Source organism: Entelurus aequoreus, linkage group LG11, assembly GCF_033978785.1.
Source record: "Entelurus aequoreus isolate RoL-2023_Sb linkage group LG11, RoL_Eaeq_v1.1, whole genome shotgun sequence".
NCBI lineage: Eukaryota > Metazoa > Chordata > Actinopteri > Syngnathiformes > Syngnathidae > Entelurus > Entelurus aequoreus.
The window spans coordinates 30,275,004-30,347,092 of record NC_084741.1 but is presented as its reverse complement, the minus strand read 5'-3'; the positions used below and the strand labels follow the sequence as shown (position 1 = coordinate 30,347,092).

At 41.6% G+C, this 72,089-nt stretch overlaps 1 protein-coding gene across 1 annotated transcript; it reads right to left on the bottom strand.

The window, feature by feature from the left end:
* Positions 1-28,534: 28,534 nt before the first annotated feature.
* On the bottom strand, positions 28,535-68,446 carry LOC133660622 (metalloreductase STEAP4-like). The gene is made up of 9 exons (XM_062064189.1): positions 68,234-68,446; positions 68,044-68,151; positions 60,873-60,943; positions 49,894-49,978; positions 40,648-40,926; positions 38,702-38,796; positions 38,474-38,627; positions 38,232-38,402; positions 28,535-28,801 (listed from the first exon to the last, which is right to left on the bottom strand). Exons 1-9 carry the CDS (start codon positions 68,444-68,446, stop codon positions 28,535-28,537), a joined length of 1,443 nt encoding a protein of 480 aa, XP_061920173.1.
* Positions 68,447-72,089: the final 3,643 nt, after the last annotated feature.

The following is a 72,089-nucleotide window of genomic DNA, read 5'->3' as shown; positions in this document are numbered from 1 at the left end:
AGTTTCATATGCGCATTCACCGAACCCTTCTTTAGTGAAAAATAAAAACTTTTTTTTTTTCAAATTCAAGACAAAGTTATATGTTTTTGGTAACACTTTAGTATGGGGAACATATTCTAAGTAACAAAGACTTAATTTAGAGTTATTTGGTTAGGGTTAGGGTCAGCGTTAGAGGGTTAGGGTTATAATAAGGCCATGCCGAATAAGGCATTAATAAGTACTTAATAATGACTAGTTAAGAGCCAATATGTTACTAATTTGCATGTTAATAAGCAACTAATTAATGGTGAATATGTTCCCCATACTAAAGTATTACCATGTTTTTTTACTGGTGCACAAAATGAACCGTGCATGAACATCACCTTGTTCAAACAACAAAACCAACACAGTGCATAAACTCACAACAAATTACACACCTGCAAACCAGTCAGCTGTTGCCGTATCCGTAATACGCCGATAGGGAGAAGTTTGGATTTACATGATGAGTCGGGTGTGTTTCACCTCCGCCGAACCCCTGAGGCCGACTGACCGAACCCCTAGGGTTCGATCGAACCCAGGTTAAGAACCACTGTGCTATAGTGATGTGGGATACCACTGATTTTCTTTCCAATCCGATACCAAGATAAATTCAAGCTGATATCAGAGATACCAATCCAATACTTTGTGTAAATATACCTAATGTGTCTGGTAAAAATGAAAAACAAATGTATTTCAAGTGTTGCTGCTCTTTGGTAATTACCTTCAAACGATTAAAAAAAAAAAAAAACATCACAGGGGAAAAAAAATAATTATTCTGCACTGAATGTTATCTTATTAAAAGTCCAACTCTGTATATAGTGTCTCCAAATAGCCTACAATAAAAATATACATAAACTTGTTTTATAATACAGAGTGACTTATTTTACCATATTTTTGGGCACATAAAATCCTTTAATTTTCTCAAAAATCGACAGTGCGCCTAACGGAATAATTCTGGTTGTTCGATTTTATTTGGTACATGGTGTAATGATAAGTGTGACCAGTAGATGGTAGTCACACATAAGAGATACGTGTAGACTGCAATATGACGCCAGTAAACAACACCAAAACTTTAAATGTTTAATTGAAAATAAAGAACATTACACACGGCACTCAAAAATCTGTCAAAACGTTTTAGGATGACTTTGAAGCTGCACAACTTGATGGATTGTCGGCCATTACGGCTACCGTAGTCAGAGATAAACATATTACTATGGTGTGTGTAGGACCGCAAAATGGCACCCATTAGCAGACATATTATTTGGCGGTTTCACAATATTGTGCAAAACCAACTTTTCTGACTGTCTGGTACCTGCTGATGTATAATTGAGATCTGCATAAGTCCTGAAAATTCGCGCACGTCCGCCACTGTAGTCCGTGTCGATACCGTAGTCGATAAGCTTCTTCTTTTTCATTATCTTCTTGTTATGGGACATTTATCCTCCGCTGTTGCCATTTCTAATATAAAGTAGCGGAAGGTTCTAACTTATATCTCGCTATTAAAGTGCTAAAAACCACCAGTGTAGTGGGTTTACATAAATCACCCACGGAATTTTAGTTATTGGAGCGTTCCGGTCGGACGGTTTTTCACGGGACACATTTCCAGCGTTGTTGCACTAGTGGGGACGGCGTGGCGAAGTTGGTAGAGTGGCCATGCCAGCAATTGGAGGGTTGCTGGTTACTGGGGTTCAATCCCCACCTTCTACCATCCTAGTCACGTCCGTTGTGTCCTTGGGCAAGACACTTCACCCTTGCTCCTGATGGCTGCTGGTTAGCGCCTTGCATGCCAGCTCCCGCCATCAGTGTGTGAATGTGTGTGTGAATGGGTGAATGTGGAAATACTGTCAAAGCGCTTTGAGTACCTTGAAGGTAGAAAAGCGCTATACAAGTATAACCCATTTATCATTTATCATTTAGTGAACCACATATGAGAAAATGCTGCTCCGTTATTGATTTAAGTAAAGTCTGAATGTCATTAAAACAGTTAGCTCCATCGTTTGACACTTCTTCCACCCCCGTCCTTGCACGCTACACCGCTACAACAAAGATGACCGGGAGAAGACGCTGTCGAAGGTGAGCCACGTAAATAAGACCGCCCACAAAACGGCGCATCCTTAAGTGACTGTCAGAAAGCGTCTTGAAGATGATCTGTAAAACATAATCTATGCAACATTTTGACCAAAGAACCACCATTACATGTTATGTAGACCACAAGGAAGTGTTTTACAATTAGAAAACAAATTATAACATGATGGGCAGCACGGTGAAAGAGGGGTTAGTGCATCTGCCTCACAATACGAAGGTCCCGGGTTTGATCCTGGGCTCGGGATCTTTCTGTGTGGAGTTTGCATATTCTCCTCGAGACTGCGTGGGTTCCGTCCGGGTACTCCGGCTTCCTCCCACCTCCAAAGCATGCCCCTTTGAAAAAGTTTTCAGTCAAAACTATGTTTGCCATGGATTGATAATGGACTTAGAAGTTTAATGACAGAAAGAGACATGGCTAAAAAAGCCTCCGTCAACTCAGGTTTAATTGATGACAGGCATAAGTACTGTTCCTTAAGAAACCAGGTCACAAAGTTAAACAAACTGAAAAAAAGGGATCATTACAAACACAGGTTATATCAGGGGTCTCAAACTCAATTTACCTGGGGGCCACTGGATGCAGAAACTGGGTGAGGCTGGGCCGCAAGAAAAGATTTCTTAAAAAAAATCTAACATGCACTTTTTAATAAATTCACCTCCTTTGAATGGCTTTCCCGCCCTAGCAACCATCTCACTCACCATGTAGCTAGCTTTGACTGCTGCATCGCTCTTTTCGCTTGCTTTCTTGACGAAATCTTGTTGCCTCAGTAGACTGGTTTTAAAATTTGCAACCCGGTTCACTCCCCTAGTATTTTGCATACTCCTCAGCATGTCTAGTTGTATAATGACGTTTCAAATTGTATTCCTTGTGCAACGCAACTTTCTCTGTATCAACTACAGAAAAGAGCTATAAGGATTATTCATAAAGTAGATTACTTAAAACACACTAACATATTATTTATTAATTCTGGTTTATTGAAACTACAGGAGCTAGTAAAGTTACAGACATTATGTGTCATGTTTAAGGCTAAAAGTAAAACATTACCAGCAAATTTACAAAAAATGTTTGTCATCACTTCTGAGAATGAAGAGCATAGAAGAAAAGGTCATTTCAAACATCAGTATTCAAGGACAACTTTAAAACAAATGTGTATATCAGTGGTGGGGGTTAAACTATGGAATTCTCTTTACAAGAGATAAAAGATTGTAAAAATATATTCCAATTGAAAAAATATATAAGGACAGAACAATGAGATCATATGGACAGCCATAACTGTTTACATTTTGCTTTATATTTATTATTTTACTTATTTTTTGCCTAGTTTTGTATTTGTTTTGTATCATCCTGTGAGGTGTATACTACTTATTTTGTTTTTTTTGTTCTTTTTGTACATCATGAAGTTTTGCACTTCTTGTGTTTTTTTGTTTGTTTTCGTTATATTTGGATGTAATTGTTTGTTTATATGATATCATTAAGTAAGACTACGTACTATGTTGAAGGGGGCAGAAAAATATAAGATTTTTCTTCATCCTGCTCCTTCTCAGGCATTGGTGTGTAAATGTATAATTTAAAAATTGAGGTATAATTGTCTATCGATCAAAGATGCACATCAATGAAGGAGATAAATAAAAATGAAATGAAATGAAATAAGACACGTCGGGGTGCCCCTGTGAAAGAAATATTGCATCAAAAATCGTCTCTGTCTGGAGCCAACGGGAGGAGGGTGGGGGGTGGAGTTTACAGTTACGGTAGCACAATTAGCCCCGAACGGGTTAACATCACCACGTCTGTATCAGCGCTGGGGTCCAGTGCACCACACTTTTGTATTGTCGCTCGCTCCTTCGGCGGAGTGCTCGTCTTCCCCGCCCGGACTGTTTACAACGGGGGCGGGAGCGAGCAGGCGGGCGAGGGAGGGAGGCAGGGAGGGAGGAAGGAAGAGCGTGTGTCATAGAAAAGCGGCAAAATGTTTCTCTGCTTGCATTACGCAAGTGACATCAATGCATACTTGCCAACCTTGAGACCTCCGAATTCGGGAGATGGGGGGGGGTTGAGTTGGGCGGGGTTAGGGGTAGCGGGGGTGTTTTTGTAGCCCGGAAGAGTTAGGGCTGCAAAGGATTCTGGGTATTTGTTCTGTTGTGTTTATGTTGTGTTTAGGTGCGGATGTTCTCCCGAAATGTGTTTGTCATTCTTGTTTGGTGTGGGTTCACAGTGTGGCGCATATTTGTAACAGTGTTAAAATATAAATAAAATAAAATATGACCACCCTCAGTGTGAAATGTATGGCTGTTCCTCAAGTATGTCTTGCAATAACCTGCGTGTGTCTCTAGAAGCCTCATACAACATGTGTCTGGGCTGGCACGCTGTTAGTATGGAGAAAAAGATGATGCGGTGACAGATTCTAGAGGACACTGATGACAGTGCCATCACGGCACGCCCTCGATATTGTCGAGAGCCTCATACCACAACGTGATTGGTAGATTTCTTCAGCTCCGCACACAACGCTGTCAAGCGCCATTCATTTAAAACTCGCGGGCCGCACTAACATTAAACTTTCATATTAAGGTGGGGGCCGCAAAATAACGTCTCCCGGGCCACAATTGGCCCGCGGGCCGCGTGTTTGAGACCCCTGGGTTATATGATGTGAGATATGATAGCAAAAACTTATGGAATGTTTTGAATGAAATCATGGGTAGAAAGAACAATGTCTGTACACCTTTTGTGGAATCAAATGGGTTGGTACTCACTAAGCCATGTGACATTGCAAATCATTTTAATAACTATTATGTTGACAAGGTATCTAAATTAAGGCATGGTATGCATATATCCAATAACAACAAATCAGCTGACCTCATTAGGAATATTATAATGGATAATAAGGACTGTGAATTCAATTTTCATCAGGTTGAAGTCAGTGAGGTTGAGAGGTTACTACACTCTCTTCCGGACAACAAAGTAGCTGGTGTAGACAACCTGGATAGTAAATGACTGAAAATGACTGCTGGTTTCATATCAGTGCCTGTTTGTCATATGTTTAATAAATGTTTACAAGTGGGCCTGTGTCCAAAGATATGGAAGGTGGCTAATGTTAGTCCTCTACATAAGGATACCAAATTGGCTTTCAATGAGGGCAATTATAGACCAATAAGCATCCTACCTGGGTTATGTAAAATACTGGAGAAATGTGTGTATGGACAAATTCAAGCTTACTTTCAATCAAATGGGCTAGCAACTGATTCTCAACAAGCATATAGAACGGGCCACTCCACGTTCACTGCTCTTATACAAATGACGGACGATTGGCTTAATGCTATAGATAATTCTATGTTGGTTGGAGCTGTGCTGTTAGATTTTAGTGCTGCATTTGACGTGATTGACCACTCTCTTTTAATTGAGAAACTTAAATGTTATGGTTTTAATACTTTGGCTTTAATGTGGATACAGAGTTATTTGTCCTCAAGATCACAACAGGTGTATCTTAATGGCAGCTTGTCTAATAGTAGAAGTTTGGATTGTGGTGTTCCACAGGGAAGTTGCCTAGGACCTTCTATATTCACCAATGATTGTACCTTGGGCTACAGGGCGTGCACGATTGGTTCTTTATGTTGATGATGCAAACTTATATCATGCTGCACAATCATGCAGTGTACTCAATGTAGTATTGAGTGAGGAACTAAAAGCTGTGCATGACTGGACAGTATGTAACAGACTTGTCCTTAACATCTCAAAAACAAAAACTATTATATTGGGGACTAGGCAAGGGTTATCTTGTGACCCAAAGTTGGATCTGAGGCTAGGTATTTCAACAGTTCAACAGGTCAGAAGTGCCAAGCTCCTTGGAGTGATGCTGGACTGCACTCTATCCTGATCAAATCATATCAGTGATATAGTTACAAAGAAGGGAAGGGCTGTTGGTATTTCCAGGAAATGTGCTGCTTTTGTGATTGTTAAGAGTTTAGTCTTGTGTCATCTTGACTATTGTTCTACAGTCTGGGCGTCTGCTGTAAGTGGTGAGATCCGTAAGCTCCAGATTGTCCAGAATAGGGCAGCAAGGCTGGTTCTTGGTTGTTCACTAAGAACCAATGTGAACCAAATGCATGCTTCTCTTTCCTGGCTAACAGTGCAGAACAGGTTGTCAGCTAATACTCTTATATTGTTCAAATCAGTAACCGGTAGTAAAACTCCTGCTTTTCTCATGGCCCAAATAGTTCACAGTAGCACTATACATCATAATACCAGGGCGTCCAGTCAGGGGCATTTTGTACTCCCTCGTGCCAGGAAGAACGCTTTGCGGAAATCTTTTATTTATAGATCTTTATCGCTCTGGAATAACCTGCCTCTAATTCTCACCGGCATTGAAAGTAAACAGGTTTTTAAAAAGAAAGTATGATTTTATTTGAATCTTTAAATTAGTTTGCTCGTTGATGATTTGTTTGGTTTTATATTGTGTAGTTATATTTATATGGTAATTATTATTCTGTGAATGTAAATTGTTTGCTTGTTTTCTTATTGATGCTTTTATTTTTCATTTTTTTCTGTATTATGTAGTTATAATTATATGCTTTTACTTGTAATTGTATTGAATTGTGGACCCCAGGAAGACTAGTGGGTTGTTGAGGCAACCAGCTAATGGGGATCATTAATAAAAATCAAATATAAATCAAAGACATGCACCTGGGAATAGGTTGATTGGCAACACTAAATTGGCCCTAGTGTGTGAATGTGAGTGTGAATGTTGTCTGTCTATCCATGCTGGCCCTGCAATGAGGTGGCGACTTGTCCAGGATGTACCCCGCCTTCCGCCTGAATGCAGCTGAGATAGATAGGCTCCAGCACCCCCGCGACCCCGAACGGGACAAGCGGTAGAAAATGAATGGATGGATGGATTATAATCCATTTTCTACCGCTTATTCCCTTTGGGGTCGCGGGGGGCGCTGGAGCCTATCTCAGCTACAATCGGGCGGAAGGCGGGGTACACCCTGGACACGTCGCCACCTCATCGCAGGGCCAACACAGATAGACAGACAACATTCACACTCACATTCACACACTAGGGTCAATTTAGTGTTGCCAATCAACTTATCCCCAGGTGCATGTCTTTGGAGGTGGGAGGAAGCCGGAGTACTCGGAGGGAACCCACGCAGTCACGGGGAGAACATGCAAACTCCACACAGAAAGATCCCGAGGCCGGGATTGAACTCACGACTACTCAGGACCTTCGTATTGTGAGGCAGACGCCCCTTTAATGCGTTTTATTATCCGGTGCGCCTTTTATATGTAAAAAAGACCTTTAATAGACCCACTCATTGGCAGTGTGCCTTCTAATCCGGTGCGCCCTATGGTCCAGAAAATACCGTAGTGGTTTTTTTGCTTGCACATTACGTACTTAGGAGGAAGAAAAAGTAGTTTATGTTTCATTTAGACAAGATCTTATGTTTTCAAGTTACTTTACGCTACGTTGCTGTTGGTGATTTACATTATCTCAAATAACTAAAGTATAAAAAATATTGATATTTTGATTTGAGAATCGATATTATAGCATAGGATCTGGTATCGATATTTTAGAATCGATTCAAAAATTACTAGTAAGCACATTGTAGAGGCAGGGATTTGTTTCTCACTTGTCACCTGGGATAGTGGGTGTGGCTACGTGTGTGGGTGTGTGGGCGGAGTGTGTGTGGGGCTGTTTGCTGAATATATAACACCTGCACCTCTCTGTGAATTGTTTGGCTTGTATGGAGAGAGTGTGAACCTGGGTGCCGTTACTTCTGTTGACCGCAAAGGGAACATAAGGGGATTGCAAAAGGACAGCAAAAGGACCATAAAGGGACCACAAACCATCTGAATGTAATGTATTATATTTTTACTCAAAGGGAAAATAAATCACCCTCAAAACAGCAGTAATTACTTCATGTTGCATCTTTGGACCCAGCGTGTCAGACAAGAGCCCTGCTTTCCACTCTCAATGACTAATTACTTTCTGATAGTCACACTACACACATGTTGCAGGAAGACGAGCCGGCAGGGGAGGTATATAGGCCTACCGCCTCAACATGCGTTGCCTTAATTATAAGGCTTATGTGAAAAGGAAAAGCGGTAGAAAATGGATGTCTGGATGGATGTAGAAGGCTTTTAATTTTTTGCGGCTCCAGACAGATTAGTTTTTTTGGTCCAATTTGGCTCTTTCAACATTTTGGGCGGCCGACCCCCGGTATATACACAGTAGATTACATTTTGTTCAGCCAACTATACTCCAAAAGAAATACGCTGCAGAACAAGCGCGGCTCCATGTTGTTTTGTATTGGCAAAGTCATTCCCACCGCAAACTCAGCTGTATGACGTGTCGGCCCTTTCACTCAGCCTATCAAAGCCGGCTGCCCTATGAATTGTGCCTAACAACAAGTGGTCCATTTTCTTATCAGTGCCTGACACATTTTTTGTATTATTTTCGCTGCATCACATCTTGTGAGTAAGAAGCGATAGGGGGATTGAACATGTGGCTGTCACCAGGTGCATCATGCCTGCTTCTACATGAGATTTGTCATCACAGCACAGAAAAATGGAGAATATCTGTGGTGTCTGTCCCCCCGCTAAAAAAAGGGTATGTGGTGCAATGAGGGCAGATTAAGAGGTTTTATACAAATAAATCAATGGAAGTAATGAGCAGAGTTACACATGCATTTTAACAGCATTTTCTATGAATACAGATGACCCCCCCCCAAGGTTTAGCTGCAGGTTCATTCTCTGCATTTTCTCACTATTGATCCACGTTTAGTTTGCATAATGTCTGCAACTCCTTTTGTGTCTGAGCTTTCTGTTTTTCACATGGCCTGCAATCAAAGTGTTTTTATCCACTTCCCTGCAATCACACTCTTTTCTTTCTTTCTTTCTTTCTTTCTTTTAGTTTATTTCGAATATGAACACATTTACATCATAATACATCACACACTTTCATATCATTTCATTTACATCATGCCCGAAAAGGAGTAGGAAGAAGCAAAGCTTATTTAATCCTACCCCTTTCCCACTTCAAAGCGTTTACAATTATATAAAATCATTTACTGACCTTTTTATATAATAAATCAAGTCTGCATTCACAATCAGACTTGATTGTGAATGCTTTTGGTGTTGGCATTCCCACTGTGGAATGCATTTCCAATTAAAAAGTAATGGAATTGTATTAAAGCGGCTTTCTTATTATCGTGACTCTTTCGCATCCTGTACGTGAACAACAACTCCCTAATAAGGGTCCTAATCTCCATCTGATCCGTCATCAAGTTTCATCTACCGGCAGAGCATGTTCTTCTTTTTATACTTTTACGTCATCAGCATTCCATCAGGGGTGAGAGAAGTGGATGGAATCCTCCGTCGCAGGAGGACATTAACTGACTGGACATTTACAAATACATTTTTTAGTCGCACCGAGAAGGACTGTGCAAGTTTTTAGGAAATAACCTAAAGAGCAGGAGTGGTAGATGTGTTTGCATTAAGCTGTTTCATGCATGAATGTTAGCATCCCGGCGAGGAATGAACTGTCGAAATTGGATATTAGGAAGACGAACGTTTGGGAAACCTGGACTAGAGCAAATATATTTCAATTTGAGAAAACTAATAATATATTATAATTCAAATTGAGAGAGAACATTTCACATAAAAAAAAATTCCCCATCAAATACTGAAAGACAAGACTGAAATTGTAGGGCATGTAAATATAACAACTTCCATCCATCCATTTTTTACCGCATGTCCCTTTCAGGGTCGCGGGGGATGCTGGAGCTGCATTCGGGCGGAAGGCAGGGTACACCCTGGACAAGTCGCCACCTCATCACAGGGCCAACACAGATAGACAGACAACATTCCCACTCACATTCACACACTAGGGACCATTTAGTGTTGCCAATCAACCTATCCCCAGGTGCATGTCTTTGGAGGTGGGAGGAAACCGGAGTACCCGGAGGGAACCCACGCAGTCACGGGGAGAACATGCAAACTCCACACAGAAAGACCCCGAGCCCGGGATTGAACCCAGGACCTTCGTATTGTGAGGCACATGCACTAACCCCTGTACCACCATGCTGACCATAACAACAACTTAATGGTACTTATAATAATATCAACACATTTTATACTTTTTAGTAATAATACATTTTATTAACGCTTTTCAAAAAATGAATGTGCTTCACAGGGTAAAAAACAAATATGAGTGTATAAAATAGCAAAAGTAACAATACAAACTGAAACTAAAAAGCCCCCACAAAATAAAAAAATATTAAAATATATAATCATAATATTATTAACAATGGTAATTATAATAATAATTATTATAATAATAATACATTTATTATCCATTTGTTTTCTCAAACTGATGCATTTTATTTATTTATGTATTTAGCAGGGACAGTGTACATTAATGAACATTTCTGTAAATTACCAGATTTCGCCACAAGGCTAATAATTTTCATTCTTGGTCCCAGAACAGATGTTATATTGTCACCCTAAAAGAAGCACTCAGCTCCCTTTGCCCTCCCCTAAAACAATGAACGCACAATTCTAATGAAAACTATTCACATGCACGTAGATACACAGCAGACCAACAGTTACAATCAGCTCCTTACATACACACACATTTGAGCTCATACGCTTAAACAACAGACAGCATCGATGATAGCAGACATCAATGTGAACAGTGCTGTTTATCGATCAGCCATTTAAAATAATTTTAAAATTATTGAGAGATGTTGACTCTCTAATGCTGGTGGGGTTGGAGTTCCACTGATGTGCTGCTGTAATAAAGACGGAGGATTGGCCTCAGGTGCTCGTTCTGAGAGGGACAACACAGTCCAACTTAACTGCTCCTCAGGTGACCCGGCCTGTAGCTGATCTGATGTTGATAAACTGTTTGAGTGGTGGTGAAGAAAGCCCATTGAGGATTTTAAACAGAAGACAGAGATTTGATCATATTGTCCCAATTTAGAAGTTTGTGTCTGCTTAACACTTTACAGTAGTGATAATCAATGGATTTTCTGACCAGTATATTTATTGTCACATTTGGGTCGCATGGTAATGCGCGGATCGTTTTCCCAGGATGCCGATGGAACTCCGGAGTTAGTGTGCAGGTAAGACAATGCTTTATTGTCCATAAATCAGTCAGGAATATAAAAAAACAGAACAGCGTGCCGATTGCACGGGAAGCTATGGCAAAGCTAACGGAAAGGCTTAGTATAGAAAACACGGGCAAAGAAGCAAGAAATCATCAAACTTAATTGTTGCGTGAAGCAAACAAGACAGCAAGACTGAATGTGGCGAAAAGCAGGAAAAAGTAGCTCTCTGATTAGTGCCCGGGAGCAGGTGAGCGTTCCAAACACTAATCAGAGGCAGGTGAAACTAATCAGCACCCATGGAAACCAAGAACACACAAACCCAGGGGTGCTGAAACAAAACTAAGGGAGTCTTTAACTGAACAAAACATGATCCGGGCAACGGATCATGACAATTTATATTGCCCTCAAAGTCTTTTGGCACCTCCTAGAAGAGGAAAACTACTATAGAGAAAATATTTTTAATACCACCATACCTGACATATTGTTAGTAACCTGTTCCAAAAGGTCGAATGAAGACTGAATCGAAACCAGTTTGAAAACGGAAGCGGTTGTTCGCATAAAAATATCGAATAACTCATAAATATGTTTCAGATATCTAAACAAAAGTACATTTAATAGAGAATAATTATACTTTTACCTGCAGGAACCCAGGAGCAAAGAGGAGAAGGCAGATCAGAGTACAATACGTTTTAACCCAGAGCTCGGGAGGTGGTACAAAAACAATGGGACAGGAGGGAGTAGCGTGTCAATGAATGTTCTCATTCATCCAGGTCATTGTCATCTCAGGGCATTCAATCGATCACAACTGGACTGTTTGGTTTGTTTTAGTAGACCTTTGCCTTAGACTTAGGTTCTGGCCAATCAATGACAACGAACTGATGAAGCCTACTCGGTTCTGCTGCGAAACGTCTTCCAAGACTAACCAAACAGTCCAGTTGCAATCGATTGAATGCTCTGAGAGGAGGGAGTAGCCTTTGCCATGAAAAAAAAAAAGTAAAAACCAAGTACAAAACAAAGGTGCCTAAAGGAAGGCAAGAAAGAGGCTCAGCACAAAAAGTCATTTTGTAATACTCTGTAGAAAATATACAGAAAATACTTAAGGCTGGCAGAACTAGACAAGGAGAAGGCATTTGGCTAGACAGAAAGGTAACACCATTCAAAGATCCAACACCACCAGGTGGACGCAATCAGCTTAAGAAGCCTGGTGATGATTGTTTACAGGTATGAAGGATGAGAGGGGATGGGCAACGGCCTCAAAAGTCCAGCACGAGCCTGATGAGACGGCTTATTGCGGGCACAGACGGAGCAAGCAGACACAAATTCTCTAGCATCCCTTCTCATGGAAGGCCACAAAAACGCTGAAAACAGTCTGATTTACTCCCGGATGGCAAGCCGGCTTAGAGCTCTGCGCCCAGCACAGCAGTTTTGAACTAAGTTCAGGTGTAATAAACAGCCGACTTGCAGGACAGGTGGTGGGTGCCGGGGAACGTTTAAGTGCTTCTTTCACTTTCTTCTCCACACTCCACGGAAGACCTCTCATCAATCAATCAATGTTCATTTATATAGCCCTAAATCACAAGTGTCTCAAAGGGCTGCACAAGCCACAACGACATCCACGGTACAGAGCCCACATAAGGGCAAGGAAAAACTCACAACCCCAATGGGACGTCGATGTGAATGACTATGAGAAACCTTGGAGAGGACCGCATATGTGGGTGACCCCCGCCCTGTAGGGGAGACCGGATGCAATGGACGTCGAGTGGGTCTGACATAACGTTGTGAAAATAACGTGAACATGGAACAACAGTTTCTGTGGGGGCGTCGTCCACCGCCTGGGAGTGCAATCTAGACAGGGTATCAGACTTGCCTTTCTGGGATCCTGGGCGATATGTCAGAGAGACACCATGCTCGTTTGGGGTTCATCCTTTGGGCAGCGCGCAGGTAAGTGGTCAGTTGGTCAGGTTGTAGTCAGTGTAGATGGTAAATAGCAAGTGCCTCCATTCCTGCAGAGCCAACACAATGGCCAGTAGATCCCGATTTCTGCTGGTGTCAGGCGATGGGTGCAGCTCGCCCACACTGGAGTCTGAAGCGTCAACCTCGACAATAAAAGGTAGAAGCAGTATCAGGATGAGCCAAAACAGGAGCAGAAGTAAATAATTGAGTGTAGAAAAAACAAAAACGGAATCGTAGTCGATGTGGTATAGTCAAAGGCAACACAACCCGACTATAATCGCGGATGAACCAACGATATAAATTAGCAAGGCCAATAAATCGCTGCAGAAGCTAGGAGTGGGCTTGTCGACCACTGCTTACATTTTAGCTGGATCGGGTCTAAGCTGTCCTTGATCACTACAAACCCCCAAAAAGGCACAAACGCAACATGAAACGTACACTTTTCTGCCTTTACGAATCATTTATTCTCCAACAGCCGCTGAAGGACAAGGGGGACTTGCTGAATATGTTCCTTCAGCGTAGATACAGGTTCGACCCATCCTTATTTTCAATGAGTAAAAATCCTGCAGGTAATGGAGAAGAAGAAGGGCGGATTAAGCCCGTAACGAGGGATGTAGAAATATATTGGTCAAGTGATTCACGCTCAGGGAGGCAGATGTTATACAGGCGTGACGCTGGCAATGCAGCACCCTGGAGGAGGTCAATACTACAGTCATATGGTCTGTGTGGCAGAAGGGACGTGGCACGGTCTTTACTAAAGACCTCACGGAGATCATAATACACAGAGGGAACAATAGAGTGGAGTTGCGGGTGGCGACAGTGGCAGGCCCCCTGGAAAGGATGGCGGTGTCTGCAGACCCACTGGAGAGAATGGCAGCGTCTGCAGGATAGAACGAAACGGTGTCTGCATTGTGGACGAACTCACTGGAGTAGAAGGTAGTACTGGTAGCGACGTCGTTGAGGTCTTCCCAGCAGGGAGACATGGTAGTATAGTGGACGACCTCACCGAAGCACAAAAACTTTCTGGTAGCGAAGTTGCTGATGAGGTTATCCAATCAGGGAGGCATGGTAGCGGCGTCGTGGATGACCTCACTGGAGCAGGAAGTTGCTGTGGCTCGCCAGCTCCACAGCTACTCTAGCCCCCCCTCAAGGGACGGATGCCAGACATCCCCCATCCCCTAAGAGGCCAACATATGACAGGGATGGGTGGGAGGGAGCTTGAGGAAAAGCTGGATAACGCTTCAATTTGGCCATCAGAGCCAAAATCTTGTCAAGCCGCTGGGCCATAGAAATCTCTGTGGGGTCACTCAGTGGCTGGATCATTTCTGTCAGAATATGGTGAGCGCTGTTTGTAGCGTGACCCCAAGGATGTGGAAATAGCAGACGGCGTGCAGGTAAAAGTATATTTATTGGCAACAGGAAGCAGACAAGTAGAATGATCCAGCACAGAAGGAGGGACCCAGGTGCAACTAAATAGAACTAATTAATGAGAATCAGGTGTGCTGGCAGGACATGGACCAGAAAATAAAGGTGATTCAAAACACAGACACAGCACCGATCTGTGCTTTGAATGGAATGAGTCCATTCGAGCCTCTTGGCGAGCAGCCAAATGATTGATTGCGGATCCCACCTCTGCATACTGCGTCTCTTGATGGTGGAGACATGCTGCCTGTTTCTGGAGAATGTCTTTAAGAGGGTCAGTTTCAGAAGGGTCCATCTTCCAGGAATTATCTTGTTGGTTGGATCTCTCTGTTATGCTGTGTCTAAGCGGGAACTCAAGTGCAAAGAGGAAAATGCAGTGCGGAGTACAATAACTTTTAATCCAGAGCTTGGGAGGTGGTACAAAAAACAATGGCACAGGAGGGAGCAGCCTGTGCCATGAAAAAAATAGTAAAAACAAACTACAACACAAAGGTACCCAGAGGAAGGTAAGGAAGAGGCTGAGCACAAAAAAATCATTTTCTAATACTCACTAGAAAATATGCAGGGACTACTTTAAGCTGGCAGAAGTAGACAAGGAGCAGGCATGTGGCTTGACAGCGAGGAAACACCAGAGAAAGATCCAACACCACCAGGTGGGCGCAATCACCTTAATAAGCCTGGTGGTGCGCTCAGCTCCTCTTACCCTCCCATAGTGCCATGGCAACTGAGAAGAGAAAGAAAACAAATGGAGAGCGTGCACAAAACAAGGAAAAGCAGGGGTGCAATGACAAAAATGCAACACGACTCTTGTTACCAGCAACAATTAGAGATGCTACATCAGTAGAATAATTTAAGTCCCACCTTAAACTCATCTGTATACTCTAGCATTTAAATAGAGTCTGTTTTAGACCAATTAACCTGCTGATTCCCTTTTTCCGCCTTCTTCTCCTGCATGGAGAGGTTACCAGGTGGCCACGGGCAATTTCTGGAGAGGTACCAGTCTGGCGGAGGCGCTACCTGTTCTAAGTCGTGACCCGGGGTGAACCACTTCTCTGACATGGATGAAGACCTGCTACGGCTCTCCGGTTGCCACCAATGTAATGGACCCTAACATAATCATAAATACTGCAATAACTGTACCCACTTGTCAGCTATTGCAACCGGACACCCAGGAGGGGTCCCCACATCTGTGGCACCTTCCCAAGGTTTATTCTTTTTCACATTTTTGGGCTTTTTTTCCTTGCCTGGATGTTGGTTCAGATCAGGAGACGTTGTTGTGATTTGTGCAGCCATTTGAGGCACTTGTGATTAATGGCTATATTAATATGTGTTGATTGATTGATTGATTGTAGGCGAAGACAGTGATAGAAGACAGTGATAAGCGTAGAGGGACGAGGGAAGAGGAGAGGTTCAGTCCTACTCTGCTACAAGTTCTTTCCGGAATTCAATGGTGTTTCTCATCGTCGATATCAACGCACTAGCACAACTTAGTTTGCTTCCAGAATGGTTTATTTTTCAGGAGTTATTTGATTAAAAAAACCCCCACTAAGACTGAGTAACCAACACGTGTCATTCTTTTTTGGGCACTCAATTCACTCAATCCAGGGCAGAATTTTGACCAAAGATTTAGGTAAAACCCAAATCATACAAAAACCGAGGTCTGACTTTAAAACATAATATATTACTGATTCTACCTTATGTATTTATCTTGTTTAGTTTGTAGGGTAGTATCTTATAGCTGGCTAAGTGTGTTTACATATTTTAATTCCATCACATTGCTTACTTTCAACTGACGTAAATTGTAGACTGCCTCAAACTGAATAATGTTTTTGTGTCTGCTTTTAAGTATTACCGTATTTTTCGGACTATAAGGCACACTTAAAATCCTTTCATTTTCTCAAAAATCAACAGTGCACCTTGTAACTTCATGCGCTTAATGTACGGAATAATTCTGGTTGTGCTTACCGACCTCGAAGCAATTTTATTTGGTACATAGTGTAATGATACGTGTGACCAATAGATGGTAGTCACACATATGAGATACGTGTAGACTGCAATATGACACCAGTAAACAACACCAAAACTTTAAATGTTCCATTGAAAATAAAGAACATTACACACGGCACTCAAAAATCTGTCAAAATGTTTTAGGATGACTTTGAAACTGCACAACTTGATGGATTGTTGGCCCATTACGGCTACCGTAGTCAGAGATTAAAGTATTACTCTATGGTGTGTGTAAAAGGACCGCAAAATGGCACCCATTAGTAGACATATTATCTGGTGTTTTGTTTCACAATATTATGCAAAAACAACTTTTCTTACATTCTGGTACCTGCTGATGTGTATTTGAGATATGTATAAATCTTGAAAATGTGCGTAAGTTCGCCATTGTAGTCCGTGCCGATACCGTAGTCGATAAGCTTCTTCTTCTTCACTATCTTCTTGTTATGGGACATTCACCCTCTGCTGTTGCCATTTCTAATATAAAGTAGCAAAAAGTTCTAACTTATATTTCGCCATAGAAGCGCTAAAAACTACCAGTGTAGTGGGTTTACATAAATCACCTACATAACTTTAGTTATTAGAGAGTTCCGTTCGGATGTTTTTTCACGGGACACATTTTCGGCGTTGTTGCACGACTGAGCCACGGATGAGAAGATGCTGCTCCGTTGTTGATTTAAGTAAAGTCATTAAAACAGAAAGCTCCATCTTTTGACACTTCTTCAACTCCCGTCGTTGCACGCTACACCGCTACAACAAAGATGACGGGGAGAAGACGCTGTCGAAGGTGAGCCACGTAAATAAGACCGCACACAAAACGGCGCATCCTGAAGCGACTGTCAGAAAGCGATTTGAAGATGGTCTGTAAAACATAATCTATGCAACATTTTGACCAAAGAACCACCATTACATGTTATGTAGACCACAAGGAAGTGTTTTAAATTTAGAAAAAAATCATAATATGACCCCTTTTTTGTGCCTTTTGTATGAAAAAATACCTGAACAGACCCACTTATCAGCAGTGCGCTTTATAATCCGGTACGCCCTATGGTCCAGAGAATACAGTAGATGCTGTCATTGCAACAGCAGCCTCAGATCAATGTCCTACATACTGTATGTTGGTACGTTGCTGTCGGACAAAATTAACATCTGAGAAAACTCCCTACATGTTGTTGCTTCTGCTGTTTTATTAAATATCCAATTGTACATTACACAGATGAGTCCTTGGTAAATTCTTAATTTCATGATACACAGTTTTACCCACAATGCAGCAGTTTATTTATGTTTCCTAGCCAGCCCCCAGATAATCTTGTTAAGGTTATCAGAGTTGTCTAGGTGTGTGAAAATTCAACACGAGTGGAAATTACAATATGTAAGCCAGCTTGTTTCACACGTTCTCTGTGCATTATTAGATTCATCGCTTCCCAAGGCAATATTTGAATCTCCTTCATCATCTCAGCACACAAAAATACGCACAGACGCACGCACGAGACCAAAAGAAGAGATTGTTCGGTAAAAGGAGGATAATACAAGAGTGAGATTACAGATTGTGTGAGCAGATAATGTTATTAGATGCTGTATAACAAAGTTTTTTTGCATAAATGTTGTGCCTGCAGGCGGACCAAGATCTGATATAGACAGCTGCTCCGTCCTCCTCACTTCCCTCATCGACTTGTGGCTTATCTGATTAACGTCTCTCTCCTGTTGTTACACACCTGTCATGAAGCACCTGTCCACCAGATGCCAATCCTGAGCTACCCATCCTTAACTAATTAACTTCTGGCCCAATTGTTTGGCTCTCAGCAGTTTTTGGTCCTTGAAAACACATCTTGGATACTGTGTGTGTGTGTGTGATTCTTTCTCCATACAGTAGAAATTTCTAATGCCTCAAAGGTCACCTTATGCAGTTATGCAATGTCAATGTTTAATGATGTTTTAGCAGCAACACTTTGTTTATATATATATATATATATATATATATATATATATATATATATATATATATATATATATATATATATATATATATATATATATATATATATATATATATATCGTTTTTGGCGCAACAATGATAGCAGCAAAGAATAGATTTGACTTGCAGTTGTGCCAATGTCAGAAATGATGTCACCGATGTCATCATAGCAGTAAAAATGAAATGTGTCCTGTTCACTATCTCCCTGGTGTACATATACTGTATTACATGTTAAAGCCACACATATTGGCTTTTGCCGGTGACTTCCTTATCTCGCAAGAAAAAGCATCTGATTGGCTCTCGTTCATACCTAATCCCCACCCCACTTTCAATGTTGCCATTTAAAGGCCCACTGAAATGAGATTTTCTTATTTAAACGGGGATAGCAGATCCAATCTATGTGTCATACTTGATCATTTCGTGATATTGCCATATTTTTGCTGAAAGGATTTAGTAGAGAACATCGACGATAAAGTTCGCAACTTTTGGTCGCTGATAAAAAAAAGCCTTGCCTGTACCGGAAGTAGCGTGACGTCACAGGTTGAAGAGCTCCTCACATCTGCACATTGTTTACAATCATGGACGCCAGCAGCGTGAGCGATTCGGACCGAGAAAGCGACGATTACCCCATTAATTTGAGCGAGGATGAAAGATTTGTGGATGAGGAAAGTGAAAGGGAAGGATTAGAGGGCAGTGGAAGCGATTCAGATAGGGAATATGCTGTGAGAGGCGGGTGAGACCTGATATTCAGCTGGGAATGACTAAAACAGTAAATAAACACAAGACATATATATACTCTATTAGCCACAACACAACCAGGCTTATATTTAATATGCCACAAATGAATCGCGCATAACAAACACCTCCCCCCTCCCGTCCATATAACCCGCCAATACAACTCAAACACCCGCACAACACACTCAATCCCACAGCCCAAAGTACCGTTCACTTCCGCAAAGTTCATACAGCACATATATTTCCCCAAAGTTACGTAGGGGACATGCACATAGCGGCACGAACGGACGGGCAAGCGATCAAATGTTTGGAAGAAAGCTGCGTACTCACGGTAGCACGTCTGCTATCCAACTCAAAGTCCTCCTGGTTGTGTTGCTGTAGCCAGCCGGTAATACACCGATCCCACCTACAGCTTTCTTCTTTGCAGTCTTCATTGTCCATTAAACAAATTGCAAAAGATTCACCAACACAGATGTCCAGAATACTGTGGAATTTTGCGATGAAAACAGAGCTGTTTGTATTGGGACACAATGGTGTCCCAATACTTCCGCACACTCCGTGACGTCACGCACAAACGTCATCATACCGAGACGTTTTCAGGCGGATATTTCCCGGGAAATTTAAAATTGCACTTTATAAGTTAACCCGGCCGTATTGGCATGTGTTGCAATGTTAAGATTTCATCATTGATATATAAACTATCAGACTGCGTGGTCGGTAGTAGTGGGTTTCAGTATGCCTTTAAGAGCTGTGATTGGATATATTCCGAATTTGTCCCACCCATCGACAAGAAGAAATTAAATATGATTGGATTTTGCTTGTGTCAACTTCTTTGTCTCATATTTATACTTTTACTAACATGTCAGTTACTCGTTTTATCGTCTTAGTCAACGTGCCTTTGTTTTGATTACTGATCATCTTGTTTTTTTAAATAAATAAAATACAAATAAAATAAAATAAACAGCTTCTAGCCCAGGGCGGGCACGGCTTACACTGTGGGCGGGCCTAGCCAGGACTGGATCTACTAAAGGTTTGCGTGTACTAAAACATGTGCAAACTTGATAGCACACGCAACCTTGATCTACCAAATTTGTGGGCAGAGGATTGCCTCTTTTAAGTGAGCAGAATAAGGAGCGCAATCCATTCAAAATCCCTTTTATTTGGGAAAACACAACAACATAGTGCAGCAGAGAAGTGCACGGATAGGAACCAGACACAGGAAGAATAAGGAAAGCTATGCAGCATGAGAAGATATACAAAAAAATAATCCAGCCTAGTTTAGAGTACAGGGATTGCATAAAAGGTATCCTAATTAGCGATTGCCAATCATGGACAGGTGAGAGAGCCAGGCAAACAGGATGTGAAAACAAAAATAAGAGCGCTAGACTGGAAATAAGAAAACTATCTAGATTCCAGCATCAAGGCTTGTGAGACACATATACTGTATAGTGAGAAAAAAATGAATGATTATAACTTATTTACATGGTGAATCATACTTTATACTGTTTCTGTTAGGGTTGTCCTGATACCAATATTTTGGTACCGATACCGTTACCAAAATGTATGTTGATACTTACTATAGGGAACCACAAAAATATGTATTTCTTGGCTTTTTTTTAACATAAAATGTTATGATACATTAAGCATATGTTTTTTTTATTGTAATCAAAGAGCAATTTTGTTATTAAAAAAAATAGTGAACATGCTGGACAATTTGTCTTTTAGTAGTAATTAAGCAAACGGGTTACACAGGCTCCTAATTTGGCTGCTGATGTATGCAATAACACATTATGTTATTTTTTTAAAAATTATGAGGGACAAGCGGTAGCAAATGGATAGAATATTTATCTATGTGTTCATTTACTGTTAACATCTTGCTTACTTTCTGTTTTAACATGTTCTATCTACAGTTCTGTTCAAATGTAATGATCACTTAGTCTTCTGTTGTTTGGATACTTTACATTAGTTTTGGGTGACACTACAAATCTAGGTATTGATCCAAAACCAAGTAGTTACAGGGTCATACATTGGTCATAATTAAAGTTCATCTGTGTCCAAGGATGTATTTCCTGATTTTATAGACAATAAAAAATTACAAAATATTTTGTGTTAATAAGAAATTTGATGTAATATTGTAGTATCGGCGATATATACAGGCCTTGTACTTGGTATCATTACAGTGGATGTCAGGTGTAGAGCCTCCCATGGCATTTGTTTACATACAGGAGCGCTAGCTTGTTGTTAGCGGTGAGCTATTGCATCCTCCCACAGTGTGTAGTGAGGATGGTTTGGCTACTCCTTGTGCTGCGGGGAGGATTGTAAGAAACATTGTTTATTTTTCTCCATGGAGGCAGGGATTAGGGATTTAGAAGTAGCTAAAACACTGCCGACAGCGGATAGTCGTTAGCCGCTAGCCAGCTAGCCATGTTTTAAAGCATCTCTTGCTGAGCGGCGCTTCAGTGTTATAAGTTCAACTTTATTGTTAGTTTTTAAGTCAAAATGCGCCCATTCTCCCTTTTCTGTCCACAAACTGTGCCTGCTCATAAGTACTCAGTGTGTGGGTGTTGCTTAATATGCACCTCTGCTCGTAAAACCAGCAATGTCACGACGTTACGGTGGCGCCATCATGTCCGTAAAAAAAAAAGGTACAGTACCATTCTTTATTTATTAGTACCGCAGTACTATATTAGTACCGGTATACGGTACAACCCTAGTTTCAGTTTATTCTTATTGCTGCAATTAATAAAGGCAAACCAGAATTACAGCAACACTTGTCAGTCCACAACTTATTTATTATACAAACCCCGTTTCCATATGAGTTGGGGAATTGTGTTAGATGTAAATATAAACGGAATACAATGATTTGCAAATCCTTTTCAACTCATATTCAATTGAATGCACTACAGAGACAAGATATTTGATGTTCAAACTCATAAACTTTATTTTTTTTTGCAAATAATAATTAACTTAGAATTTCATGGCTGCAACACGTCACAAAGTAGTTGGCAAAGGTCATGTTCACCACTGTGTTACATGGCCTTTCCTTTTAACAACACTCAGTAAACGTTTGGGAACTGAGGAGACACATTTTTTAAACTCCTCAGGTGGAATTCTTTCCCATTCTTGCTTGATGTACAGCTTAAGTTGCTCAACAGTCCGGGTGTCCCTGTTGTGGTATTTTAGGCTTCATAATGCGCCACACATTTTCAATGGGAGACAAGTCTGTACTACAAGCAGGCCAGTTTTCAAGTACCCGCACTCTTTTACTATGAAGCCACATTGATGTAACACATGGCTTGGCATTGTCTTGCTGAAATAAGCAGGGGCGTCCATGGTAATGTTGCTTGGATGGCAACATACGTTGCTCCCAAACCTGTATGTACCTTTCAGCATTAATGGCGCCTTCACAGGTGTGTAAGTTACCCATGTCTTGGGCAATAATACACCCCCATACCATCACAGATGCTGGCTTTTGAACTTTGCGCCTATAACAATCCGGATGGTTCTTTTCCTCTTTGGTCCGGAAGATACGACATCCACAGTTTCCAAAAACAATTTGAAATGTGGACTCGTCAGACCACAGTACACTTTTCCACTTTGTATCAGTCCATCTTAGATGAGCTCAGGCCCAGCGAAGCCGATGGCGTTTCTGGGTGTTGTTGATAAACGGTTTTCACCTTGCATAGGAGAGTTTTAACTTGCACTTACAGATGTAGCGACCAACTGTAGTTACTGACAGTGGGTTTCTGAAGTGTTCCTGAGCCCATGTGGTGATATCCTTTACACACCAACGTCGCTTGTTGATGCAGTACAGCCTGAGGGATCGAAGGCTTAGCTGCTTATGTGCAGTGATTTCTCTAGATTCTCTGAACCCTTTGATGATATTACGGACCGTAGATGGTGAAATCCCTAAATTCCTTGCAATAGCTGGTTGAGAAAGGTTTTTCTTAAACTGTTCAACAATTTGCTCAGGCATTTTTTGACAAAGTGGTGACCCTCGCCCCATCCTTGTTTGTGAATGACTGAGCATTTCATGGAATCTACTTTTATACGCAATCATGACACCCACCTGTTCCCAATTGGCCTGTTCACCTGTGGGATGTTCCAAATACTGTATTTTTTGGAGCATAAGTCGCTCCGGAGTATAAGTCACACCGGCCGAAAATGTATGATGAAGAAGGAAAAAAACATATATAAGTCGCACTGGAGTATGAGTCGCATTTTTTGGGGACATTTATTTGATAAAACCCAACACCAAGAATAGACATTTGAAAGGTAATTTAAAATAAATAAAGAATAGTGAACAACAGGCTGAATAAGTGTACGTTATATGACGCATAAATAACCAACTAAGAACGTGCCTGGTATGTTAACGTAACATATTATGGTAAGAGTCATTCAAATAACTATAACATATAGAACAGGGGTCACCAACGCGGTGCCCGCGGGCACCAGGTCGCCCGTAAGGACTAGATGAGTCGCCCGCGGGCCTGTTCTAAAAAAAAAAAATTAAAAAAATTAATTAATTTTTTTATTTTTTATTTTTTTTATTAAATCTACATAGAAAAAACACAAGATACACTTTCAATCAGTGCATCAACCCAAACAACCTCCCCCATGCACACTCATCCACACCCACTCACACAAAAGGGGTTATTTCTTTCTGCTACCAATATTCTGGTTCCCACAACATAGACAACACATCTGCAAGGGACACAGTCCCTGAAGCACACATGATTGTATAGGCTGCTGGTCCACTAACATTTTCATTAATTACTATTTTTTATGTAATTATTTTTATATTGTTTTACTTTTTTTTTTATCCAAGAAAATGTTTTTTATTTATTTATCTTATTTTATTTTATTTTTTAAAAAAAGGGCCTTATCTTCAACAGACCAGGTTGTCAATGAAATTAGATTTGTTTAAAGGTTTTTTTAAACCAGGCCCAGTCCAGATAATGTCCAAGTCGGACTCAGCAACACACACCTTCATTCATGTACACAGAAAAAAATTAGGGAACACAACAGATTGCATATAATTTATAAACAAAATTACATTTTCAAAATAAGCATTTATGTACAGTCCAGATTATGTCCAGGTCACCTAAATTAGGGAACACAACAACATATATCATATAATCTATAAACATAATTATACTTTCAAAATAAGCCTTTGAGGACTTCTCATCTTTTTTTTAATGTTTTTTGGCATCATTATCGTTTTCAACCATGTAACTTTCTAAAATTAGAAAATACTGAATCAATGTTTTAAAGAAAGTAATACTGAGTGAATATCTGTTTTTGGCCTTAAAAATAAACATTTTACCGAGTACTATAATTAAATTGACTAAATCATGATTGTCAATGAACTCTCCTAAAATAACAGAAACCACATTAAGCTTCATAAACAAACCAATCCTTAAAAACATTTTTTCAACTTCCACCCAAAACAAAGACACAATATGACAATACCAAAACAAATGCAGGGTGGATTCAGGCTCCTGACAACAAAATCGGCAATCAGCTGACTCTGTCATATTCCATAATTTTAACATTTTCCCTGTGGGTAAGAAGTTATAAATAATTTTAATTTGAAAATAACGATTTTGCACATCGATAGTGGTTTTATAGATTAGTTTGAATATGGCAAAAGTCCTCCCATTTTCCATTTGTGTTGTATGAGGCAGCCTTCAAAGATTTCTTCATTAAATAAAAATTATATCTTTTTCTATTTATTTTAGGTCCTTTTTGCCAACTAGAATTTCTTATTAGAGGTTTACAAACTAATAATTTAGTAGTTCCATAATTAATTATTTGTTTCCATCTTTTCCCAATTACTCCAGTTAGTTGATAAAATGAAAAGCTTGAGCAAGCATCACCATACATAGCTCTAAATTCATCATACTTCATAATTTTACCATTCTCATTGATAATATCATTGACAAAAATGATTCCTCTTTCAAACATATTTTTCCAAAAGAAAGGCTTTCCATCTATTACAATATTAGAGTTCATCCATATTAACTGCTGCAAAATATCGTCTCTTTTTTCTGGCACATAAAATTGAAAACACCACTATGAGTGGATTGTTTCCTTTATGAACCCCGCCATGTTTCCCAGCAGACTCTCTGGGAGGGGATCACTTGTAAAAAAGGGTACAATTTCTTTTGATACAGTACATGTTTTTTGTCCAACAGGACATTTGTGTACCACTCAATGTTTAAATACATCTTTGGAACAATTGATGCTTTTAAAGACAGACACATAGCTTCAAGGTTGAGAAGTTTCAGGCCCCCATATTCATACTCTTTGTACAAAACCTTTCTTTTAATCTTTTCTGGTTTGCCGTTCCAGACAAAATCAAAGACCCTCCGCTCATAAATCTTAAAACAGTTTTGTGATGGAGCTGGTAATGACAAAAACAAATAAATAAATTGAGGAATAATTAACGAGTTGGCAATATACATTTTACCATACAAGGTTAGGGATTTCCCTTTCCATAATTGCATAATTTTGTCCAGCTTTCTTAGTCGATTATCATAATTTACTGAGCCTAGATCTTCCAGATTTTCTGGGACAACAACACCAAGTATGTTAACTGGTCCATTTGTCCACAAAACAGGCACTTTGCATTCCATTCGAAAGGACGTTCCCTTTAGATTTCCGATCCTTAACATTTTACATTTATCATAATTAAGCTTAAGGCCAGATTGCTTTGAAAATATGTCCAAAAGATTAAGAAGGTTCCGCAAACAATGAGGAAAAATCTTATCTTTGTGAATCAGCCTTTTCTGACATGAACTTCATCAAGAACAAACACAGAACACGCCTCACTGATGCACATCTGCAAGACTCACTCAGAGTTGCAGTGTCAAGTTACACACCAGAGTACAACACACTAGTTAACAGCATGCAATGCCAGGCTTCCCACTAACTGACAAAGAAACAGATAACAGATTTGGTGTCCAGTTTAAAGTGTGACATGATTTAAAAATTTGAGAGTTTACTTTTGTATTTTACATGAGTTATTATTTGTACAAGCATGGTGCAAAGTAATTCATGATTTGTTAAAAAAATGTTAGTGGCTAGCTAGTTAAAATGGGATATTGTGATTTCACAAGACTGTCTTAGAAGTTATCATTTGAAAATGTTCAATTTGAAAAATGTGCACTTAGAGAAAATATAAAAATAAAGTGTTGCATATTGATATTTATCTGTTTCTATATACATTTATTGTGAGAAATCATTAAGATGATCAGTGTTTCCACAAAGATATATATCATTAATTATTAATAATAACAGAGTTAAAGGTAAATTGAGCAAATTGGCTACTTCTGGCAATTTAATTAAGTGTGTATCTAACTGGTAGCCCTTCGCATTAATCAGTACCCAAGAAGTAGCCCTTGGTTTCAAAAAGGTTGGTGACCCCTGATATAGAACATGCTATACGTTTACCAAACAATCTGTCACTCCTAATCGCTAAATCCCATGAAATCTTATACGTCTAGTCTCTTACGTGAATGAGCTAAATAATATTATTTGATATTTTACGGTAATGTGTTAATAACTTCACACATAAGTCGCTCCTGAGTATAAGTCGCACCCCCGGCTAAATTATGAAAAAAAACTGCGACTTATAGTCCGAAAAATACGGTAAATGTTTGATGAGCATTCCTCAACTTTATCAGTATTTATTGCCACCTTTCCCAACTTCTTTGTCACGTGTTGCTGGCATCAAATTCTAAAGTTAATGATTATTTGCAAAAAAAAAAATGTTTATCAGTTTGAACATCAAATATGTTGTCTTTGTAGCATATTCAACTGAATATGGGTTGAAAATGATTTGCAAATAATTTTATTCTGTTTATATTTACATCTAACACAATTTCCCAACTCATATGGAAACGGGGTTTGTACATTTCTGCAATACAAACTTTGAAGTACTTATGAAATGTAATCCCGGCAGGCACAAGACATCAAAACAAAGTTGAGAACTTGTTGAATTATGTCCTGATGTTGAGCACTCAAACCTAACGTTGAAACAACATGCTTTTTGACAATGTATAATCAATGTTGGATTCTGACGTAAAATTGACCATTGAAATTTGGTCATGTCCCAACCAATATTTTACAACACAAATACAACGTTGAAACTACATGCTTTTTGACGACATTTATTCAATGTCAGGTTGTGACGTTGTTTTGACCTTTGAAATGTTGTCATTTCCCAACCAACGACGTGGACCAACGTTTGACATCAGCGTCATTGTTTAGAAGTCAGTTTGAAAACACATATATGTATAATCAACGTTGTATCAATGTCTTGTGCCTGCTGGGTTATGGTATATACAAATATTGGTTTTAAACATTCAAATTTACAGGACCATTACACTGAATAATTATCATCCAAACATACTTTAATCAGTTTATTACAATTATTACATACAGTCAGAATGTACTAAGTTACTTATATATTTTGATAAAGAATTAATCTTTATATCATAGCATAATATACCTTTGTCTAGCTTTATTATATTGGTTTTCTACCAATCATTATCTCGCTACCTTTAGTGGAAGACAGAAAACAGTGGATTATTTGGGCTTAATCACAATGAATGACGACTGGAGGAGAAAATGTACTTATTACAACTCATCATCGCTGATATACTGTAAGCACAACACAGTGTATTATGTGTGACGTTTCTACGCTCTGTTTGCTTGCACACCGAACCTGGTTCTGCTCGTGTTGCACCAATTTAGAGCGTGTGAAATGTGTTTAATCACACCGGCTGAGGGAGTGTGTTACACTACGCTGAACACTTTATTCTAATTTTGTGTGAGTGCCCTTGAGAGGGAGGCTGATTTAGGCGATGAGACACACCCAGAGACAAGCACCGCTTCAGGGATGCTCCATTTGGAGGCAGAAGAATGGAAATGATTGCTTCTGTTTATCAAAACAATGTGTGCCGTCAGGGGATATTAGTCTATTTTTTGACACGTTCGGCGAAACATACAGTAAGCACTTTCAAATCTCAGAAAAAATAGACATTTATATCCTGGAAAGGCCTGCATGTTGGCTTACCTTATTTTGCTCACTATTGCATAGTCCAGCTGTTTCAAATATGTGTAAAGTTGTCACATAAAAGTGCAACACTTATCAACATTACTAAATCAAAAATGTTGCTGAAAGTATTTTTTTCTTTCCATAAACTAATCTTCCGAGTTCACCTCGGTTGAAGCCAGAGGTCACAGGTTGGTAGCCTTGATCCCGCCCGTCTCCTCCTCCGACGATTGGGTCCGCTCCCAGCCCTGTCGAATGCGGGTGAGAGTGCGATCCACACACGGCAGCAGGATGAGCATTTTGAGCACGAGCACCACCGACGGCACCACCAGACACAGCATGTAGCCTGGCGGTGTGTACCACTTGTACGTGGCGAGGCGCAGGAATTTATTCCAGCCGTAAATGTAACCGTGAGCAGTGCATATGAACAGCGTCACGTGGCCCAGTTTGGACTGTGGAGGATAAAAAAAAGATGCATTCTCATCAGAAAAGTGGGTACAGCAAAATTAATTCAATACTACTTAGATACACTTAAGTAGTCAATGTATTTGTCACTTCCTGTCAATGGGAGAAGACGCACAGAAAATGGCCCCGCTTTTGCTACTACTTTAAAAAATATATTTTTAAAGCTTTTTTGACCACTGATTTTGATTACCGCCACAGGAGAGTTAGCTGGCATCTTGGAACTCCATTTGGTCCGGTGGGAGGCACAGATTAGCTGACATAAGGCGAATTGGAAGAGCCGTTAGCCTCAAGCCAACGGCCCACACCACAATTCAAAGCGGTTGCCTAGTAACCAGAAACTACACTGAGATTGTACGGAGAGAGTTTGAAGCAGTTTTCAAGTGTTTCCGACCTCACAGAGTGATCTCAGTTGACGGGCTGACACCTCCAGTTGATCTTCGAATGGCGATCTTTGAATTGTTGAAATAAAAGTGCCGTAAGTCGCTGAAAGGGCAACTGCCATCAACAAGCTGCTACGATGTTAAAAGCTAAAAAAACCCAACTTAAAATCCCGGGAACATTCGGTGTCGTCTGGATCAAATGAGTCTTTGGAAACGATGGGAAGCAAATATTAAAGTTGACACTGCTTCGACAACGGCAATGATAATGAAATCTGACAGAAAACCAACACCTACATTCCACACCAATACTAATACGTTCCAAGAGCCAGGATTTTGAGCATGATATAGATCCAGACACAATTTTTTTCTCCAACATCGGTAACAATTGTTTTTATTACACGGATGAATGATATACACTACCGTTCAAAAGTTTGGGGTCACATTGAAATGTCCTTATTTTTGAAGGAAAAGTACTGTACTTTTCAATGAAGATAACTTTAAACTAGTCTTAACTTTAAAGAAATACACTCTATACATTGCTAATGTGGTAAATGACTATTCTAGCTGCAAATGTCTGTTTTTTGGTGCAATATCTACATAGGTGTATAAAGGCCCATTTCCAGCAACTATCACTCCAGTGTTTTAATGGTAAAATGTGTTTGCTCATTGGCTCAGAAGGCTAATTGATGATTAGAAAACCCTTGTGCAATCATGTTCACACATCTGAAAACAGTTTAGCTCGTTACAGAAGCTACAAAACTGACCTTCCTTTGAGCAGATTGAGTTTCTGGAGCATCACATTTGTGGGGTCAATTAAACGCTCAAAATGGCCACAAAAAAAGAACTTTCATATGAAACTCGACAGTCTATTCTTGTTCTTAGAAATGAAGGCTATTCCACAAAATTGTTTGGGTGACCCCAAACTTTTGATCTTTAGTGTATAAGCAACAAAAAATGTAGTTGCTATTAGTGTTGTTCCGATACTAATATTTTGGTACCGGTAGCAAAATTATTTCGATACTTTTCTGTACTTTTCTAAATAAAAGGCACCACAAAAAATTGCATTATTGGCTTTCATTTAACAAAATTCCTTACAGTACATTAAGCATATGTGTCTTATTGCAAGTTTGTCCTTAAATAAAATAGTGAACATACAAGACAACTTGTCTTTTAATAGTAAGTAAGCAAACAAAGGCTCCTAATTTAGCTCCTGACATATGCAGTAATATATTGTGTCATTTTCCATTCTATTATTTTGTCAACATTATTAAGGACAAGGTCATTTTCAGATGTGGTACAGTACCGAATATGATTCATTAGTATTGCGGTACTATACTAATACCGGTATATCATACAACCGTAGTTGCTATATAGTTAATTATTCATTTCAATAGCACACATTTGTACGGAAATTGCAACGGCATGAAGAACTTTTTAGAACAATTCCACAAAACTTTCAAAGCGATCGCTGTCAGAGAAACATGGATTGATGATAAAAATTGAATATATTTTGACCTCCAAGGATGTGAACTAAAATACATCGTGGAGAAAATTATAACTGGGGATCTGAACACAGATATTCAACGCAAAGATGCGCCTGTCTTCAGATACTTCAGCAAGTTTTGTAATCTGCACGGTCTTTCCCAGCTAATAGCGCTACCTACAAGGGTGTGTGATTCCACCCAATCAACCATAGATCTCATTCTCACTTCAGACCGGCCTAAAATAAAAAATAGTGGGGCCATGATCTGTGGTCTTAGCGACCACTATCTAACCTTCTGCACCCGTAAAATAGCTAAACCTAAAGCCAATGGCCACATAACAGCCCAATCCAGATCCCTCAAAAAATACTCCAATGACAATTTCAATTTAAAATTAGATGAGTGGGACTGGTCCCCTGTGCTCGCGAGCAACATGGTCGATGTTGCTTGGGATCGCTTCAAAACGGCGTTCCTAAAGATACTAAATGACATGGCTCCCGTGAAAACAGTCAGGATCAAAGCCCGCTCGGAACCATGGATGAATCCGGACCTATTAGCTGCCATAAAAGACAGAGACAGGAAATGCTCTGAATACCAAAAATGTAAAACAGAAGTAGATAAACAACCCAATAATATCAACCTCAAATTACTCCTTTCAACTCTCAAAAAGCAATGCAATAAATTAAGAAATAAGTCAACCAACCTGACTAAATCCTTAAAAAAAAATTACATTAACGACAAAATAGAGGAAAACACAAATAAGCCACGTGAGCTCTGGAAAATTCTCAACAACCAGCTTCCTGGTTGCAGCCAGAAACTTAAAACAAGACTCACCAACATCAGCATCAAGGAGGGTGACTCCCTCATTACAGACAAAATGGAGGTAGCTAGCAGACTTAACATCTTTTTCACCAGCATAGCCGCAACTCTTCTCAACAAGCTGTCCCACCACTCTGGTCGCTTTGGTGTAGAACACATTAAAGCCTTCTACAGAAAGCTAGGAGTATCCAACGATGATTTCAAATTAGAAATGGTCACAGCTGATGAGGTGTTTAAAAAATTGAGCGCGCTCCACCCTAACAAGGCCACCGGCCTTGATAATATTCCCTCCAGATTCCTCAGGGACTCTGCCTCCATCATTGCCCCGATCATCACGTACATAATAAACCTATCAATTACACAAGGCCAAGTACCAAAAGATTTTAAGATAGCAAGAGTAACTCCCCTCTTTAAAAAAGGAAGCAAATTGGAACCTGGCAACTACCGACCTGTTTCTATTCTCAGTTCCATTTCGAAAGTAATGGAGAAAATAGTTTATGAACAGGTTGATAGTTACCTTGCCACTAATAAACTCATGTACAAATTCCAATCCGGCTTCAGAACTAACCACTCCACTGACACATGCCTTCTCTATCTGACCGACCACATCAAACATGAGGTGGACGCGGGCAAATACTGCGGCATGGTCATGTTGGACCTTCAGAAGGCCTTTGACACCGTTAACCACGCTATACTGTTGGATAAGCTCAGAGCAATCGGATTTAACAAAACCTCATGGAGCTGGATGCAATCTTACTTGGAGGGGAGGGAGCAGGTGGTAGAGGTGAACGACACTGTGTGTCCCCCCCGCCCCCCTTCTCTGTGAGCTGTGGAGTCCCCCAAAGCAGTATATTGGGACCTTTACTGTTCCTAATATACATAAACGACATGTCATCGGCATGCGACTGTGAATTGTTTTTGTTTGCGGATGACTCTGCCTTGCTGGTATCCGGCAAGGACAAGTCACAGGTGGAGAAAATCCTCAGTGCTGAGCTCTGTAGAACTTGCACCTGGCTCGCTGACAACAAGCTATCCATACACTTGGGTAAAACAGAATCCATCCTGTTTGGGTCCCACATCAAACTTAAGAAAGTCAATGACTTCACCATAAAAGTAGGTGACATTGTTATCACCAGGAAAGATGAGGTCACCTACCTAGGTTCCATTCTAGAGGCTAACCTTTCCTGTGATAAAATGGCAACCAAGGTAATCAAAAAGGTTAACCAACGAATGAGATTTCTCTACAGAATTTCCTCTCTGGTCAACAAAAGCACCTTGAGGATTCTGGCGGGAACTCTCGTTCAACCCTTTTTCGATTACGCATGCACCTCCTGGTACCCCAGCACCTCCAAAACCCTCAAATCTAAACTCCAAACATCTCAGAACAAGCTAGTCAGGTTACTTCTAGACCTCCACCCCAGATCCCACCTCACTCCTACCCACTTCTCTAAAGTGTGCTGGCTCAAGGTGGAGGACAGAGTTAAACAACTTGCACTGAGCCTAGTCTATAAAATCCGCTACACCTCCCTGATACCAAAGTACATGTCAAACTACTTCCTTAACGACCGCCATAACCACAGCACCAGGGGGAGCTCCACTAAGCACGTTAAACCCAGATTCCGAACTAACAAAGGTCTTAACTCATTCTCTTTCTATGCCACATCAATGTGGAATGCGCTCCCAACAGGTATAAAAGAAAGGGCATCTCTATCCTCCTTCAAAACCGCAATAAAAGTTCACCTCCAGACAGCTACAACCCTAAACTAACACCCTCCCCGGATTGCTAATAATCAAATGTAAACAATCAAATGCAGATACTTTTTCTTATGCCTTCTGATCTCTCTCTCTCTCTCTCTCTCTCTCTCTCTCTCTCTCTCTCTCTCTCTCTCTCTCTCTCTCTCTCTCTCTCTCTCTCTCTCTCTCTCTCTCTCTCTCTATGTCCACTACTTGATGTCCATATCCTACTCCCCCTGCCCCCCTCCACACCCCTGATTGTAAATAATGTAAATAATTCAATGTGATTATCTTGTGTGATGACTGTATTATGATGATAGTATATATGATAGTATATATCTGTATCATGAATCAATTTAAGTGGACCCCGACTTAAACAAGTTGAAAAACTTATTCGGGTGTTACCATTTAGTGGTCAATTGTACGGAATATGTACTTCACTGTGCAACCTACTAATAAAAGTCTCAATCAATCAACAGACCCAACAAGAACGGAGGAGACGTAGCTGTATACGTGATGGAGAGCCTGAAGTACAAAGTGGTAAAAAAAACATGTAATTTGCTATTGATAACATCTCAGAATGCATTACCAGTGATGGGGGTGGGAGGGGTAGTAAAAAAATAAATAAATATTATTATTATTTTTTTTGTCATAAAGAAATACAATCATGTGTGCTTACGGACTGTATCCCTGCAGACTGTATTGATTTATATTTATATATAATGTATATATTGTGTTTTTTATGTTGATTTAACCCTTGTGTGGTGTTCATATTGTTGTTACTCAGCCAGTGTTTGTGGGTCTGATGGACCCCTCACTTTTTGTGGCTTTTAATGCCTCACAATGAAACACTTTTATGTTAAAATACTATCCCAATAAACATCTGTTCAGTATTTTAACATAAAGGTGTTTGATTGTGAGGCATTAAATTCCACAAAATGCTACGGGTCCATCAAACCCACAAACACTGGCTGAGTAACAACAATATGAACGTGGCATGGAAATTTCTCTGCCAGTTTCTGCATCCCATAGGGATTCTTCTTTTGTGTTTCTGCACCTGCGGTTACCACACAAGGCTGCAACATTGTTTGTCAACACTGTCTGCTCTCATTTTCTCGCACATTTGACCCTCTGATGTTCTGTGTACCTACACTCTGTCATCCTCCTGTCTAGGCCTGCTGCGTGTGTGTGTGTGTGTATGTGTGTGTGGTACACAGAACATCAATTTCCACACTTATATTAGCCCCGGGTACAGTGGACCCGGACATCTTATATGTAATAGAAATGTGTAGGGGGGGTGTATGGTGTGTGTTCATTAAATATGTATTCTGATATATGTTCTTCACAGAAAATGAGCCAAAGCCAGTGAGTCTCAGTTTGAAAAATTAAATCATTGTATCATTTTTCTTTTAAGATTACAGTTGGTACAAAATGCGGCTGCAAGGCTTTTGACAAAAACAAGAAAGTTTGATCATATTACGCCTATACTGGCTCACTTGCACTGGCTTCCTGTGCACTTAAGATGCGACTTTAAGGTTTTACTACTTACGTATAAAATATTACACGGTTTAGCTCCAGCCTATCTCGCCGATTGTATTGTACCATATGTCCCGACAAGAAATCTGCGTTCAAAGAACTCCGGCTTATTAGTGATTCCCAGAGCCAAAAAAAAGTCTGCGGGCTATAGAGCGTTTTCTATTCGGGCTCCAGTACTCTGGAATGCCCTCCCGGTAACAGTTAGAGATGCTACCTCAGTAGAAGCATTTAAGTCCCATCTTAAAACTCATTTGTATAATCTAGCCTTTAAATAGACCCCCCCTTTTTTAGACCAGTTGATCTGCCGTTTCTTTTCTTCTCTCCTCTTCTCCCCTGTCCCTTGCGAGGGGGAGTTGCATAGGTCCGGTGGCCATGGATGAAGTGCTGGCTGTCCAGAGCCGGGACCCCGGGTGGACCACTAGCCTGTGCATCGGTTGGGGACATCTCTGCGCTGCTGACCCGTCTCCGCTCGGGATGGTTTCCTGTTGGCCCCGCTGTGGACTGGACTCCCGCTGATGTGTTGGATCCACTGTGGACTGGACTTTCACAATGTTATGTCAGACCCACTCGACATCCGTTGCTTTCGGTCTCCCCTAGAGGGGGGGGGGTTACCCACATATGCGGTCCTCTCCAAGGTTTCTCATAGTCATTCACCGACGTCCCACTGGGGTGAGTTTTTCCTTGCCCGTATGTGGGCTCTGTACCGAGGATGTCGTTGTGGCTTGTACAGCCCTTTGAGACACTTGTGATTTAGGGCTATATAAATAAACATTGATTGATTGATTAATAAAAATCGAAAACGGGTCCGACAGACCCGAACACCACACAAGGGTTGATAAAAAAATAAAAAAACATTTTATTTATTTATTTTTTTTAATTTCTTGTGCGGCCGCGGCCCGGTACCAGTCGGTCCACGGACGATGTTTGAATGTAAACATGCTGCTATTTTTACTCAAAATTAATAAAAAAGACACATAGCACCCGGCGGCGCTATTGACAGTTAACTCTTTTGGAAACGATCGCTGTCGAACCTCCACCTGATGGGACGACTTTGACTAGTAAGACTTTTTGCTCTGTGTCATAAGAAAGGTGCAACATTATTTTCGTTAGAATGTAACCTTGAATGTATGTTCAAAATAAAGTAAAACCATAACCATAGCCAGGGTTTTGTCCCTCGAGAGGACGTTTGCTAAATATTGGGAAGGACCAACCTCAACAAGAAGAACACATGCATAACTTTAAGCATAACATATGTCACTATAGCGAATGTTGCTTTGGACTAACGTGATGGGTTTTCGTAGAAGGATCGAACTACTCTCCCGCTGACTTCATGAATAGAAATAGTCACATTAAGTTTAATAGTGAAAAAAAAAAATCCCTTCTTCCCAGCTGTTGCAGAATAATTGGTGGTGTGGCCCATGTGTCCTTTGCTGTTTGGTTATTGTTAATCACTTAGTCATGTGCGTCCTTACACTACGCTCCTGCACAGCAAGCAAATATAATTGCAGTACAGTTGTGTCCTAAGATGATCATAATGATATTATTTTAATCACAAATGCAAGTCAAGTGAAAAACAAACACACTTGCATGATGGATATTTAAATCCGAAACATCCTCTTGTTGGCAAATGTGATCACAACAATGATCTATGCAAATCCACCTAACTCATGTTGTTTCTTTTCTCCTCTTCTCAAAGGATCAATTATTTTGACCTCTCTCAAGGAGCCACTTCCTCGCTATCGCTCCATCTGTGCACATGACCTTTACCTGTGACCTGTATTAGCAGGGGGTGGGTGTGGGGATTTTACCTGCTATCATAATTCAGTTTAATGAATAACTTAACATTTCAAATGCAGAGCTAAAAGTAGCCAAGGCATTCACTGTGCGTGCCCGTGTTCGGGAGTTAGTTAACTAGGCTCTGGGGAGCAAAGAGCCCATGACGCATTGCTTTTACAGCACTTTCATAACTCTGATAAGAAAAACTTAGAAGTTAATTGTAGATGATCAAAAAGGCTATTAAAAGAGAATTTGCTGATAGTAAGCGTAGGATAAGAACAATAGCGCTGGGGTGCACGTCATGACTAAAAAAATGTCTCTTTTTTTATTTTATATTTTAGTCCTACTGAATGGTCTCTTATCTAAAAAAAAATATAAATCATCACTTTTATCTCTGCCTCTTTCTGATGCTTGTCACAGTCATAGTTATAACATCTGATAAATTAAGCTTCAGGACACTCATGACAATTATTTTACTACAACAAATTCAAATACTATTATAAACATACTTGAGACAGTTTTTTATTCAGATCTCAAAGTTAGTTCAAACATTGTTATAACATTATTATTTTTTCTGTCTTTATTTTATCTTAATATTGTATTAAGATATACACACACACACACACACACACACACACACACACACACACACACACACACACACACACACACACACACACACACACACACACACACACACACACACACACACACACACACACACACACAAGAAAAAAATGAAAAATAAGTGTATTTACATATGGTTAGTATTTACATATTAATAAGTCACCAGAGTCACCAGTCAAAAAATTTAGAAATACATTTTTAAATTGTATAAAAAACTGACTTAAAAACAAACATTATTTGTATTTAGTCCGAAAATAACACACCAAAATAACTAAACACAGAATAACTCATATCTAGATACAGTATATGCATATTTTGCACAGCCTCTTTTTGTTGTTATTCCTTGGGAATACAGGCAAATAACTTGATTCTTAAATAATAATAAATGTTTTAATATATAGTACTATACATTCTTATCAGTTGATTTTTAAACTTATGGATGCAGATAAACATATACATAAAAAAAACAAAAAACATTATACTTACAACAACATCGAAACAATATTTTAGTCATGTCTAACACTGTTCATTTTGGCAAATAGTGTGATAAGCACAACGGGTAACTGAATATGGTTCCTGAAAGGATAAAAACTTAAAAACTAAACCAAAAAAACCAAACGAGTACCAATTCTCAAGTCCCCTAGAAAAAACACCTGTATTTAAAAGAAATTGAACGCTAAACTGCATATGTCATGGTCAGTTTTTGTGCTTGTATTATGAACAGAGAATGACTGGTTCCTATTGAATACTTTCATGTATTTCCACATTTGGTAAAGAACAGGGGTCGGCAAACCGCTGCTCTTTTGCATCCCTGTTGTGACTCTATTTGCAGAGCTGATATATTTTTTTAAACATCAGAGTGGCGGAAATGTGCATTTTCTAAAATATTTTTTAATTTTCTGGTGAAAATGTACTGGCTGAGTCCTGACTAGTGATTGGATGAGCGCTAAGAAAGACACGGGAAGGGAAAGCGAGTGTTTGTGTGTGCAGACTTTGTCTTCTTGAGTGTGCGACAATGAATACATCAATCTGTGAAAACAAAATATGTGCAAATGTGCTCTGACCTGAATGAAGCTGAACTCTCTCCAGCTGAGTGAGCCTCCAACAGAGGGCAGCGACGTCAGGCCAAGCAGGACATAAAGAAAGAAACCAAGGATGCCTAGTACGTAGAAGGAGTCAGTTCCCCATGCTTCTGTGTTATCGAAGTCAAACGGCGTAGTTTTGTTGTTCTTCATCTGCAAAGAGAGAAGCTCTTAACTAGAACATACCTCTTGTAAATGTATTGATCACCTGCTAAAACAAGTACCTCGTCCACCACACGAGAGATGAGTTTATGCCTGACAGCGTAGCGAATCGGAATGATGAACGTATGGATTGCATGGAGAAAGGCAAACCCCAGCGCAATCAGGCCCATCTGCTTCCTGCACAGCATCCAACGGTCCAGCCAGTTAGGGAAACGCCTGCATGAAGAAGTTAGTTTTGGTTTTAGCCACGTACATCCTGCGGCATGTTTAGTGGACTTTTAAATGATTACCTGTACTTCGTGCCTCTGTATAGCTGAAAGAAGGCGGCGATAACACCAGGCAGGTAGCATAAGGACAACATGACAAGTGAAACGATCGGGAAAACCTAAAGGATGAAATGAAACACTATTAGAGGAAAGGGGACTTACAGGTGACTGTAAGAAGTTAGGTTAAACTTGTGTGGTTAAATTTAGTTGAAACTAGACACCATTGACAACATCTAAATATTGTTGATTGAGGAAACTTAATATGTTACACAATTCCTGGTAAGGATCCTGGTAACTATCAAAAATCTAAAACATTCTGATCAACAATTTACAGTATTGAAATATGCCTGTATTGATGAAAAGTATATACAATATAGACCACGATATCACCATTCTACCAGATGACAAGGGAACACGCACTGTGATCCTCAACAGTACAAGGAAAAGCTGATTGCTGAGGAGGGATCCAACTACTGAACACACAAGAATATCATTGACTCTATTCAGAAGCTAGAGAAAGAGGAAGGAATTGGCCACCAAATGTACTATCACCTGTACCCAAGAGAAGCAACACCTTGCATTGATGGTCTTCTGGAAATTCACAAGAAAGCAGCTCTGAGGAGCACTCAGGGTTCTAGCCAGCAGCGATAACTTTGCCACCATTCTTACCCCACTGGTTGTCAACATCCCAAACCATATCCCCTATTTATCCACAGACTTTACCAACAAGGTCCAGAACTTGAGACTTGCTGAAGATGAAGCCTTGATGTGGTCATGGAACGACTGAAACAAGACTACAGTCTTCAGGAGAGAACCAACCTTACTCTCCAGACTAGGTATATGAACTAATTCAATGTTTCCTTAGCACCACTTACTTTTAACTTTACAAGAAAAACATGGCTGTGGAAGTACCAAGTCCAGCCACTGGTTCATACTGTTGACAACACATGGGTTAAGACAAAAACCTGCGAGGTAGATACACCTGGGAAGACATCAAAGAAGACACATTGCCTTTTTTAGAGTGCCAGGTGTAGGCATAGAAGCCCCACACAGACCAGTACCTCATCTTTGACTTATCAAAACCCTCGCGGATAGAGTAAAAAAATATCCTCACCACTGACAAGGAAGACAGACAAAGCAGATATAGACAGGAAGGCTCTTTTTTGAAGGTATCCTAACTGGGCCTTTGTCAAATCCGCAAGGACAAGAAGGGCCACAACTCTCCACCCCGAGGTGAAATATGGTGGTCCCATATGTAGCATACCAATGCATTTTAAACCTACACAGTCAGACAAAAGCTGGTTCACCCCAAAGACAAAATTCCTCGAAGCAAACTAAGCAATATTGTCTGGATATGAACTCTACATTGGAAAGACCAAACAACGTTTACACAAATGCATGGCACAGGCACAGGAGCCTGTGCCATGCATTTGTTTCATTGGATACAGTGTCATCAGTTTATTTTCATCTTGAAGAGAAGGAACATTACTTTGAATGTCCAAATTTTGAATAAAGAGGACTGTTGCTTTTAAAGATGTGTGAAAGAAGACATCTATGTACTAGAGGCCCTTGCTAAAGAGGAGGAGGCTTATGTCATCACCTGTCGTCTGTTTGTAGCAGTGTCCTGACATCCTTCCCCCAGAGATTGCCTTGTTCCACTGGAGAAAGGACCACTAATGAGATGTTTTGCCACTAAACAGATCAATAGCTCATTGCCATGCAGAACGGTCATTACCCAAGCAAATCTAAATCCCACACCTAAAACGTAGAACTGAAGAAGACTTGTGGATGAATGGTGGAACATTTTCAAAAAGCAATAAGGGTCCAGTTGCCTCAGTTTGATTCTTGCTGATTAGTGAAAATGTTAACTATCAAAAGCCTACTAGCTAAACTGAACAAATAAACATCAAAAATCAAAAGGACATGTTTCTACAGACATTTCCTAGATAAATGGACAGCAACATTTTTACCTTGTTAGCTAGGGACACCATGATTCTGTAGGAGATGTCTTTCCCTTGCTCCACATAGGCGTAGATGACGTCTCTGATGAGCAGATAGAAATAGAAGAAAGCGGTGAGGCTGACAGCAATTCGGAGGGGCAGTCTCCACTCTGGGAACAGCCGCAGAGGGAAGTCCTCTAGGTCTCTGGCTGCAGAGAGAGAACCTCTGTCCAAAACCGTGAGACCCATCTTGGTGGCCACCTCTGCTACGGCCTGTTTTGCTTCTGTACTGTTTCCACACAGGTAGACCTAAATGGAGTTATTGTACATTACACTATTATGATATAATTTTAGAAAGGTTTATATAACAGACTTACAGAAAATGGCTTAACTTTTAATCATTAACCCATTTTGAAAAAACAATTCTTAAAGGTGATATATGCATTTTTTTCACAGAGTAAAACAGTTCCTTGATGCCATAAGGTCCATGCCGGTTTCTCTCAAATTGTGATGAGAAACCTTTTCTCATCACAATTTGAACACTGCACCAATGCAGATTGCCGCGGTAATACCACGGATCTACATAAAATGCGGCCGGGTCCTCCACCCTCCACTCCGCATCAACCGCAGTGCCCTCATGTAGCTCCTTGATGCTTCCGTGTTTAACGCTACCACCTCTGTGTAGTTACCGTGTTCACATTGTGACGATCTAGAGGGAAAATGTGAGTGGCCGATTATGTCGATGTTAACACAGTATTATGACGGATCTTGCGGTGCAAACACAGAGGCTGTCTTTCTTTACACAGTTAAAGGCGTTTTGAACATGGTTCCCCGCGGTTCTCAGGGTTCATGGCAGAGGAGTGACGGTTGACCAGGTTTTATGTCCGGTGTTAACACAGTCTTTGGCGCAGCATGGTGAATTGCTAAACTGCCATTTAAACTGGTAATGTGTGAACACCTTCTTAAATAACATGTCTGTAATATGTATTGCTCTCTCTCTCTGTGACAATAACTACAGCACTATTAAAACACCCATGCTCAGAAAAGCCAGTTTTGGAGTTTGTGAGTGTTCTGTTCAAACAAGCCATGTCACCCACCTTAAGCAGTCAGAAACAAGCGGGCAACTCTCACTAAACAACGTATCTTTCACTCCCAAAATTAGGAAGCAGATTATCCCTGAAGTCCAGACATTACAAACTTAAGCTTTGGAACAGGAACCGCCAATAATTGGAAAATAAAATGCATCCACTTTTTTTTATGAACTTTGCAGCTTTGCTCAACTGTCGTTTCTTGCGAGGGAAAAAAATGACGGCTCTTTACCAAGGTAGTTGCAAAAGACATTTTCTTACATAGGCTGCTCACAAAAACAATGACTTGGCTTTGTAATGTTATACTTTACGGTTGGCATGGACTCTAAAGACCTAAATACTGTATGCTCAGGGCATTGAACCGATTACAACTGGACTGTTCGGTTTGTCTTAGAAGAAGTGTGACCTCTCATCCATGTCAAGCTGAAAATACAATGACCTGGATGAATGAGAACATGCATAGAAAAAATACTGGATGCCTACCTAAGTTTTAAAAACTTAGATTTTTTATAGAATGTTTTCCTAATGTGTTGAAATGCCAAATTAAGTCTATGAGCATAAACTGATAAAGCCCACAGTACTTGGATGAGAGGCGAAACGTCTTCTTGGACAAACCTGAACAGTCCAGTTGTGATCGATTGAATGCCCTGAGAACACAATAACTTGGATGAATGAGAACATCCATAAACATTAACATAAATAGTTTTTCACAAATGTGACCCGTGCTGGCAAAATGAGTCGGAATACGCACAAGCTAATTTTGACCTACAGGCAAATAAGTGAAAAAAATGTATCTAGGTTGAAATTGAGATTTTCACAAAAATGAGTCCATAAAGCCACAATCTAGCGATCCCAATCATCGAAATAGCAAGAAAACATCTTAAATCACCTTTATTTGAAGGTTTTGTACGAGGTATGTCTTCAGAAATTAGTCCTTTGTGTTAAAATTCCTTGAGAAAATCAAGTGTTTTCAACGCTCACTCGCGGCAATAAGGGGGAATCCCCCTAGCCATATTTGGTATCATTGTGACGCCAAGTCTACGTACTTTCTAAAAATGAGCATGGAATTCCCGATGACGCCATTCTGAACCAATATAATTCGAGTTTTTAAACCTGTCCCGACGTAAACAAATCCGGCTTGTTGCTAACCGGCCGCTGAGAGGCGTACCCTCATTGGTTGAATCACCCCGCGCAATGCATTGTGGTATCATGGCAGCGCCCTGATGAAAAACAACACAGTAATTTGAGCGGAAAAAAGGTGATTTTCGAACATTTAATTATTATTTTTGTGGATAAGTTAGACGGTTTTACATTCCGTAATGGATTTAGAAGGTGGAGAGGGTACACAGGCGGTTGCAAGTGCGCTAAATTCACTGCAGTCGGCGAATCTTCTTAGTGCAGCTGGTCAGGAATATTACGGACAGCTGACCAGCTGACAAACTGACCAGTGAACAAAAAAACTGTGACATAAGTGTTGAAATTTTTGTACATAACCGTTTTCAATAGAGTTGAATATATATTTTTCCTTTAGACATGGGATTTGACTTTAATCGTACCAATTTTGGTGTTGCTACAATGACTTTTAAGGTATGGTTGCTATGGAGTTTTGTTTTGGAACATTCTGTTCTGGAACAGTAAACTTTAAGCTGGTTTTTCTCAAAACGGACCCTCAAACTTGGTCGACTTCAATCGGATGTAACTCTGTCATTTTCTGTCCGATTCCAACAAACCATATATCATTTTGAAGGTCTTTAGATGGAGAATGTGTAAATAACAATAACTCAGTTTTTAAAATTTCCTCATTGTGACTCATTTTGCCAGCACAGGTCACAAATGTCAATTCTTCACCCAACGGCTATAAATGTGTATAAACGGGCTAATACATTAAAATTGATCTAAAAGTGTCCTCTTCTGTTGTTTCACACAATCCAAGTAAAAATAGAAGTGTTTTCATCATGTTGCACTCAAACATTTTGATGAACTTGTTTGGCTGTTGCTGATAATTAAAAGATGGCAGTTAGATGAGTCATAAGCGCATGACAGCACTACTGGTATCTTCGTCTTGGAGTTTTTTTTTTCTTCACGTTGGAGAAGTGCAAAGCAGGTGATACAGTACAGTACACGCGCCACTCAATCACTAATCCCATTTCTAGAGCTCACTTTATTACTGAAGCTTATTACCACTCTTGCTGTCAGGTGATAAGGCGATTAAGATGTTGGGAGATGAAAGGGGAAAGTTTGTGTGTGTGTGTGTGTGTGTGTGTGTGTGTGTGTGTGTGTGTGTGTGTGTGTGTGTGTGTGTGTGTGTGTGTGTGTGTGTGTGTGTGCGTGCGTGCGTGCGTGCGTGCGTGCGTGTGTGTGTGTGTATCTAAAAGGGATGGAGGTTTCAGCGAGCTGGTGGCGGATGGAGGGAGAGGCCTACAGTTTGACAGGCGAGTCAACTGAGCAGTTTTCCCCCAGGTGTGTGTAAGTGGACCGGGCAGCCAGCCATGTCTCCTTAGATTACGGCAACATAACAGCAGGGGACAGCCGACAGACTAAATCTCCATCTGAATGTAAAGTGAGAGCAAGAGAGTAAGAGAGAGAAGCGAGAGAGAGAGAGAGAGAGAGAGAGAGAGAGAGAGAGAGAGAGAGAGAGAGAGCGAGCGAGCAGTACTCTGGGTCCCATCACACTGCTGGTCACGTAATTGCCGGTGTTCTTACAAACAAGAGGCTGGTATTATTTCAAATCTATCATGTAGCATGTTTAGGTTGTTTTTGAAAACTATAAGCCCTGTAATATCAATCATTTGCAGTATCTGAAAAAAAGTCAGTACAGCCGTACAGCACATTTTAGCATCTGAAACAAATCGGTTGAAAACTATAGACATAAAACTCAGAGGTATTAAATAGGGCAGACCTGGGCATTTTGCGGCCCGTGGGCCGCATCCGGCCCTTTGTACGTCCCTGTCCGGCCCGCGTGAGGCCAATCATAAATTACAAAATACATTTTAAAAAGTATCTATCTCGAGTGTGCAATACAACGGTGCTGCTTTTGTTTTGAAAAGCGTTATATGTATAACTTCCATGTGGACGTATGCTCGTGCGCGCAGCGGCAATCACAAATTACAAAATACATTTAAAAAAATCATATATGTCGTGCATGCAATACAACTGTGCTACTTTTATTTTGAAAAGTGCTATTTATGGGCGTATGTCCTGTGAGGGAAGGCGCACAGCGACAAGTGATGCCCGGTTATCCCCGAGACGCTAAAAAGAGAAAAGTTGATCATGAATGGCGTGTTTTCAACAAGACATGGACTGCCAAGTAAAGGTAAAGCCGTGTGCTTAATTTGTGGTACACACGTTGCTGTGTTTAAAGAATATAGTGTAACGACCTGCTGAAGTTGATGCTGTCTTCTTGAGTTGCGTAAATGAGGAGTGAGGAGACGTGCGTGTGGAAGGAACGAGATATGTTGAGCTGTGTTAGTATAGCTTGCTCAATAAAAGTTGAAAAAGAGCGTCAGACTTGGTGTGCACTTCTTTTGGACGCTACAATTGGTGTCAGAAGTAAAACTTTGCGCATACTGCACTGTTTGTGTGCTACGTCATCGGGAGGTACGTGCCACGTGAGGAGCTCGCCGCAAAGAGAGAGAGAGAGAGAGAGAGAGAGAGAGAGAGAGAGAGAGAGAGAGAGAGAGAGAGAGAGAGAGAGAGAGAGAGAGAGAGAGAGGCATCGTTTACAGGTGCAGCCACGCTGCTTGCCACGGGGGGAATTCCGCCCTCAATGAAGACTCCCAGGTTTGATGGCAAGGCGAACTGGGAGGCATTTCATCCCACTTCTGGCATCAATTGTAGCGTCCAGAAGAAGTGCACACCAAGTCTGATGCTCTTTTTAAACTTTTATTGAGCATGCTATACTAACACAGCTCAACTTATCTCGTTCTTTCCACACGCACATCTATCCTCACTCCTCATTTCCGCAACAGCAACGCTTCCTCATTATTCGCCAATCACCTTACAGGCGTGCTACGTTCACAACAAAGAGGATGCAGGATAAAGTGACAGAAATTGAAATTTTTGCATTGTATTACACATCAGGAAGTGTTGTGTAAGAAAGTGTTAAAAATAAAACCATCAAAAGCCATCTGCTTTTGTATAAAGATAAGTTAGGTTAAATGAAAATATTATTATTATTATTATCTATCTTACGGTATATCAAAAATAATTTGAGCAAAATTTAATTGAAATATTGTCGGTGTGGTCCTCCAGGAGTGCTCGGGTTGCTCATGCGGCCCCCGGTAAAAATTAATTGCCCACCCCTGAAATAGGGGGTCCGCGGCTTTTTAGGGCAAGGGCTATTTAACTGGTGGAATGACATCATACCGGAGTTCTTTTCAAAACTTGGGGGACAAACATGTATGCAGCGAATTCTTAAGAACAATGGAGTACTCCTGTATAATTTGGACCATTGTAAACATATTAGCAGATATTTGCTTTGGAATTTAACCCTGCTAGCAAACATTGAACACTGGAGCCCAAACTTGTGGTTGACATATGTGAGACGTTACTCTAGGCACCCTTTTAAGTCCTGTCCTTTTTGCAAGTTCCATTTTTTTCGTAATGTGATTTATGTAATCAAGGTGTTGCTGTAGTTTGTTTACTTTTGATGCAGTCATGAGTGTTTTTTTAAGCTTCTTTAGTTATACTAGTGGTGTTCCTCAAGGTTCCATTTTAGGTCCTCTCTTTTTCATAATTTAGGCTTTCAACCGGTGCCTTGTGAATTCAGTTAAAAAAACTTCTAAGAGTCCTACATTTTTGCAGAAGATTCTTAAAACATTAGTGTGCCGTCAAAGAGATGATCTTTTACTAGCTTTTTTGCATGAGGGCTCTCAACGAAGGCAGACACATTCTTCTCCCTCGCCCTATCTCTCCTGCTTTGATCCTTCATCTTGTCTTGCCTTAACTTTGTAAGAGCCTCTCTCTCAGCACTGTTCTCTGAAATCTGAAATCTAAAACATGGAATTAATAAACTGGTCTTTCAACTCACTTAACAAGATCTTATGAAGTTTTAGAAGCTGTGTGCTTCTTCAGGACTCTTGGGAGAAGTAGAGTGTCATGTCTCTGGCAGTAGTGTGTCATGTCCCGAGAAGTTCTTTCCATCAAATATATTGAAAATATCTATCTATTTGGAACTGTGACAACAGTTTATCTGTTGAGTGGACTGAGCGTTGCCATGGTCTATCGACAAATTCGGAAGACAATGGCAACTGTTCAAGGAGCCCAAAGGTTGCCTGTCGTGATGGATTTGGATAGAGCTGTGCATGGACACTCAAACTTTGGCGATCTCGAAATTGAATTGCAAATTGGATAAGACCTCAGAGAAGCGTTCCAAACCGGACAACTAGAGCAGACAAACCAGTGGAATGTGATTGCTCACCCTATCCAAAACAATCTACAATTCGGCTTCCTCTGCAATGGCCTTGGTAAGGCCATGCTATAAACCCCCCAGTGAGACCATTGCAATGAAAGACAGTCTGAAAATCAATTCACCCTTCTTCAAACACACCTGGGAAGATGACTGCTCCGGGACAGGACGCCGAGCTGAGCGACCTCCAGGCTTATAGACATGGAGTACTACACAGATTCGCACACATACACCCACCCGCATGCTTTCGCCGCGTCTACCTTTTTTACCCTTTTAGGCATTTTTTTTTTGCTTTATATTTGGTCATAACTCTGGTATTTTTTTCCTGAAAGGTTTTTTTTCATGTCCTTTTTTAAATATTTTTATTTCAAGTTCTTTTTAATAGCTACGATACACAGGGAGCATTTTTTTAGTCCATTAGGGTAGTGGCAGGATACAAAAGTCCTCAGGAAGTTAAAAGTGTATAAAAAAACTGACTTCAAAACAGTCAAAACCTTGTGAGAAAAACTTGACCAAAATTGTATGTCCAATCGAATTCCAATTTTGAAAAAACGAAGTGTACTTTTATTCCACAAAATCAAAGCCTGAAATTAGAAACAGGAACAATGCATCAAATTAGTTTAATTACTAATCCAGAGGACAAATTTCACCACATCTAAGTGTGTGTGTGACAATCATTGGTACTTTAATCTTAAAATTAATCATTACAATTTTATACAAGATATACAATATACAATTTCTCTGGAGAAATATCTCTCTCTCAATTAGTTTGGGGTCCTTTGCTTAGAAAATGTTAAAACACAAACAAAACAGAATGTTGGGCAAAACATGGTTAATGTCTGTCTCAGTCACATTGAAATCCATAAAAATCATATAAAACACTGACAGTAAAAATGAATACAAAAATTAGAGGGACAAGCGCTAGAAAATGGATAGTGGATGGATGGATTTCCCAACTATTGGGGCTGTGTCATGTGCACTTTGTCGGGTCTTCACCATGATGAGGGTGAGTCTACGCCAGGGGTCCCCAAACTACGGCCCGTGGGCCGGATCCGGCCCCCCAGCATCCAAAATCCGGCCCATAGAAAGTCCCAAGTTAAAAAAAAAAGTGTTTTAATTTTTTATTTTTTTTAAAATCTTTTCTTTTGAATCCATTTCATACCGCTTGTTACTCTTGGTGTCTCCTAGCTGCTCAGGCAAATCATATTGTCTAAAAATAAATGTTCCCATCGATAACGTGACAATGTTAAATGTTGATGAACATCAATGTTATAATAATAATAATAATAATAATAATAATACCTGGGATTTATATAGCGCTTTTCTAAGTACCCAAAGTCGCTTTACATGTTTTTCTGAACCCATCAATCATTCACACCTGGTGGTGGTAAGCTACTTTCGTAGCCACAGCTGCCCTGGGGTAGACTGACGGAAGCGTGGCTGCAATTTGTGCCTACGGCCCCTCCGACCACCACCTATCATTCATCATTCATTTCACCGGTGTGAGCGGCACCTGGGGCAAAGGGTGAAGTGTCCTGCCCAAGGACACGACGGCAGCGATTTTTTAGATGGTAAGAAGCGGGGAGCGAACCTGCAACCCTCAGGTTTCTAGCACGGTTGCTCTACCCACTACGCCACGCCGCCCAAATGTTAATTGATGTTAAATGACAAAACGGATTAACTCGCCAAATTTTTTTAATCCAATGCGGCCCCCGGGTCAAAAAGTTTGGGGACCCCTGGTCTACGCGCTAAAAGGCTGAATGAATGATTGTGTGAGTGTGTTGTATTTAATGTAAAACAATGTATTTGTTCCATCGTGACCTGTTGGGCAATTTCATTGGTCTGATATAACAAAGCAAAATTTATTGGTGGCATGAGAAGCAGGTGAACCAAAAAAGTGCAGGTTTTTAAATAGAAATACAACATTTGTGTCTTCTAGTCCAAAAATTACAGCACATAGGATAACATAGTCCGTCCAATCCATCTGTCCATACTGGCATACTATCATACAGTTTTATGATGGAACCAGTTCGACACTGAAATTCATTATTTAATTTTGAGGAAAAGCTAACAAGGTCAAACAGGATCCCGAAATAAATAGTTTTAGTCCTCAGATGGTCCACTGTATTGAAATATAAATATTTCTAAATTAATTGGGTGAGGTACACATGTAGTCATGGAGGGATTCCACTTTTCAGTTATTTTCATTAAAAATAGAGCACTGCAGTGGTACGAGCATGCAGAATGATGTGTGTAGGTGTGTTTGTGCGTATGTGCATGTGCGTGTGTGTGTGTGTGTGTGTGTGTGTGTGTGTGTTTGTGTGGGTGGGGTGTGGGTGTGTATTGTTTATGTTGAGAAGGATTTGAGGCAGATTCAGGTTTGGTCCCCAGAGGTTCCCCACATGTTTGTGTTTCCCTTTGTAGCGGCGCAGTGGAAGCTCCAATAAACACTGGTCTTTCAACTTTGTAACATCACAAAGTGCATTAGCTTGTGTGTTCTTACAAGTACTGCCCTCATTTTTCTCACATCAGTATGGAAACATGGAAAAATCAATAACGTGCAATACATAACACCTATAACTTGTTTCTCCTATTAGTGATTGACTTATATGCAGGATTTTAGGTCCTAAAGATAAGAGATGATATTGGAACACAGCAACAATTTAATATGATGTTCTATCTTCCAAGGGGCTCTGTTACAATACCCTTGGTAGCATTGTGTTATTGCCACTTTGATTCTGCTCACATCTTTTTACTGTTTTCCCCTTTCTCCCTTCTCACCTGTTTTCCTGTCAGAAGACCATTCTGCAGAGCCCAGGCAGACAGAGTGTTCAGGCCTTTCACCACAGTGGCTCCAGGGACCAGTCTGGCGAACACATAGCAAAGACTTTAGCTGACATTTTTTAACACTTCTCTCAAAAGAAGAGAAGGGGGCAACAATAGAAGCTGAGGGGTCTGAATGTCACAAATCAATGTCTCCACTTCAACTAAATCTACAGTCAGTGAGCTGTCCTGCCGCCAGAGGAGTGGGTTTTAGTTTCTTTAGGATTCATTGGGCACCTTTTGATGTCCCCCGTTCTAAAGCAGCCGTTCAGAACACTTCCTTTCTAATTAACAATGAGATGATTAATATAACTGTGCTGTCCAGAATGCCAATCAGAATTCGAATTAGAATTCGCTTTACTGTTATATCTGGTTGTGTTACGCTTCTGAGTCGGATTTGTAAGTATGCATTTATTTCAGTTTTTTCTCAGTGTGTTGACATTGTCAGGAAGTAGTCTATCGGAATTAATTTGAATGTCTTGTCTTTAGTTGAGCCACACCAAAATTACCAAATTTGGAGGTGTTGAAAAATCTCCAATGCTAATCAGCAGCGTGCATATGGCATATTCAATATAAATTACCATGGAGCTAGTGCATTTTGAAAAATTGAGCCTTACTTTTGAGTGCTTTCTTTCAGGCTCAGTGTGGTATCCGGTAGTACAGACAAAATTCGGTTGGTACTATGAAAGTACAGAGTTTGGTAGCCATCCCTACACTGTATGTTGCATTCCTGTACTTTCTGACTGCTTTTCTATCTCTCTCCAGTATCTGGATGCGGGATGAAGGTTGAAGCTTGGGGCACACGTGTTGGCAATGACTAGTTCATTATAATAGCTGATTGCACTCACCTGATGTTGCCATTGTTTTGTGTTTTATCTTCCTGTGCTTATATTAAATACTTTGTTTGTATGCACAACTCCACCCCTTCTGCTTCTGGGGTCTGCTACAAGAACGTAACAGAAAGAACCAGCCAGACGGATGGACACATCTGAAGCGGACCGTCTCAAGGGGGTCCTCCATAACCAATCACTACGCCTACACCAAGCTTGGCGCCACTCTTCCTAGTCCTCCCGCCAAGATGTTACGATGGAGGCTCTAGAAGCTCAGTTTTCTGCAGTACTCACTACACCCCAGCCCGGCTCACCACCAGCGCACCACCAACTCGCTGATTCCTGCCCTTTGCTGGAGCTTTTCTGGAGACTCTGGCGATGTCCATCCATTTCTCATCTAGTTTCAGCTGCACTTTGAACCTCAGCCAGCAGCGTTCCAATCTGAACGGGTCAGCATGGCTTTCACTACCTCCCACTTGTTTAGAAGAGCAGCAGCATGGACCACGTCAGAATTAAGTTGACAGTCAACACTCTGCGGCTCTTTTCCTGCATTTTCAAAGGCAATGGAAAATATCTTCCAGCCGACTCCACCAGGAAGGGAGGCTGCTCGGGCTCTCCTACGGCTGCAATAGGGGCACCGAAGGGTCTCTGATTACGACGTTAAATTCCGGACACTGACAGTCGAAAGTGACTGAAACCCTGGCGTCCTCTTTCTGCATGCCACCTTGAAGTCAATCGGACTATGTTTCTTCTGGCGCAGCGTTTTTGGTGGCCCTCCATGAGGACCAACGTCAAGGACTTTGTTGCGGCCTGCGCCATCTGTGCACACAGTAAGCCATCACACCAGACTCCTGCTGGACACCTGAGGCCACTGCCCATGTGGCACTGGATTTTGTCACAGGATTCCCACCATCTAATGGCAACACGGTCGTTCTTACAATGTTGGACTGTTTATCCAAAATGGTCCACTTCGCTGCACTACCTAAACTCCTGTCCTCCCTGGATACTGTTAATGTGCTGGTCCAACATGTGTTTAGTCTGCACGGGATTCCTGTTGACGTTGTCTCGAAGAGAGTGCACCCTTTGCATCAGCTTTGTGGAAGGCGTTTTGCAAGTCGTTGGGGGCCTCAGATAGTCTCTCATCCGGCAACAATCCACAGTCCAACGGCCAGACGTAGCGAGCCAACCTAGATCTGGAGGCAACCATACAACCTGTTTCCTGGGCTCTCAACCTTTTCTGGATCGAATACGCCCATATCAGCCTTATTCAATACCGCTTACGGTTTTCAACCGCCTGCATTTCTATCATTGGAGTCGGAGTCTACCATGCTGTCTGTTGCCGCCCACCTTTTGTGGGCTCGCCTGGCCTGTCGCAATACCAGAGCTGTACTGTCTGTCACCTTTGAGTACAATCAGAGACTGTCTAATCGTCACCAAGTTCCTGCACCCGATTACAAACCACGGGAATATGCACAGATTCACGCAAACGCCAACCCAGATTCCCACCAACTTTCTACTCACTATTTGTTTTGTTACTTTGTATTTTTGTTGTGGCCTGATTCCCTTCATCTTCCTCTTAGCTAGTATTTTTGTTTGCTACTTTGTCTACCTGATTTTTTGTGGCTTTTCCCATTAGTGCCATTGATTTATGTTCTACCTTCCTGTGCTTATATCAGCTATTTAGTTTGTACGCACAACTCAGCCTCTTCAGCTTCTGGGGTCTATATATATATATATATATATATATATATATATATATATATATATATATATATATATATATATATATATATATATATATATATATATATATATATATATATATATATATATATATATATATACTACCGTTCAAAAGTTTGGGGTCACCCAAACAATTTTGTGGAATAGCCTTCATTTCTAAGAACAAGAATAGACTGTCGCGTTTCAGATGAAGGTTCTCTTTTTCTGGCCATTTTGAGCGTTTAATTGACCCCACAAATGTGATGCTCCAGAAACTCAATCTGCTCAAAGGAAGGTCAGTTTTGTAGCTTCTGTAAAGAGCTAAACTGTTTTCAGATGTGTGAACATGATTGCACAAGGGTTTTCTAATCATCAATTAGCCTTCTGAGCCAATGAGCAAACACATTGTACCATTAGAACACTGGAGTGATAGTTGCTGGAAAAGGGCCTCTAGACACCTATGTAGATATTGCACCAAAAACCAGACATTTGCAGCTAGAATAGTCATTTACCACATTAGCAATGTATAGAGTGTAGTTCTTTAAAGTTAAGACTAGTTAAAAGTTATCTTCATTGAAAAATAAGGACATTTTAATGTGACCCCAAACTTTTGAACGGTAGTGTATATATAGTGACTAAAAATAATTGTGATTTACAAGAACAAAATATGTGCTTTAGGAAAAAAAAAAAGGAAATAAATAAAGTCAATGTTAACTAAAAAAAATAAATAAAATAAAATAAAAGAAGTCAATATTAATCAAAAGTCAAAAAAATAAAGTCAATATTATGCTCAGTAAATCATGAGTATGAAGTTTAATGGGACACTTCATGAGAAAAAACTACGGACTTCAACTAAACTGCATTTATGTTATTATGGGCATTTAATTATTTTATATTTAAGTAATGAAATGGAAAACTTTTCTTTGGAAGACTATGACTGTTTAAAATCCCAATACAGTATTACTTTGCTTTGCTTTTCATTAGGACCCTAATAATTATTTGTGGAATCGTTGAATATAGTACTGTATAGTATAGTATGTATAATATTGCCATATAATATTTAAAATAAATATGAGGAAGAATCACATAGAAAACTAAGTCTTCACGTACACTTCCAATTATTCCACTTGGCTATTTGGTCAACTATAAAGTTTGGTGGCTCAGTTTAAGTCACAGGTTCATAATCTCTTTGACTTTGGGGCCCAACTTTTTTTACTACCCAGGGGAGTGGTGCCCACTCAAATATTAACACTGAATTAGTAATATTACTCTTGATTTTAATCATATTAATTAACTATATCTAACCTAATTACAGTTTAACTGTTATGGATCACACTCCTGCTGCTGCTCTTCCTGCTGTGCGTCCTGACGGGCGCGCCACGGGCCACGCCCACAGACGCACTTTCTCCGCTGCTGGAGCACCTCCTCGCGCCTGCAACCAATCCGTAATCCACACACCTGCCCGTGATGAGCGATCTGCCTTCAAGAGCCAACGCAACCTGAGATCCGACGCCAGAACGTAGCTTCTCGTACCCTGTACAGTAAGCCCACACGTTCCTCGCTCACCCATTTGTGCATTTTCTCTCCCTATGCTTCCTCCCCGCCGTGCTCATTGTCGCTTGTGTTGTGTCTTCTCCAGCTCCCCGTCATCCTTCCTTGTCAAGCTGTGTGCCTTGTCACCTTGGACCTTCCCGTGGATTCCCCCTTGCCTTCCTGGATTTTCAACCTCACGCCTGCCCACTGACAACGACGCCGCGCTCCTGCCCTCGAGTACCCGCCTGTCCTCCAACACTCGAGCCTGCCTTGCCCTTATTTGGACTTCCACCTGGATCAACACGCACCCTCAACATCCTCTAACAACCACGCTCAGATAAGTCTCACATTTAGTCACACTACATCTCTTTGGTTTAATTACACATCTCACTCACATATCCAGCTGTCAATAAACACGCTGACAGCTAAACGAAGTCATCGTTTCTGTCGTCTACTTCTCCCAGTAAAACGTCACAGTACGTTCTGGCCATGTCAGAACCAGACGGCAAAAACATGACGCCTACCCCGCTCACCTCCAGAGCCTCCCCTGCACCCAACATCACAGGTGTGCACACGGCACTCCAGCAGCACCAAGACCGCTTTTGTGTACTTGAAAACAAGCTGGATGCTGCTTTTGCTAGAATTAATTCCCCAGGCTCTTCCGCTCCGCCGGCAACCGAGCAAGTCGCCTCTGCCGCTGCAGTCCCCATACTGCCCCCTACTTCCTGCGAGCCAAAGATCGCTAGCCCCAGAGCATTCGAAGGGGATTTTTAACTTTGCCGTGGCTTCTTGGTCCAGTGTGACATGGTTTTTTGTCACCAGCCCTCTCGTTACACTTTTGACGGGGCCAAAATAGCCTTTATTTTTTCATTATTGACTGGAAGGGCCCTCCAGTGGGCCATGGCAGCAGTTGACCACAACATTGGCCTCAGCACAAATTTTGCCACGTTTCGCTCTGAATTCCAGGCAGTTTTTGATCACCCCGCGGATGGAGGAGACGCCGCCTCGCGTCTTCACTCCCTCCAGGAAGGTTCTCGGTCTGTTGCAGACTACACCCTCGAGTTCCGCACCCTGGCCGCTGACAGCTGGTGGGATAATAATGCCTTGATGAGCGCCTACTGTCGGGGCCTCTCCGACGAAATCAAGGACGGATTGTTGCGAGACCGCCCGGCCACCTACCATGACCTCATCCAGTTGGCCCTGCTCATGGACCAGAGGCTAAAGGAACGGGCAGCGGAACGAAGACTCGCAGCCCGCGAGAGGACCAGACGGCCGGCGTGGGAGAATCGGACCGCTTCCTACTCCCCTACTGCTCCCAGATATCGGACCAGTCTGGGTTTTTTATTGCACCTTCCAGTGGGGTGGAACCCATGCAGTTGGGCAGGACACGACTTGCCACTAAAGAACGGGAGAGGAGGTTCCGGCAGCGCCTCTGCCTCTACTGTGGTTGTGCGGGTCACATGATCCAGACCTGCTCCACACGACCAAAAGATCAGGCTCACTAGTAAGGGGAGTACTAGTGAGCCATACCACCTTCCCCCAGGGTCGCAGTGACCCTGGCAGCCTCTTCCCTGCTACTTTATCTTGGGAGTCAAAGAGTCTGAGGGTGGGAGCATATTTGGACTCGGGTGCAGATGAGAGCTTCCTGGACCATGGTTTTGCCTGTCAAGCCGGGATTGAACTTCTGCCCCTGGAGAAGTCCTTACCAGCTCAAGGCTTGGATGGACATCCCTTGGGACCTATCACCCACCGTACAGCACTGGTCACACTAACCCTGTCAGGCAACCACACGGAACAAATCAGCTTTTTGATCCTCAACGCCCCCGTAGCTCCCCTTGTCCTCGGCCGCTCATGGCTTCGCCAGCACGACCCCCATATTTCCTGGATTTCAGGGAGAATCTTGGCCTGGAGCACGGCATGCCATGCTAACTGCCTCAAGGCAGCATCCCCCGTCTCGGAGAACCCCAAGCCTGAGTCATCCCCATCCGACCTGTCTGGGGTCCCCGTTGTCTACCATGACCTTGCAGCCGTATTCAGTAAGGCCCGGGCACTATCTCTACCCCCGCACAGACCGTACGACTGTGCCATCGATCTTGTACTCAACGCAGTACTCCCTTCTAGCCGCCTGTACAACCTGTCAATACCCGAGATGAAGGCCATGTCTGACTATATCACGGACTCACTCGCTTCAGGGATCATCACTCCCTCCAAATCACCGGTAGCCGCTGGATTTTTCTTTGTCGGCAAGAAGGATGGCTCCCTCCGCCCTTGCATCGATTACCGAAGACTCAACGCCATCACAGTCAAGAACAGGTATCCTCTTCCACTCATGAGCTCCTCCTTCGAACCTCTTGCTCCTGCAACAGTCTTCACCAAGCTTGACCTCCGCAATGCTTACGATCTCGTCCGGATTAGGAAGGGGGATGAGTGGAAGACAGCCTTCAACACACACCTAGGCCATTTCGAGTATCGGGTCATGCCCTTCGGTCTGACCAATGCCCCAGCCGTCTTCCAAGCTCTGGTCAATGACGTTTTAAGAGACATGCTCGAGAAATTTGTGGTTGTTTATCTGGACGATATTCTGATCTTCTCTCACAACAGGCAGGAACATCAGCAGCACGTCCGCCTGGTTCTACAGCGCCTCCTCGAGAACCGCTTGTTCATCAAGGCAGAGAAATGTGAGTTACATTCTTCTTCTGTAAACTTCCTGGGCCACATCATCGAAAGGGGTAACATCCGAGCCGACCACAAGAAGATCAAGGCAGTGGTGGAGTGGCCCCAACCCACCACTCGTACTGAACTAAGGAGGTTCCTTGGATTTGCTGGATTTTACCGTCGATTCATACTCAACTTCAGTAAGGTAGCTGCACCTCTCCACGCACTTACATCTACACTTACTGCTTTTGTTTGGAACAAGGAGGCAGACGTGGCGTTCCAGAGCCTCAAGAGGAGCTTCAGTTCCGCCCCCGTTCTCGTACACCCTGACCCGGACATGCCGTTCACGGTTGAAGTGGACGCTTCTGACTCTGGGATTGGGGCAGTGTTGTCCCAACGTTCCAGTGGGAATAATGTGTTGCACCCGTGTGCATTTTTTTCTAGACGCCTCTCTCCAGCCGAGAGGAACTATGATGCAGGGAACTGAGAACTGTTGGCAGTCCACGATGCACTGGTCGAATGGAGACACTGGCTGGAGGGGGCCAAGCATCCGTTTCTGGTCCTGACCGACCATCGGAACCTCATCCACATCCGATCCGCTAAAAGACTGAATGACAGGCAAGCTCGCTGGGCACCATTTTTCTGTCGCTTTAACTACACCCTAACCTACAGACCAGGTTCACGTAACGGCAAGGCGGATGCTCTTTCCCGGATCTTCTCAGAGGAACCCACCATTAAATCCACTCCTGAGACCATCCTTCCCCCTAACCGCATCATCGGGATGGTAACTTGGGTGATCGAGGGCTTGGTCAAGACGGCCCTACGTTCCGACTCTGGTCCCGGAAATGGACCCCCTAATAAACTGTTCGTTCCTGAACTTTTAAGGGCCAAGGTACTTGACTGGGCTCACTCAAGTGTGTTTACCTGTCATCCCGGAGTCCACAGGTCTCTAGGTTTTATTCAACGCCGTTTTTGGTGGCCTTCCATGGAGGTGGATACCCGTGAGTTTGTCGCCGCCTGCAGCGTCTGCGCCCGGAATAAGGCAGACCACAGGCCTCCTGCCGGCCTCTTACACCCACTTCCCATCCCCAGTCGGCCTTGGTCCCACATTACTGTTGATTTTATCACGGGGCTCCCCCCCTCTAAAGGTAACACCACAATCCTCACCATCATTGACAGGTTCTCTAAGGCAGCACATTTTTTTCCATTGCCCAAACTCCCATCCTCTGCTGAGATGACGGACCTGCTGGTACAGCATGTGATCAGAATCCACGGGATTCCCTCCGACATTGTCTCTGATCGTGGCCCCCAATTCATTTCTCGGATCTGGCAGGCCTTCTGCAAGGGAGTTGGGGCCACGGTTAGTCTGACTTCCGGCTACCACCCCCAAAGCAATGGTCAAGCAGAGAGGGCAAACCAGGGGGTGGAGACCATGCTGCGCTGTATGGCTGCGCAACAGCCCAACTCCTGGAGCAAATTTATTCCATGGGTGGAATACTCTTTTAACTCCATGACCTGCGCAGCTACTGGTATGTCCCCGTTTGAGTGCTGGCTGGGGTTTCAATCACCCTTGTTTCCTTCCCAGGAGATCGAGGTGGCAGTTCCTTCCACCCGGGCCCACCTGAGACGATGTCGTAGAGTGTGGAGGTCCGCCCGTGCTGCCCTACTGAAGGCGTCTGAAAGGATGTGTCGCAACGCCAACCAGCGGCGCATTCTGGCTCCCGACTACCAGCCCGGACAGCAGGTGCTGCTTCAGGCGAAGGACCTCCACCTCCCGATCTCCTCCCAGAAACTTGCACCACGTTTTGTTGGACCGTATACGGTAAAATCCAAGATCAACCCTGCTGCAGTACATTTGGATCTTCCACATTCCAAGAGATCCCACCCTGTCTTTCATGTCTCCCAAATCAAACCAGTAGTTAGCAGTTCCCTGTCCCCCCCCCCACCCCTGCTCCTCCTCCTCCTAGGGTCCTCGAGGATGGGGACCAAGTCTGGACGGTCAAAGAGATTCTCAGGGTCCGGCGACAGGGGAGGGGATGGGTATATCTTGTGGACTGGGAGGGTTATGGTCCTGAGGATAGGTCCTGGGTACCGGCATCTTACATCGCCGACCCCTCCCTGATCGAAGACTTTCACAGAGCTCACCCTGAGGCACCCCGAAGCACGCCTGGAGTCTCGCATAAGGGGGGGGGGGGTCCTGTTATGGATCACACTCCTGCTGCTGCTCTTCCTGCTGTGCGTCCTGACGGGCGCGCCACGGGCCACGCCCACAGACGCACTCTCTCCCCTGCTGGCGCACCTCCTCGCGCCTGCAACCAATCCGTAATCCACACACCTGCCCGTGATGAGCGATCTGCCTTCAAGAGCCAACGCAACCTGAGATCCGACGTCAGAACGTAGCTTCTCGTACCCTGTACAGTAAGCCCACACGTTCCTCGCTCACCCATTTGTGCATTTTCTCTCCCTGTGCTTCCTCCCCGCCGTGCTCATTGTCGCTTGTGTTGTGTCTTCTCCAGCTCCCCGTCATCCTTCCTTGTCAAGCTGTGTGCCTTGTCACCTTGGACCTTCCCGTGGATTCCCCCTTGCCTTCCTGGATTTTCGACCTCACGCCTGCCCACTGACAACGACGCCGCGCTCCTGCCCTCGACTACCCGCCTGTCCTCCAATACTCGAGCCTGCCTTGCCCTTATTTGGACTTCCACCTGGATCAACACGCACCCTCAACATCCTCTAACAACCACGCTCAGATAAGTCTCACATTTAGTCACACTACATCTTTTTGGTTTAATTACACATCTCACTCACATATCCAGCTGTCAATAAACACGCTGACAGCTAAACGAAGTCATTGTTTCTGTCGTCTACTTCTCCCAGTAAAACGTCACATTAACGGGATAAACCTTGTCAAATGATATGAAAGCATGTGTTAAACACAAAGTTTATTATACAGGTTTAGGTCAGACCGATTACAACAATAAATACCAATCAAATATACTGCAAAAAGTGACTCAAAAAATAGGTAAAATACATCCATCCATTTTCTACCGCTTGTCCCTTTTGGGGTCGTGGGGGGTGCTGGAGCCTATCTCAGCTGCATTCGGGCAGAAGGCGGGGTACACCCTGGACAAGTCGCCACCTCATCACAGAGGTAAAATACATTTACATACAATTATGTAGTGCTAAAATAAATACATTCTAACTAAATGAATAATAAATAATAATTGATATGTTACTTAAACATTATGTCAATGGAATTTAAGTGAAAATGAAAATACAGCTTCACCACATTAGTCGGCATTTTGGCACTCGAGGAACTTAACTACATACTTGCCAACCCTCCCGATTTGTCCGGGACTCTCCCGAATTTCAGTGCCCCTCCCGAAAATCTCCCGGGGCAACCATTCTCCCGAATTTCTCCCGATTTTCACCCGGCCATCAATATTAGGGTCGTGCCGTAATGGCACTGCCTTTAGCGTCCGCTTTTTCACCATACAAACAGCGTGCCGGCCCAGTCACATGTTGTATGCGGCTTCTGCATACACACGAAAGTGACTGCAAGACATACTTGATCAACAGCCATACAGGTCACACTGAGGGTGGCCGTATAAACAACTTTAACACTGTTACGAATATGTGCCACACTGTGAACCCACACCAAACAAGAATGACAAACACATTTCGGGAGAACATCCGCACCGTAACACAACATTAACACAACAGGAAAATACCCATAATCCCTTGCATCCCTAACTCTTCCGGGCTACAATATACACGCCCCGCAATATACACGCCCCGCTACCACCAAACCCCGCAACCCACAACTCCGCCCACCTAAACCCCGCTCCCCCACACCTCAACCCCCCCCCAATCTCCCGAATTCGAAGGTCTCAAGGTTGGCAAGTATGCTTATCTATGACTTTAGCTCCAGACTTCTGCTGGTAAAAAAGTGTATTACATCTGAGTACCACTTCCGCCCATACGACCTACAGCTGACAAACAGATTATTTTGCCGGCCTTCTAGGAGGCGCTGGCGTCCCAACAATGGGACCCTACCCTATGTTTAGGAAACACTGATTTAAGTGATAAAAGAGACAAATTAGGAGGGTCACTTCCATTTGTCAAACAACATTTGAAGACAATGATAAATATTTCTCAGGAACACTTCACTCATCTTTTTTCTTCATGAGAGTTTGTTACCTCTGCAAGTAGACAGCATTGGCTTCTGGGTATATGTCTTTCTTCAGGTTGTTACTAAGGTCCACCAACACCTGCAATAAACAGGTGCAAGGATCAGACACAATTAAGACATCAAAACCTCTCCTTTACCTCGCAAGAACTCATAACAGACTCAGAAATTTACCAAACCCATGAGCATGCTTTGGCTAACAAAGTGGAAGTGAGCGCAAAAGCCTTAAGTGGATGGTAGGAAGCATTAGTTGTATCAGAACTTGAAATCTTTCTTCAGTAAAAGAAAACAAAATGTGATCAATAAAATGCTCTTTTTGTGTGTAGTATTTTTAAACATTTAACCCCAATATTATCATTAGTCTCAATTCAGCTCTAAGAGGAACATTCTCACAATATTAGTTTTATAGTTCTTAATTATGACCCCTTTATTTACAAATGTTACAAATGATTCTTCATGGTACAATGTAACCTCACATTGGACACTTTTTACGGTGCACAATCTAGTGAAAAAGCTGTATGAATAAGTATGTTATTTATATGTATATTCATTTTATAATCATTACAATTTGACAATACTGTTTGATCCTGATCTACAATAAAATTGTGTGTACTATTAGTGGGCGTGTTGCGGGTGATCTACTATGACTGCATTTACAATTGATTGGTTCTGTCACAGTGGAAACACTCATTTCCTTCCACATTCATGATATCATGCTCCTTAGCTCCTACGTGTGGCGTTTTGCTATGTTTTGAAACAAACAGCAGAAAACTATAAAATGCATATTTTTTTCTTGGTATTATACAAGCAGTCCTGCAGTGCATTTACAATGGAACCCACTTTTTAGCACACTGATGGTGCGCTCCGGTAGATGCTGGCTTTAATTGCAAGAATGCGCAGGAATGATCGAGCGCAAGAAAATGCATATTGCGAGATGTTTTTTTCATATGGTATGTTAATAATATCAATAATAATCTCTTATATTACCAAACTAATACAATACCAATAAAAACACCAGCATACACCAAAATGAATTAATTGAATGTGTTTTATTTAGCCCTAAAGTCACCTAGTTAGCTATACAATTCGAAAATGATATTGCTGAATTGACAATGTCTATTATTTTATTTATTTATGACCGTCCAAATATGACACATACTGTAAACATAAGACGGTTTATCTTCTGTCTTTGCAGCATGATGGCATCACAGCATTTAATGCATAACAGTGCCAGTTTGCACATACACATTTTAATGTGCCAAATAAAGACGCAAAACAGCAGCCTCAGAACAATTTTATGCTTGATAAATCACAGTGTATGTGCTAAATTATTATATTTGCATCTCCTCATCCCGGTATTGTGACCGTTCTGATACCGCATACATTTTGGATATACATGAAGACAGACACTATAAATAGATTGCTGTCTCTATTTTGCTCTTTCTAGAGATGCAATCCCCTGCGCATTAGCTTATTAGATCAGCTTTGTTTGTGCTATCAAGTTTGCATGTGTTTTAATACTCGCAAACCTTTAGTAGATCAGCCCCTTTATTTTTTGGTGTGTTGCACTAAGGCAGGGGTCGGCAACCCAAAACGTTGAAAGAGCCATATTGGACCAAAAATACAAAAAACAAATCTGTCTGGAGCCGCAAAAAATGAAAAGGTGTATATATGTGTTATAATGAAAGCAACACATGATGTCAGTGTTTGTATTAGCTACATTAGTGTACTTTCAAAATGACTATGTGTCACAGGCTGAAGCAAATCTCTGTTGACAGAAATGTTGAAATTCAATATTTATTCTACACGTTTTTACAACATTAAAAAACATTGGTAAATCAGAGGCTACTCAGAAGGTGAGATAACTGGAAATGGAAATTACTGTCTTTTAATGACCAAAGGTGTATGTAGCAGGTATATAATATATATGTTATGCATTCCACCAAAATTCCCTCACGTTTTATATGATTGCTCTATTGTATTCATTGTCACTTTTATTTTGTATTTTTTTCAGCAAATAGTTCGTTTTGGGAGCATTTGTCATTTTATTTTGAAGTCCCACCTTCTTCCGGTAGTGACGTTGTCTTCCTCACTTGCTGTTGAGACATGCCGTGAGGAGGTGAGTGTTTTTCTCTGCTCTCGTGTTTTAAAGAGAATGTAACTGTGAAACGAGGTTATAAGTTACTCTTGTGCTGCTAATGTTGCTGACATGTTCATGTACACTTGTTTTGCTCAGAGTTTGAGTGTGTTAGCAAACGTTTTGCTAGTGTACTGTTCGGTAGCACAACCCATCCCCCAGCAACCCTACCTGGCCTCCTCCTCCCTTCCCTCCCCTCCCCCTTTCTCTCCCTCCCCCTTCACCTGGAGGACAATCAATATGCCCCTCTCTCTCTCTCCTCTCTCTCCTTGCTCTTCAACTGCAACAGCAATAATAACCAACAATTGTTCTGGTCAGTACCACAACACAGCGGACTCTGATGCTCTTTTTGGTTCCAGTGGACTACACATCATCCACCTTAATGTGAACAGCCTCTCTGGAGCCAAACTCGACCAAATCAGAGAAATGTTCCTCAACACGAAGGTAAAAATCTTGTGTTTCTCTGAAACCAAATTTGATCAAAGTATTTCTGACTCAGAGATAGAAATACAAAACTTTTCGGTTATCAGAAAGGATAGGAATAAACACGGTGGGGGCGTTTGTATGTATATTCACCAGGATATTAAATACATAACTCGCACTGATCTTAACCACAATGACCTGGAATCTGTGTGGGCGGAAATCAAATTTAAAAACGCTAAGCCGGTACTAATAGGGACTGTTTATAGACCCCCTAATCAGAGTGATTTCTATGGGGCTTTGGAAGAATGCTTGGCAGGGACAGACAACATGGAGACAATTATAACTGGGGATCTGAACACAGATATTCAACGCAAAGATGCGCCTGTTTTCAGATCCTTCAGCAAGTTTTGTAATCTGCACGGTCTTTCCCAGCTAATAGCGCTACCCACAAGGGTGTGTGATTCCACCCAATCAACCATAGATCTCATTCTCACTTCAGACCGGCCTAAAATAAAAAATAGTGGGGTCATGATCTGTGGTGTTAGCGACCACTATCTAACCTTCTGCACCCGTAAAATAGCTAAACCTAAAGCCAATGGCCACATAACAGCCCAATCCAGATCTCTCAAAAAATACTCCAATGACAATTTCAATTTAAAATTAGATGAGTGGGACTGGTCCCCTGTGCTCGCGAGCAACCTGGTCGATGTCGCTCGGGATCGCTTCAAAACGGCGTTCCTAAAGATACTAAATGACATGGCTCCCGTGAAAACAGTCAGGATCAAAGCCCGCTCTGAACCATGGATGAATCCGGACCTATTAGCTGCCATAAAAGACAGAGACAGGAAATACTCTGAATACCAAAAATGTAAAACAGAAGTAGATAAACAACCCAATAATATCAACCTCAAATTACTCCTTTCAACTCTCAAAAAGCAATGCAATAAATTAAGAAATAAGTCAACCAACCTGACTAAATCCTTAAAAAAAAATTACATTAACGACAAAATAGAGGAAAACACGAACAAGCCACGTGAGCTCTGGAAAATTCTCAACAACCAGCTTCCTGGTTGCAGCCAGAAACTTAAAACAAGACTCACCAACATCAGCATCAAGGAGGGTGACTCCCTCATTACAGACAAAATGGAGGTAGCTAGCAGACTTAACATCTTTTTCACCAGCATAGCCGCAACTCTTGTCAACAAGCTGTCCCACCACTCTGGTCGTTTTGGTGTAGAACACATTAAAGCCTTCTACAGAAAGCTAGGAGTATCCAACGATGATTTCAAATTAGAAATGGTCACAGCTGATGAGGTGTTTAAAAAATTGAGCGCGCTCCACCCTAACAAGATAATATTCCCTCCAGATTCCTCAGGGACTCTGCCTCCATCATTGCCCCGATCATCACGCACATAATAAACCTATCAATTACACAAGGCCAAGTACCAAAAGATTTTAAGATAGCAAGAGTAACTCCCCTCTTTAAAAAAGGAAGCAAATTGGAACCTGGCAACTACCGACCTGTTTCTATTCTCAGTTCCATTTCGAAAGTAATGGAAAAAATAGTTTATGAACAGGTGGATAGTTACCTTGCCACTAATAAACTCATGTACAAATTCCAATCCGGCTTCAGAACTAACCACTCCACTGACACATGCCTTCTCTATCTGAGCGACCACATCAAACATGGGGTGGACGCGGGCAAATACTGCGGCATGGTCATGCTGGACCTTCAGAAGGCCTTTGACACCGTTAACCACGCTATACTGTTGGATAAACTCAGAGCAATCGGATTTAACAAAACCTCTTGGAGCTGGATGCAATCTTACTTGGAGGGGATGGAGCAGGTGGTAGAGGTGAACGGCACCGTGTCCCCCCCCCCTCTCGGTGAGCTGTGGAGTCCCCCAAGGCAGTATATTGGGACCTTTACTGTTCCTAATATACATAAACGACGTGTCATCGGCATGCGACTGTGAATTGTTTTTGTTTGCGGATGACTCTGCCTTGCTGGTATCCAGCAAGGACAAGTCACAGGTGGAGAAAATCCTCAGTGCTGAGCTCTGTAGAACTTGCACCTGGCTCGCTGACAACAAGCTATCCATCCACTTGGGTAAAACAGAATCCATCCTGTTTGGGTCCCACACCAAACTTAAGAGAGTCAATGACTTCACCAAAAAAGTAGGTGACAGTGTCATCACCAGGAAAGATGAGGTCACCTACCTAGGTTCCATTCTAGAGGCTAACCTTTCCTGTGATAAAATGGCAACCAAGGTAATCAAAAAGGTTAACCAACGAACGAGATTTCTCTACAGAATTTCCTCTCTGGTCAACAAAAGCACCTTGAGGATTCTGGCGGGAACTCTCGTTCAACCCTTTTTCGATTATGCATGCACCTCCTGGTACCCTAGCACCTCCAAAACCCTCAAATCTAAACTCCAAACATCTCAGAACAAGCTAGTCAGGTTACTTCTAGACCTCCACCCCAGATCCCACCTCACTCCTACCCACTTCTCTAAAGTGGGCTGGCTCAAGGTGGAGGACAGAGTTAAACAACTTGCACTGAGCCTAGTCTATAAAATCCGCTACACCTCCCTGATACCGAAGTACATGTCAAACTACTTCCTTAACGTACATGACCGCCATAACCACAACACCAGGGGGTGCTCCACTAACCACGTTAAACCCAGATTCCGAACTAACAAAGGTCTTAACTCATTCTCTTTCTATGCCACATCAATGTGGAATGCGCTCCCAACAGGTATAAAAGAAAGGGCATCTCTATCCTCCTTCAAAACCGCAATAAAAGTTCACCTCCAGGCAGCTACAACCCTAAACTAACACCCTCCCCAGATTGCTAATAATCAAATGTAAACAATCAAATGCAGATACTTTTTCTTTTTCTTATGCCTTCTGATCCCTCTCTCTCTCTCTCTCTCTCTCTCTCTCTCTCTCTCTATGTCCACTACTTGATGTCCAACCCCCCCCCCCCCCCACACACACCCCTGATTGTAAATAATGTAAATAATTCAATGTGATTATCTTGTGTGATGACTGTATTATGATGATAGTATATATGATAGTATATATCTGTATCATGAATCAATTTAAGTGGACCCCGACTTAAACAAGTGGAAAAACTTATTTGGGTGTTACCATTTAGTGGTCAATTGTACGGAATATGTACTTCACTGTGCAACCTACTAATAAAAGTCTCAATCAATCAAAAAACTTCTCACTCACACACAGTGGCTGCGGCACTTCATTGAAGTTTTCCCTCCATTTTAGACTGGTGTGCTGCAGACTCGTGTGTTAATGCTGCTGCATTATTTCCTGTGTATTTCATACAGGTATGTTTCTGTTGCTCCCAAAACTTTATTCTATTTTTCTGTACTGTTTTAATTTATTGTTTATTTTCCTATTGTGTAAAATATTTGACTGTGGTGTATTAATGTTCAGTGTATTTTTAATTGTGATGTATAGGTTTTGTGACATTTGTGAATGTTTTATATAGCATTTCTGGTCATTTAAACTCACTTGCTGTTGAGACATGCCGTGAGGAGACTGGTGTGCTGCAGACTCGTGTGTTAATGCTGCTGCATTATTTCCTGTGTATTTCATACAGCAATAAATACGCCACCTGTTTCGGCTAAAGGCAACCACCGAGTCCCCTTGTCTTCAAAGCAACACCAGCAATACACAACGCAGACTCAATCCGGCTACATGTAGATGTGTCTAAGTTAAAGGAAATGGCAGGCTGTCTTCTTTTAATAGATGTATTATAATATTTGCAAGCTAGGAAATGTTTGCTGTGGTCTGGAACAACATGGCACACAAACAACTATCTGAAATGCAGCCAATAGTACATACAGATAATGTAAAGGATATTAAAGGAGCTCAAATATACCTACAGATAAGGCATAATGATGCAATATATACATACATACAGCTAGCCTAAATAACATGCTAGCATTGGTTAGCTTGCAGTCATGCACTGACCAAACATGCCTGATTAGCACTCCAACAAGTCGATAACATCAACAAAGTTTACATTTGTGTATTCACGCACAGTATACAACGTTTGGCGGACAAAATGTAAACAAACTGTTGTGTCACAGTCCACACTATGGACATACACACACACATTAAACAGTGGGGTTTCTAAAAATTGGGAAGGTTTGTGTCATGTTTGTCCTCAAACAAAAAACAAAGTAAAACAAATTTTTTTTTTCTATTTTCAATATTTTTTTTTAAATGCTCCAGGGAGCCACTAGGGCGGTACTAAAGAGCTGCATGCGGATCAAGAGCCGCGGGTTGCTGACCCCCGTACTAAGGGTAAGCATATTAAAAACATATATGGTGCACTGTGATGCAAAACAGAATGTATTGTTTAATGGATGTATCTGTGGCAGCTGAGGTATTTTGCAAAGGAATCGTTTATTTTTGACACATTAGTCTCTTACATAGACACACCTAATACTGTGGAATGTAGATTTTGCATCCTGAATGATTACAGTGAAAACCCTGCACACTAATCATAGTTGTTTGTGTACAATGAAATAATGCTGTTCAGCCACTAACTCAATAGTAGATGTATTGCACCATTAGAGACAACATCCATTTACCTTTCCTTTCAGATAAGTCGCCAGCGTCTCCATGAATGTGTAATGTTCTCTGTGAACACAAATGAAGATGAGTCGCGCCGCCTTGGCCGCTGCCTCATGGCTCATCACCTGCGCGCCGCGAACAAGCGTGATTTACTTGCACAAACATCTGTTATTGTTGATAGCTGCTAAGCACCCTCGTGCGTTTTACCTCAGCTCCTTCGGGCAAAGGGCCGCAGCTGTGAGGTCTGCGGCTGCCGTACACCACCCTGCAGCCCGTCTGGAGCAGGCGCAGACCCAGGGAGCGGCCCAAGTCCCCCGTACCAAAGATGCACAGCGGTTCCTGTTCAACTCTTCCTCTCAGGGGATGGAGGGTCACCTGCTCCGGCTTGGCCTCCTCTGATACACCACTCGTCACGGTCATGTTGATGATGCTTAGCTTAGTTCCCTCTTCTGTTGTTATATAGCGCTGGAGTCTACAACCTGCCTCGTCTTCCTTGTCACGCAGTGTACACAAACATGTGACAGCCAACCACAGTTGTGTATCATCGCTTGAAGATAAGGTCAACCAAAGCAAGGTGTTTTTTACACAGCTAATCTCTCCTCATGTGTGTAAGAGTGTTTGTGAAATCATTCCATGTGACTCAGCACTTCACCCTTCAACCTGTGTGTGTGTGTTTATGTTTTTATTGATGATTACACATCAAGACTGTCTGACGTCGCCTGACTTTGAACGGTTAAGGGTATGGAAACATCACAATTGACCTCAGCTTTACACACTCACCAGATGCTTCATCAAGAACTTTGTCTTCACTATATAGAGAGCTTTATCAATAACTCACAAAGGCTGCAAAGATAAGAAGAGCACTTCAAGACTTGTGCCAAAGTGTGAAGATTTGTCATCAGCGTATTAAGAGATCAGATAAGATTAAAATTAATCTGGACATGTTAGATGAAATTACGAGTGCTGTGATATGAATCAAATCCAGGTGACACTTGTTGACATTGCAACATCTGAACGGCCATTCATGCATGTCTACTGATTGTACACGTTCTAAAAGACATATGTCTATCATATCATTGTTTTTTATAGTAATTCTCCATTTTCCTCCCGAACCCCAACACTGAGTTGCAGACAGCTACTCCAAAACGACACACTAATAACACAATTATTTCATATTGAAGTCAGCCCTAATGAAGAAAAGCGCTGCAGGACATGTACCACGTGGAATCAAGACAAATGCCTTATTGGCAGGAAAAAATGTGTGTAACTTAGTTTTTCTGTCATTATTAGTACGTTGTGTGTCAAGTTGTCAAAACAAATGAGAAGAAGTGAGATCCTTTTGACCTCATTCCGAGAAATCCGAAAAGACGACCCAAGTGGATTACAGCCATAAAACATGCTTGAAGTCTGGAGAAAACTGAATGCTGACCAACACGCCGGATTGTAGTCACCTGGAGGCCATCCTAATGAAATTAAACAATGGATGTCCGCTAACTTTTTGCAACTCAACGCTAAGAAAACGGAAATGCTGATTATCGGTCCTGCTAGACACCGACACCTATTTAATAATACCACCTTAACATTTGACAACCAAACAATTACACAAGGCGACTCGGTAAAGAATCTGGGTATTATCTTCGACCCAACTCTCTCGTTTGAGTCACACATTAAGAGTGTTACTAAAAAGGCCTTCTTTCATCTCCGTAATATCGCTAACATGTGTTCCATTTTGTCCACCAGCGACGCTGAGATCATTATTAATGCGTTCGTTACATCTCGTTTCGATTACTGTAACATATTATTTTCGGGCTTCCCTATGTCTAGCATTAAAAGATTACAGTTGGTACAAAATGCGGCTGCTAGACTTTTGCGGCATCTGCGGTCCCCTCCAAGGTTTCTCATTGTATCCCATTGGGCTGAGTTTTTTCTCGCCCTGATGTGGGATCTGACCCGAGAATGTCGTTGTGGCTTATGCAGCCCTTTGAAAACACTCGTGATTTAGGGCTATATAAATAAACTTTGATTGATTGATTGATTTGAATGCTCAGAGCGATCGAACATTTTGTCTGTGTCGTGTACAATTCATATCAGGTATGAAATATGTTTTCTGCACTACTATATTGTGTATTTCATGATCTGTCATCATGATTTCCTTCTTTTTTTAAAGAACAAAAAGTAAAGCATAGTAAAAAATCCTTTAAAATCTAAACTTAGTCCAGACAGTGATCCGAATTGCCCCAAAATCAATCAATCAATCAATCAATCAATCAATCAATCAATCAATCAATCAATCAATCAATCAATTAAAGTTTACTTATATAGCCCTAAATCACGAGTGTCTCAAAGGGCTGCACAAGCCACAACGAAGTGTATTTACTTATTCCTTATCCCAGCTGACATCTCCTGAAAGTTTCATCAACATCTGCCCATAACCTTATGAACTATTAACAATCAAGCAAACAAACCAAAAGCAAATACATAACATTCTGTCGGAGGTAAAACAAAATAAAAAAAGACCCCCTGCATGGTTAACAAACTTTACTTTTGATAGAGAAGTACTGTATGAATAAAAAAATATTTGTATTATTGTAGTTTGAAGAGATGGAGAACATAATTGCATCATATTAAGAGGTGTACCTAATAATTGTACAATCTAGAGCTGAATCGTTTGACTACCAGAAAAATAACTATATTGTTAAGTTAGTACCAAAAGTGAACATATTATTCAGCTTTGTGTTGGACGTGATTAAAATTTGCTCACATACCAAATGAGTCTACATATTGGTTGTATGTTTTCTATTGTTACTTTATATGTCACTATAGTGAGGACTGGAGTTTTTTTCCCCAGTCGACGAAAAGGAATTCTGCTGTTTTTCAGTGCCGCCTTCTTTTATACCTTCTCGTTTCCACTCTCGACACTTGTGGCACGTGGGAGCTGCAGGCCCACAGATTCATTATCATTTCAAAACCCACTCTTCCAACCAAGTGGCTGAGAAAAGAATTTGTGCAAATTCAGTGCTTGTGTCCCCACGGCAAACGCATTTGCAAAGTTGTGACACGAACAGATGCAACAGTGCAGAAATGAAGCGTGGCACATATGTAACTGCTTTGTGTGAACACACACACACACGTGCACACTTTACAGTACTTGACTGTGTGTGTGTGCACTAATGTGGGTCGGAAGACCAGTGGCATTGCATTATATCAAGTTTACTGACTATTCACTCCTTTCCACGTAGAGGCAGCTCAAACAGTGCATTTGCATACCAAGCAAAATGTATGCATTACCTCAAGAGCTTTTACGCTCAAGTCCATAACTAAAGCATTAATGTGTACCTTAGGGGGTATCGTAGCAAAAATGAGAAATTGTCTAATGTTTAACCTTTAGGCATCCATTCACTTGTAGCACTGTTCTAGCACACCTAATAGAACAATAGATCCATTCACTTAACTCATTCATTGCTCTGCCTTTGGGTCATGCGTCTTTTCCTCACTTACTCCTCACTTGCTAAAAATCACAAAAGCCCTTCTTTTGGTTTGGTTAGGTTTGGTAGAAGTTTATTTCCAACAGTTTCAATATGATACATTACATATTTAACATATTTTCATTGTTTTTGTTTTCTATAGAACATGTCTGAAATAGTTTGTCCTTCATGTGAGTTCATTCTTGCTGTAAATGAACAAGGCTTCCACTCACTGAGCAAAATCAACAATCCCTCACCTGATTGCACTTTGCAATCAAGCCTTCTTCAAGGATCTATAGCGTCCAAATTGCTGAAATATCACAACATTCTCTTAATGTAGATTTTGCTCCTGAAAATTAATCTGGCAGTCAGTTCCCATAATGAGTAATCAGTAGACTGTACTGTATATGTAGTGTATATACGTGTACTGTATTAATAGTTACCTGCAGCTACCCAAGTGCCACTGTCTCTGACATAACCAAAAGGCTACCTAATGTCCTACGAACAAATCCAACAGCTACTGTCGGAGTGTCCAAGCCAGGACATTGCCATGGTCACAAGTGACAGGCTTAAAGAAGATGTTTGTGGACCCTATGGCC

Bases quoted from the DNA above. Each gene is read 5' to 3' on its own strand.
- LOC133660622 (XM_062064189.1), bottom strand. From the start codon at position 68,446: ATGACCGTGACGAGTGGTGTATCAGAGGAGGCCAAGCCGGAGCAGGTG. The intron at 60,944-68,043 runs GTAAATGGATGT...TGTTTATTGCAG, and splicing joins CGACTTATCTGAAAGGAAAG to GTGTTGGTGGACCTTAGTAA. The intron at 38,797-40,647 runs GTAAAAATGTTG...TTCATCCTTTAG, and splicing joins TGGTGTCCCTAGCTAACAAG to GTTTTCCCGATCGTTTCACT.